Here is a 72,089-nt window from a genome sequence, read left to right as displayed (position 1 = left end):
GGCTGTTTCTGGGAGACCGTCGGCTCATAGCAAGACGAGTTAACAAGTCCTTAAATAAGTTAACAAGTCCTATTAGTGTATGATGTGAAGTTGCATAACTTGTAATTGTATGGATCATCCTTGATGCGTAGTTCTTTTATTTCAAAATAATTTCAACCAAAAAGGGTATTCAAAAGTGTTCGTTATTTGATGTAACACATTTTCAATGCCATTATTCATCACTATAGATTACTATATGACTGTACTTTTGAGCTGTATGAGTAACATTAGTAGGTCTCTTTCGATGTCGAATGATTCATTGCTGCAACCCCTTTTTTGCACTCTTCAGACACTTGTTCTGAGATTTTTGCTAGTGCAAGTTAACAAACGTCCTGACATTGTGATAGATCAGTGAAATGGTCAGTATTTCCAGCTGGCGTTCCGATCTAGTTACAGGTTCGATTCTCCATCACACATGTAGTTTGGCTCTTTGTGGCTTGAGGCTTCAATCAATCTAACTGAAGTCAATTCACTTTAGGTGTCTTATGCCCCAAAATTGATGGAGTCTATCCAAGATTACCATCCCGTACTGTGAGTTACCGGAGGAGCACACTCAAAAGTCATGATTGCGTTCACCCCATGTTTAGAAAGGTTTATTTAGTTCTCTTTTGATAGGTTGAAGGGTTTATTTAATTTTTCTTCTATTGTAGTAATAAATACATCATTAACTTGGATTTTTGGTATCTGCAGGTGCCTGGTAGAAGCATTACACATTTATCTCTAGCTGGTGATGCTGTCAAATGTGCATCATTTGTAGAAAGAAACTATCAATCTAGTGTCAATGACGACGAGGAACCATTTTTGATAAATTCTATGAAGCAAGCTATCTGGTACGTCAATTACAGATGTGTGTGTGTAAAAACTAGAGCATCGGCATAACACATTTTGTGCAAGTGAAACTGTATAGGTAGGCGAGAGAGAAAATTTCAACTTACCTGATGTTAGATCTTTTCATTTGCCTAGTATTTACTTTCTGGAGCTACAAGCTCCTCAAATCCCTTTATCAAATTAATTATTTCTTCAATTTCCATCAGAGAAATAGATATTGAGATCTTCTTTATATGAGATTTTGTTTTCAAGAAGGTCTGTATTGGTTTTGATGACTTCATCGTATTGGTTGATTCGTGAATCAACATCGTGCATCTTGATCTGATTACTTGAGGTTTTAGTAGTTTCTCCAATATTTTCTCCTTGGTTTGGATATCCATTTCCAATAAATAATTTGCATGGATATTATAAGATCCTCTAATAATATGAATTTTAAAAGTTTAACTAGATAAATTGTTTTTGATGATATATTGATACTGTTGTGAAATTTCATTTGTTAACGGCTCAGGACTGCAAAATCTATACTACTATTCTTGGCTGAGCAGCCAAGTCAGCTGAAGTACATAAAATGGCCTGGATTTCAAAGCACGGTTAGTCTGTAAAAGATTTTCTTTCTATTTGCTAATTATAATTTCCCTTCTGTTGTTGTACGTGGCCAATGCAATGTGCTGATAATGTGTGTTACACCAAGTTGTTTTCATTCTGTGTACTTGTTGCATTGGATTAACCAACTGTACATTACATTTGGCTCGTTACTTCAGCATTCTCAACTCTTAGTCATCAAGATGAAATCACAAGTGCTAAAAATAGTTAAATGGCCTTTATAGGGCTAGCTGTCGAACTTGACATGTGGAGGCAATGTAACCTTTATTTTAGATGCAATACAATAATAGGAAATGCTCCTGTACATTTCGTGGTACATTTTCACAACCACTACAAACACCACAATTAAGGGCCATGAGATGGCTAAGGGTGGGACCAAGGGGACAAGGCAACCATGGAGTGCAATGGCGTGCGAGCATGCACGGGGACATGCCTGAGGTAATACATCCATGGGAGCGAGGGGCATGCTTGAATGTTTTGAATTTTGCACCCCTAATGTATGTCATGTTTCTTGGATTTGTATATATTTTTTATTTCTTTTTACGACTTGTCCTTAGCATAAGCGACTTTCTGTTTTGTACCTATCCTAATTCCTTTTAGGTTTGCCACCTAATGTATGCACCATTTTTCAGCTTGTGCCCTATCTATGGCATTTCTTTCACATTCATAAAGGAATTTACGGTTCTCCCAAGTTTTCAACCGTTTTTTATCTTCACCTCACTAACTTCGTCAATTCTCTTAATCCAGATTATATCCACATTTACTTACGATTATTTGATTTTCGAAATCCTTTGGAACACCTTAGCAGAAATGCGTCATCTTTTTATTCAGAGGTCTTTCTATCTTCAGAAGTATTTAATCGACCTGAAAAACAAAATACTTAGCACAAGTTTAATTGGGAAGTCCTTGAAGGACATGTCTTTATGAAAAGAGTTGGAGATGCTAAAAAGGGAATAGGATATGAACCTATATATTTGTATAGTTCTCAGTAGTTGCTACAATGACATTGTCATGCATTATTCCTGTGTTGTCCTTGAGATATGAAATGTTTTGTGATTTTGCAAAGGATACGGTGCAAATAAAAAAATGATGCATAAATTAGGTGACATATTAAAACAAGTACTAACTATATCCTGCATAAAAAAATGATGTATGTACTAGGGGAAAAATCACAAAATGAGATGGAATAAAAATTGATGCATACCTTAAGGATGGAAAAAATGCTAAGAACTTCAATTTTTCTACTCCCAATGAAGTCCATGAGGTGGCCAAGGATGTGTGATGCTAGAACGTCGGGGGTGCGCCAATATTGGTGAGGTTAGGAACCCCACTATGACACGATAGCCAAAAGAGATTTTCACCTTGGTTGGCTTTTTCCAAGGACAACTCACTTACTTTTTAAGAGGAAACACTCTCCTAGAAGAAGCAAACTAAAGCTCAAAACTTTATATCAAAAATTTACTCAAATTCAAGATGATCTAAATTAAGGCTTAAGGGCCTTTATATAGGCTTATAAAAGCTAAATCAAGATGTTCACCAACCAATGTGAGACTAAAAGCCTACTAAAAGAGAAGGATACAACTAAGAGTTAAGGATGGCAACTTAAAAAATATGAATAACAACTAAGAGATAAAGATGACAACAAAAAGAGAAGGTGATAAGCTACTGCATCATCGTATGGTAAGTGGCTGCATCAGCAAGTGATAAGTTGCTGCATCAACATGTGACAAGCTTTTGTGTTAATGTGCCAAGTAAAATGAGCTAGCCATGGAGTGCAAGGGTGGCGTTGGCCCTAGAATATGTTTTTTTTTTTGTTTTTTTGTTTTTTTGAGAAGGTAACATGTTGTATGTATTAAACACAAAACAGTACATGGGTTGTACTGAAACCATATTTACAAGTGAGCAGAAGAGAGTAAAACCAGTCTACAGTTCTAACAGGAACCTAATGAGTCTAGGATAGATATAGTATCCTCTGGGTAGATCTGGTTACACCAAAAAGAAAAAAAAGCTTAAGACAGTTAAGTTTGATCTCCTGCATTGTGTTGCTGCTGTTCTCAAAGCATCTAGAGTTCCTTTCTTTCCAAATTGCCCACCAAATGCAAGCAGGGACCATCTTCCATCTGTTTATGTCATCTGCTCCAGCTCCAGCTGCCTCCCAACTAAAGAGAGCTTCAGTAATCTTTCTAGGCATTGTCCAGGCTATGCCTCTGAGATTAATGAAGATCTTCCATAGCTGATCAGTTATCCTGCAGTGCAAAAATAAGTGACTAACTGTATCTACTTCTTTTTCACAAAGAAAACATCTTGAGCACATAGTCCAGTTCCTCTTCTTTAAATTTTCATGTGTGAGCACAGCTTCCTTTGCCAGTAACCATGAGAAGCATGCAACCTTGCATGGTATCTTGGTCTTCCAAATATGCTTCCAGGGCCAGTTGGTGACTTGAGGTGTTGGTTGGTTTATCATTTTATAGGCTGCATTAACACTGAATTTTCCACTACTATGTCCCTGCCATCTCAATGTGTCATCCCCGTTTTGAGTTCCTGTGAAGTCATCCAGTTGTTTGTAGAACTCAACCATTCTACTTATCTCCCAATCATTCAGGTCTCTTCTGAGTATCAATTCCCAACCTTGAGGTGACCACATTTCAGCTATAGATCTCTGTTGGTGATGAGCTAAAGCATATATGTCAGAGAATAGATCCTTCAAAGCTCCATTCCCCAGCCAATTATCATTCCAGAAGGATGTCCTGTTACCATTTAGCACTCTGATTGAAACTTGACTCTTTAGAGCTGGCTATAGTACCCTTATAGACCTCCAAAGACTAACTCCATAAGTTGAGTTCACTGGTTTAGTCATCCAGTTGTCTTCTACTTCATATTTGGCTTTGATTACCTTGCTCCATAAGCTTTGAGGGTCTTGAGAGTACCTCCATAACCACTTCAACTTGAGGGCTTTGCTGTGATTCTTCAAATTTCTAATTCCCAATCCACCTTGAGCCTTGCTGAGAATTACCTCTTCCCACTTGACCAGGTGATAGGCTTTTTTTTCTTTTTTACCTTGCCACAGGAATTTCCTTCTTATGCTGTCCAATCTTTCAATGACCCCCACAGGAATGGGAAAAAGGGACAAAATATAGGTTGGTAGAGAGTCTAATACAGAGTTAATCAGAGTGAGCCTTCCTCCCATTGACAAATATTGACACTTCCATCTTGAGAGCTTCTTTTCACATTTCTCCAGGACATTGTTCCATATACCAGTAGATTTTGACTTGGCCCCCAGTGGCATGCCAAGATAAGAAGTAGGAAGAGTCCCCACTTCTCCCCCAAGATCAGTGCTAAATCCTCCATGTTTGTTACTTCATTAATTGGGAAGAGATGACTCTTTCTCCAATTAATATGCAGCCCAGAAATGCCTTCAAAAAGGACCAGTATAGTTCTCAAAATTCTCAGTTGTTCCACTTCTGCATCACAAAAAATTAAGGTGTCATCAGCATATTGAAGATGCGTAATCTCCTGAATGTTGTGTCCATTCATGGCTACCTCAAAGCCTTTAATCCACCCATTAAGTTTGGATGTTTTGACCATGTTGTTCAAACCTTCCATGGCTATTATGAAAAGAAAAGGTGACAAGGGATCACCCTGCCTGAGACCTCTCAGCAGAGAAGAATCCTTCTGGAGAACCATTGATGATGACTGAGAATCTGACAGTCGATATGCAAAATTTCATCCATTTAACCCATTGTACTCCAAATCCCATTTGTTGGCCCTAGAATATGTTGCCAAGGAGGAACACATATGAGGTAAGGCAGTTTTGGAGGACAAAGCACATGCACGAGGTACTTTGCTCAAGCGCCCCCAGGGATTAGCTCAATTGGCAAAGGCTGAGGGACTTGTGTGTTTGATCACACGTTCGAGCCCTGCGCCAATTGAACTAACTCTATTATTTAATTGGAGAAGGGTAAAGGGACGGGCCTATCATCCCCGAGTTTTCTAAAGAAACGAGGCACTTTGCTCAACCAATACAGTTATTCTTGGCAAGCATAGTGCCATAGCAAGGTGAGAAAGGCACAAGAAGTTTGGTGCAACAACAATGGGGTATTTGGCATTTGGAAGGGTTTAGAGTTATTTATGGGTTGCATGTGGGTATATAAAGAAGATGAGCTAGAGGAGTACTCACAAGGTGGTAAGTGCACAAGGAGAGGTGTTAGAAAGTTTTGGAGGGCTCAAAAGAGCACGAAGATGTCTAGTAGGAGTAGCATGGGGCAAAGGAGGTGGGCTTGAGTTAAAGTTGGACATTAATCAAGCTGAGGAGTAGGAAGGAAATGCTGTCTACTCCCTTACTGAGAGGGTCAACTTGTTTGAGGTGGGCCTCTTTCACCTGACTTATTGACGCAGAAGCTTATATCACTTGCTGATGCAGTAGCTTATCATTTGCTGATGCAGTCACTTATCATATCTTTGATGTAATCGCTTATCATATAATGATGCAACAACTTATCACCTTTTTTAGTTGTCATCCTAATCTCTTAGTTGTTATTCTTATCTTCTAAGTTGTCATCCTGATCTCTTAGTTGTATCCTTATCTTTTAGTAGGCTTTTAGTCCTTCCCTTAATTTTTGTAAGCCTGTATAAAAGCCTTTAAGCTTTAATTTAAATCATTTTGAATTTGGGTAAATCTTTTACATAAAGCATTGAGCTTTAGTTTGCTTCTTTTAAGAGAGTATGTTTCCTCTTAGGAAGTAAGTGAGTTATCCGTGGAGATAGCCAATTAAGTTGGCCTCTTTTTTGGCTATCGTGTCATAGTGGGGTTCTTAACCTCACCATATTGGCACAACCCCGACGCTACTCATAGGATAGAAGCCATTAACCATAACTATTCAACATTTGCATCTTTGGAGATTGATGATTTCAAGGGTGAGATAACATGGACGTTTAACACGGATAAGGGTCTCAATAAGCACAAGTACACACCTTGGAGGCCTATGTGACGGAGGTACTTGTTGCCATGCATGGGAGGCATAGTAAGGGAGGAACTTGTGCCAAGAGTGTCACTACATTAGGTTGAAGAGTGTCATGAGATGAAACAAACATGCAATTTTTCGCATGCCACAATTTTCACGAGGTGCCAATGATGGAGCCGAGAAGAATAAGGAAGCCATTGAATGCAACGACATGGAGGCGTGGTTGGGACGCATTGTGATGTTGGTCCAAGAAGAGGTTTCCATTTGGGAACATTCATCATGTAAGGTTTCTATAGGAAGTGCAAGGCCCATGCTTTAGGCAAGCACTCAAGCAGGGCATGGCACCGAGGAGAGGAGGTTATAGCACCCCAGTAAGATGAGGCTCGTGGCAATGCCTAGAAGCATCTAAAGTGCATAAGTACGACGGGCCAAGTGCCAGAGTTTGAGGCGTTGGATGCTCAAGGTGAGGCCCTAGAAGATTCTAGATTGCGTGAGAGGGCACCATGATGTGCAATAGAAGGCTGGTGCTCTATGAAAGTGTCCAAAAGCACCAGAGGCGCCTAGATAGGGCCATGTTGATCAAGGGTAAGGCTAATTGACCTTAGGGCCTTTTGCATTTGACCTTGAGGGTTATAGAGTCTCTGGAGACTCATAAATAAGTCTTGCACTAGCCATAACCAATAAGTTAGTGCATTAGAGCCATATAAGTGAGTCGTGGCAAACATGTAGTGAATTGACTCACTAAGCCTTGTACTAAAGGTTTGTGTCACTACATAGTATTTTTTTTTTTTTTTTTTTGAGGTAAAGGTAACTTACTACACAGTATATTTTCTAACATTCTAAAATCGATCTTTTAGATTTATAGCCTTCTTCGCCTTGCATTAGAGTACTCAAGTTTATCCAACATCTACAAAAGCTTCCTAACATCGTGGGGCTGTGCATAGTTTAAGGTTTAAGTTGCTGACTGAGTCTACTTATCAAAAAGAAGTGCCTGATTGTGTCAAAGTCACACTCTGGTGAAGCTGGGTCTGTTACGAGACAGTATCTACCGGAGGGGGTGAGGGGGTAATTAGGTTAGGTGCCTCATGTAAGCTTAGATTGTATCGAGGTCTGTGATAACATGCTCTCTTTTGTCTTCTTCGAGCTGGGCTCCCGCTGGAGTGGCGTAACTTCCACTCAATGTAAGGGGACTAACTTAGAGTTTGTCTTGCTAGTGATTCCGCGGTAATTCAAATAAAAAGGTAAGTATTGTCCTATGAAGTAAAGTTCGCATTTCTTCAGTTCTACGTTGGTTGCTGTTAAAGTTATATATGGTGTCATAAAAGAGCATCCAAAAGGATCTACAATATCTCTGGTCGTCAAGGTTTTAGAGCCAACCTCTGGCTGTCTTAGTTTCACTCTTGTAAGTGGCCGTTGAAGTCCACGTGTAAATCACATAATTGGGTTTCAAGTGAGGAAATATGATGAGTTAAATATAGGTCTAATAGCAGGTATATTAGGATATCTAAAAGAGTGTAAATATCTCAGGCCGCTCAACAGTCAACTCTTTTATATATGATGCATGATTCTGCTGTGTTTTTTGCTTTTGACTGGGTGGATAGATGACCGGAAGATAACTTCGATTCGTCTGGCCAGCAGGCGGGCAGCGTGCTTATTTTGTGTGACAACACTGCATAGCGAGCTGCTCATTCCAAGGACACCCAAAGAGACACACAAGAAGGAAAGGAAGATCACGTATTCATCTTTTTCTCTTTTGCTACACCCGAGATATCGCATTGGTGAATCCATAGTACGAGGACATTTATATTTAATAGCAGCAGCTCTTAATAAATTTCATATAGTTGTGATCTAAAATATTTTCTTCTAATGAATTAATGCAAGTGATGAGGAAACTGACAAGTTGAAGAAGGGGACCAGAATGGAGTATACCTTGGGATACTTTTAAGTCATCAATTTCCATTCAGTATTTCGCCCTTTCCTCTTTCTTAGTCCTTTAGATCTCTCTGCTACTTGCTGCTAGAACCTATTTTGGCTCCTGGACTGTCTTAATTTCCGGATCATGCCTGCATTCCATCTTCACCTAGTTGGTTCAGCTTGATGTATGTTGTTCTGCATTTAGTCCCATTGGATTTAGAAGGAAAAATTCTGGATTAGACCCATACCATAGTTATTTTTCATCCTTCTTATTTTCGTAAAAGGCAATTATCGACATCTTCGTTGTTAACAGAGTGGAAAAGATGATTTGGAAAGAAGACTTAGAGATATATGATATAGTAAGGTGGTGGATCTAATCAATGACGTGTGATATGAGAGGATTTGTGGGGAGAAAATTTATAGTCCTTTGCCTCCTGTAATTTACTTACTGTTGCCCTTCATCTTGTCAGATATATCAGGTCTGCTAGGATCATTTTGATGTTGTCAAAGATTTGCATCTGTTGAAATTTAGAGAATTTCTAGTATTAAAGCAGATAAGTAATTGAGTATTAAAATGACATGGGTCCAGAGGGAGTGAAATAGACAGTGAAGATCATATGGCGGACCCCAACTAGCTTCGGATTGAGGCATAATTGTTGTTGTACAGCATTTATCCCATATAGAATAGCATTTTCGGAACTCACTTTCCTTATTTGTTGCTGTCATGCAACTAATCCTGTGCTGAATTCATCTATTGTTTCATAAGTATTACACTGTTGAAATTCAAAGGCGGATCCAGGATTTAAGTTTCATGGGTTCAACCTCTAGAGTACTTAGGATTGAACCTATTATATTTTTAAGGTTATGGGTTCATATCCATTATTTGTTGTAATTTAAGTGGATTTTACACACAAATTTATGCTCCGCCCCTGTGTTGAATTACCCAGTATTTTCGGCGCGGAGCATAAATTTATGGTAACAGTGGTCGCTTCTCGAAACAGTCTGTTTGCTGGCTTGCATTTTGCTATTGATTTTTCATTCTTCATTTAACCTCTGCTGTATGAGGATTGGTACTTTACTGTTCTTCTGAAGGGAGATAATGTCATATGCTGGTGCATTTAACCCCGCGTTGAATCATTATGCTGGTAGTTTTTGTTAATTTTCCTTTATCTCAAGTTTAAGTTTCTCATTTCATTTGTTGCACTACGCATATGAATTATTACAGTAAAGTGTGTTGATATCCAAGTTTACCTTAAAATAGCTGGAGCCATGGCTTTTCAAATAGAAGGATTTTTGGATAAGTGTGGCGCCTTTTGAAGTTTCTGCGCTGCTTTATTTTTGACTTTCAGAAGCTAATTGTTAGAAATCATCCATTTTGTCTGACGAAGGGACAAATTATTTTGGCCAAACTTTTTAGTTCTTGAGATTCTATTATGTGGAATAAGCTAATTTTTAGTTTCAAAGAATGCTCCCTTTTTTTTTTTTTTGGGTTTTGAACAAAACACTAATCCTTTCTCTACTTGCTGCAGCTGAAGACTGCAACGCTGGCGCTTATTCTAGTTGGGTTGTTTATCATTGCTTTATCGTCGGTTGATTCTGCCTTGTCTTATATGTTGGCTATATTTTTGCGGAGAACAGCATGATTCAAGAAATAAGACTGATTTTCTGGCTTCAGGCGAAGTCAACTCAGTGCTCCATGTATTTTTTGCTTCTGGCATAAGGCTATGCCCGTCAATACAAGATTGGCGAAACTCGACCAGCATGAGACCTGCAGCTTTTGAGTAGCTGCTGAGTGCTGAATGTCACCACAGAGATGCCCTCTGGAACTACTGCTGTGTGGTGTGACGAGTGTGTAAAATTATGTTTATTTGCGTTGATACAGTGGATGTTGATTACTCATTGATACACTTTCTTAATTTGATGATAGACATGTTGAACAGATTAATGGTTCTCTTGACTAGACTAGAATTGGCTTCTCTTCTTGAAGTGAGAATATAGCAAGTAGTTGTCTCATATTACCTTATTCCACATAAAATTAGGATAATTTTTTTTTTATTAAGTAAATATATTTTCATTCATAAACATGGCCAAACTAGCCGTATACAAGGGATGTATAAAAAATTAAAGAATCCAGAATCGGGATAATAATTCCATCTTGGATTGTATGTGCAGCCTTATGAATCATCAGACGTATTGCATAAGTAGTACGGGGTGAGTCATCTAAACCCGGTAAGCTTCCTCGACATGTCTATAAAGTCCAAGATACTTCTTTGAAGAAAACATATGCATGCAATTGCGTATGAATGTTAAAGTGAACCGAAATCCTATTGTGTTCAGTTTGGACAGTCTCAGATGTATACGTCATTTTCTTTTTCAATGAGAGAGGACATAAAGGTGGGGTGAATCAACCTTCACCAACAAAATAAAAGTTGGTGAAATTAACCATCGAGCCTACAAGATCCCACGTCATTGAAGTATTATGGTGATCAATGTAGCACTATCTGTGCGTGTTATTGAAAAACTTCAATAACAGTAATCAAGAAAACATGCAGAGAATGGTATAATGATGATTAGTACTAACAAAATTAAAAGCAAACTCATATGGCTCTGTCCTATGTGGGTGAAAATGCCTAAACATTTTCAGTTTACTTTTATGTAATCATTTACAAATATTTTGTTTCTTCCAAGAAGTAGAAGCAGAAGCAGTAGGAGAAAATTTATTTTTCAAGATAAATTATTTTCACCATAACTTCATATTTGCCAAACTATTTCTCATAAATTAGCCCATACACCTCTCAAATATAAATACTACCCTCCATCCTTCTTCCAACTTTTACTTTAACTATATTTAAATTGATTAAAAAACCTAATGTATATTTTTATTTATGTTTTTAAAATTTTATGTTATGAATGGGCCGAGACAAGTAGTAGCAAAGCAGCCCAATACCACATTAAGTGGTTATGTGTGGGATTCAGGTTGATAAATAGGGCATTTTAGGTTCTTTTTGCGCGGATTGCCCTTCTTTTGGGGTGGTCTTTAATTTTTGCCCCTTAAATTGGTGATCTTTAATTTTTGCCCTTCGCCTAATACCCCGAGGTTCTGGGCTTGAACCCCAGCTCAGTTAAAAAAAAAAAAAAAAAAAAAAAAAAAGAAGGAATTTCGCATGGCAGAAGTTTGGATTTGGAAGGCAGAATTTTGCCTTCAAAACTCTTCCTTAAGACAAAATTTTAAGGCAGAAATTTTTTCCTGAAGGCAAAATTCTGCCTTAGTTACTTCATTTTAGTATTTTCCATTGTTATTCGGTAGTTTGAGTATTATAGTTGTAATTTGGCTATCAGATTATATATATTTTTGTTGAGAATTCTGGTTCGTTACATTGGTGCTTTCATTGATGTGCTCTAATGGCAGTAATGGTATTAGATCGATTCAGCGGTGCCCGTAATCCAAAGGACTAGATTTATCGGGAGAAGCGATACTTCACTTTCCTTGGCTTCCATGAGGAATACTGGCTACCTCTTCCTTCATTATATATCGATGGTAAGGCACTCGACTGGTTCTGTTGGATGTATCGCAACAAACAATTTTGGGATTGGAAGCATTTCACAGAGAAGTTAGCCCTACGTTTTCAAGCACGAATCCCCGCCGAGTCCCCTATGGTGCACTCTCAAATTACCGATATTCTTGCTTTGTTGCAGAAGTTTCAAGACAATTATTTAGTTATGTCTAAGCAATTTGACAAAATTCATCTCTCAACTTCCAATATATCAAATCTCACGGGATTGCCACCAACAATAATGCAAGAGGTTTCTGTAAAAGATGCAACTGACAGTGCTACTAAGGCGGTTAGCGGAGAGATCACTTCTACTTTGGCCGATGGAAACTCAACCATTGCATATAATTTGGGGTTACATATTGAGAGGTTTGACATGACTTCAATCGATACAAAAATAGTGGAGGAAAAATCCCCAGAGCCAATTGAAGACATAGTGTTTGTCGAAATTTCCCAGAGTCATGAAACTGCTCTACTTTGCCAAATTACAAGCAATGACACACTGCTCGTTCCAGATGTTGCCATAGATGTTTTGATCTCTAGTGAGAATGAACAATTTTCTTTCACTGAGGATTCATATGAAGAATCAAAAGAGGGTTCAAATTCAACAGTCATTTCCTATGCGGTGAACTCTGCATTGGACGACGGACAAATGGAAGAGGCTCTGCTGTTCGCTCAAAGTTCTCAACAAGGTACAATTGACAACCTAAGTCATATTGCAACTAAGTTTATTGTCCCTTTTGTTAATCTAGTTGCCAATTGATAGAAGTTGTGCGTCCACCAAACAATATACGGTTTGGTTAGTCCCCGATGGAAATAATAAGTAAATAACACAGGATATTATCGTGGAAAACTCCTTGCTCAAGGGATTAAAAGCCCTTACCTACCATGTAGGATTTCAACTTCACTACACCGAGCAACTTCAGATTACAACTCTTGCAATCTAGGAATTAACTCACATAATCCCTCCACCCTTACAGTACCCCTGCTGCAAAAAACTCTTGACTACCTCTAGCCAAGCCAACTAATACACCTAGACTAACTCTAGCCTAGTGTACCACTAAAACGCTTGTGAAGATCCACTTCGTACAAGTAGCCTTTGAGAGTTCAACGCTGTTTGACTACCTCCAGCCAAACACGCTAATACACCTTGACTAAATCTAGCCACGGGTACTACTCAATAGAATGAAGGTAAACTACCTATGCATAACTACTGAGAATTCAGAGTACCTATAACAACCTCCTTTTGAGAAAAGTAGGTTTACAAGTTTAAGAACAAAAGACAAAAGCTTAACACTTCTAGGACTTAACACAACTTCAGTTGTAGAAGATCATGTCCTTGGATTTGTTGAAGCTTTGTTCTTGAACACTCTTTCATGGGTGGAGACTTGCACTTTTAGATCTGAACGATTTTTGGATTTTGCAAGAATCAAATCTTCACTTTAGCATGATGTTTGAATATGTAGAGGGAGAGTGAAGGTGACAGCCCATAAAGCAACTCTGCTGCTGTATGCTGCTCTGTTGTACTGCTACAGTGGCAGCAGCTTTACAGCTGTAGAGTTGACTGTACGATACTTCAGGAGACCTTGTCTTTCTATCATCGTACCTGGTTCCTCGAGTAGGTTTGTCAAATCTTCAAAACACCAAAACACAAAGTGGTATGGTTTATCAATTTTCCCCTTTTTGATGATGGCAAACACATAAGTTTGTATTCCCCCTGAGGAGCAGATTCCCACCTGTCCCCCCGGAGAACCAGGTCATAAGCAACCAAAGAAGCAACAACTAATGATTAAACTATCAGTTCCCATCAATTGGACACATATTACAGAGCAATGACTGATGATTAGTCCTATTATTCCCCTTTTTGGCATCATAAAAAAGTAAGTAACACTAAGTTCCACAAGGTCAACACAACATGATAGAAGTTAGACAAGCAATTTATCGAAACAGAATGAATGCCCAAATCAGTCAATGTATTATCAAAACATAGTAGTCAGATCAGAAAGTGCATAACAGAAGTCCTAGGTGCTAAATATCAATCAAACATGTGAGATCAGAACAGGAGAGCATAGAAGAAGGGATTTTAAATATAGGAAGATTAAGGATTTTGAGAGGTCAGAGCATTCAGAAGTTTGTCCATGCGTTCACTGTTGATACGTTGGTCCTGAAGCATCTGATCCTTGAGCTCATCCACTTTCAGAATTAATTTCTCATTTTTTGTTTTGAGCCTCTCGATCTTAGTTCTTGCAGCCTTCAAGACATCTTGGGACCCAACTTCTTTCTCTCTTTTGGTTAGTCGATCCTGAAGAAGCACATTCTCAGCTTTGACCCATTGCAGTTCAGCAGTCATCCTTTCCTGTGCCTCAAGCAAAGTCGAGATTGTGGAGGTGCTTCCAACACCGCCTTTTCTGGGTATACAGTCATACTCTTCTAGAGTTTCCGTGGAGAACATGTGTCTCTTGGATCCCTTGGTAGCTTTGTCAGTTATAAACTTGAAATGCTCAAATACTTTGGTTAGAAAGAAATCGTAGGGAAGTCCATGTTTTCCTTCTGGTGCACTTACCACCTTGAGTATGTGCTCAATCATGATAGCAGGAAGGTTGATGGGTTAAAAGTTGGCTAATGCTTCTATAAGCACCAAATCTGTGATGGAGGCAATGGTGCGACCCTCAGCCCTAGGAAGCAGCGCTTTGTTGACTAGCTCAAACATGAGTTGATACTGTTATACCCCATACTTTATACGTTGAGTTTCACCGTAAGTTAGCGACGTGGATTTAGAAAGTGAAGTTTTCGTCAAGGTCATTAGAGATTCTACATGTTCATTCTAGTTGTATGAGAGTTTATGTTATGCCTAACAAGTATCAGAAAGATTAGAGGTTGAACAAATTAAAAGAAATTGAGTGTGACAGCAGGGCAGTTCGACATTTTGACGGACCGTAGATGGTCGACGGCCTGTCAATCCCCACCGTGGAACCACCATCAAAGAGTTAGCTCTGATGGGTGCAGTTTGACGCCACCACTCAGCGGTCGTCGAGCAGCTCGACGGTCCGTCGAGTTGACCATCGAAGTTGAGGTGGTGGAAAAATTTCCCTCTTTTATAAATTAAAGGCCACGACTTGGAGTTTATATTTTTCACCAAAACAGATTTCTCTAGACCCTCTAAGCTCTTCTAAACACCCATAAACATCCCATACTATTTCAAGAGGAGATCAAGCATTAAAACCCTAAACTAATTCATAGAAAGTTGTTATTCTTGCTTCTGCTTGGAGTTGTGGTGGATTTGATCTTAAGAAAGGTTGTTTGTGGCTTAATTTCTTCAAGTATAAGGTATGTTCTTCATCTTATTGCTTATGTTAAGATGATTTCTTCATCTTATTTCTTATGTTAAGATGATTTGGAGGTTTAATAAATCTTAAAGTCAAGAGAATCATGGTAGAGAAGTCATGAGGTATTAAGTTGAAGTTAATGACTATGGGTTGATTTTGAAAGGGAGTTTTGGATTGATTTAAGTTTAATTTGAATATAATATTTTGACTATGGTGTTGTTGATGTTGTTATTGTTGTTGTTGTTGTTTGGGAGTTGTTTTGAGGTTTGGAGCAAGTAAGTGACATAAGGGAAATGCTGCCTGAATTTTGTTAGCTCATTTATTAGTCTAGTTTGACCTTATAAGTGTTTCAATGGCTTAAACTTAGTATTAATCATTTTGAATGTAGAATTGTGAGCTTGGGAGAATAGGCGTTAAGTAGTTAAGGAGACCATAAGGTATGTTAAGGCTGTCCTTTTCTTTCTTATGGCATGATCTTATTGATACAAACCCATACAAATGATATCCACAATGTCCCTATTCCTAGAAATACTAGAAGCTTATGGTTCTTGATGTTCTTACGATATTGTTGACATTTGTCTCATGATTATTGACCTTTATCATATGGTTATTGATCTTATTCATAGATGTTGATCTCATCTAATGGTTGTTGTTTCTTTAAGGTGAGATATGTTCATGATGATAGATCCATAACAGTAATCGGAGGTTTACTGACCTTACGTCACTCCGATAGAGTCATGACGTTTCTTTGAGCTCTCATGCATGCTTTATATATATGCATGCATTTTCTCACACCGAGCCGCGCTATAGTCGACCGGGTATGGAACCTATTGTGCACACCACTGCAGTTGGGTACGGACAACACCGAGCCTATATGGCCGGGTACGGTATTATGATATATGTATATGTATCAAAATGTTTTTTTTAGAAAGGAAAGCATGCATGACATCCGCTTTAAGAGGCATTCAGATGTATAGGTTATTTCTCTTACCTTATATTTCTTTCATATCTTTATTATATTGTTATTCATGCCTTACATATTCAGTAAATTATTCGAACTGACATCCTTTTGTTTGTGGACGCTGCGTTCATCCTCGCAGGTAGACAGGGAGATGGTTCAGATCCCTAGGCTTTTTTCACAGCGCTTGTATAGGAGCATTCCACTTGTTCCAGAGCTGCGGTTCAGTTGGTATGATTCTTTTGTGTATATACGGGCATGGGGGGGTTCTGTCCCGTCCTTAGTTTGTTATGCACTCTATGTAGAGGCTCGTAGACAGAGATGTACAGTCAGATGATCTATGACCGTCTCGGTCCATATTTTGTTGTATCACTATCTTGATAGCATTGTCGGCTTGTATAGTTTGAGTTTAACTTGATGACGTATGTAAGTATATATCTTTGGGCTTGTGTCCCTTCCAGCTTATGATATCTATTAGTTAGTATTATGGCCTAGTCAAGTATGATTATGTGATGTATGTATGTCATAAGGTGCTTGGTAGGTTAGCTTCGGGTGCCCGTCATGGCCCTCCGATTGGGTCGTGACAAATGCTCTACTTTCATTTCCTTTTCAGTCCTTGCATGTTTTGGGCAATCATGACCTTGAAGTTGCTTGAAGCAGTCCCAATGATGGTCCTTATTCCTTCAGTGGGAACCTTCAGAATTATTCCTAGTACTTCTTCGGTTAACTCAAAATCTGTTCCACTGACAGATGCAATAAGGGTGCCATGGTCGTTGGAGTAGTAGAGATTTGCAAAGAACTCAACTACATGTGCCTCATAAGTATTTGGAATTGGTGGAGCAAACAGATGACTCTATTTAAGAAAATCAATAATTTCAAGCAATTCCCTCCTTTCAAATTTTTCAGCAATTTTTGGTTCGACCACCCTACCAAGCAATACTTTTTGCTTCTTTAGATTCTCCCTTCTTTCATTTTCACTTTGAGCAACATATTTCCCCACTCTGTGTTTCTTTGAGGAACCAGATTCCTCATTGCTTAAACTTTTCGTTTTCTTTGAGGAGTTAGATTTGTCATCCCCCATTGGTGTGACTCTTTGTTTTCTGCTCCTTTTCTTTGCTCAGAAATTTCTTTATCATCATCATTTGCGGTTGCAGTTTCCACATCCACCACTTCAATTTCATCAGTTAATTGACTCTTAACCGGAGTGCTTCTGGTCCTCTTGGTACCTTTTGCTTTGTTTGCCTTAGGGTTGAGTGTGCTGTTCGAGTAGAGGTAGTTCTCACTCTGGATTCAGGTTTACTCCTAGATCTTTTTCTTAACTTGAAGGCAAGTGGTACGTCCTCGTCAACAGATTCATTTTGACCATGAACTTACTCAGCTGCAATCTCAGCCAAGGGTACAACATTATGGGATACGGGTTCAGGATTCAACATCAAGTCTCGGTTCATGTTGGGAGAACTTGGTGTCTCATCCTGCACAGGACTTGTCCTGTGTTCAGATTTAGACATTACCTGTATTGAAGGAACAGGTCTCTCCTTTTCTTCTTCTGAAGGTCTAATATTTCCCATTTCACTTAAGGATTTTGCAAAACCTGCCATAAGAACGGTATCACTATCCATCTTACTGGATCGATTTTGAACAATGCCAGAGATGGTCCCGTCCACCTTTATAGGCGATTCCTCTACTGACTCTTCTACTAAATCATCTCCTTCTCTATGACACACAGAAGTAAGAGGGTTACTCATTTTCACATTATTATCTTCCTCAATTCCTTTGTTGATTTCTCCTGTTTGCTCCTCCTTATTGCACACAATCCCTTCCTTATACATGTCTTGAGAGATTGGGTTTCTCTTGACTAGATTTCTTTGTTCTTTTCTTTTCCCTCCATCTCATCAGTATCTCGAAAATATTTTGAGACAGATGCGGTGTGTTTGCTACTCTCAACTTGGTCTAACGCTTTTAGAGGAAGTGCTGACTCTTTAGGGGAGTGACTATTGACGGGAGATTCTGGTTAAGTGACAAAGGGATTTTGATCTAAGCAAGTTTAGGGTTCTAGGGAAGACAAAGGCTGATTCAATTTGGGTGAATTTTTGGACTTAGGTAGAGAGGAGGTGAGGTTTGTTTCAGAAGGGGCTTGAGAGGTGAATTCTTTGTTAGACATGATGAGATTCTAACTTAGAGAGAGATGAAGAAGGTTCTGAGAGTGAGAGAGAAAGAGAGAGAGAGAGAGAGAGAGAGAAAGAGAGCAGGTTTGTGTAACGACAAGGGGAAGTGAGAGAGTGATTTGAATTTCTGATTTCAAATGAGGGAATAGCGAAGCTACTTAGGAAGCTTTGAAAAGGGTAAAGTAACGATTGGGTCAGGTTAGAAAAAGCTGTAACATTCGGAGGAAGTTTTTAAGCGTTCCAGCGAAGCAGTTTTTAATGACATGGCACTTAAAAGACAGTTTCAATTTTATGCAGCTATGAAGAGACTACTAACCTGAGTTGCAGAGACCAGGTTTCTTGTCCCCTCCCCCCCTCCTTTTTAAAAAAAAAAAAAAAAAAGAATGGGCAATCATTCTGGCTTATGCCATGTTTCTTTAAGCTTGCATTGATCTGAGACATCCATGCGTGTAGACCTGAAATCTATACATGTGCAAGTTAGATATTGCGAAGGAACACTTTTCAACCAGAATCAGAAACATCACACTCTCTTTGAGAAATAAGGGGGATCAGGTCTCTTTATGTTTGCTTTGACACGACATCTTTGATTTCGAGCCTTCTGCGCCTTTGCTGCATTTCCTTCAGAAGTAGCAATTTACAAAGTCGTGGGAAGGTGTCCTTCCACAAGTACACACTTTCCTTTTCTCCATTTAGGCAGATCGTCTCTTTTCTGGTGGTGATCAGGTTCCTCCCTTTTTCGTTTTTGCTTAGCAGTGTCTTCATTTCTCCTTGTTGCATTTGCGTTGACAGGGTGATTCTCTTCCAGAAAATGGACTTGTTTGCAATGAGAGTACTCTGATCCTTCTGCTTTAAGATTGCTTTTGCCAAGTGAATGATAGGAGGCAGTGGTCTTTTGAGATCCATATTCTTGTCTGTCCTTTATAATAGTTATATCTATAGAAGGAGTTAAGGACCAGGTCTTCTGCAGAGATTTTTCTAGCTTGATGTTCACTTCACACAGGTTCTCCAGAGGCTCCCTATGCTTATGCTTCTCAGCTTCAGGGCTTATTTTTATTTGCTCGAGTTTGCTCTCATAGTCATCCTGAGCTTTGTCTGATACCTCAGATAGCGTATTCATCAGTTCTTTGATGTTGTTGTTTAGACGAAGGTTTTCTCTAGTAACTTTCTCAACTTGCTCTTGTAGATCTACGATGCATATGATCATGCCATCTCTCTCTTGTTCTGTACTGCCAAGTTTCTCAACTGTCTCTTTCTTCTCTTTAATGAGTCCATGAAGCTCATTTATCAATTTTTTTTAGGGAAAAGGGTCAAAAATACCCCTCTACTTTGGAAAAAGGGCTAAAAATATCCTCCAAACTTATTTTAGGTCAAAAATATCCCTCCCATCCTTAAAGTTTTCAAATATACCCCTGCCTTGACGGAAATTATCCCCTAAAATAATCCGAAATTATTTTTTAAACCCGCTCCATCATTTAAACCCGACCCAACTAAATAATAACCCATAAGATCCCCTTATTCTCCCAATTCCCTCAAACTTCAAACCTACATATTGGGGGAATAAGGGGATCTTATGGGTTATTATTTAGTTGGGTCGGGTTTAAATGATGGAGCGGGTTTAAAAAATAATTTCGGATTATTTTGGGGGATAATTTCCGTCAAGGCAGGGGTATATTTGAAAACTTTAAGGATGGGAGGGGTATTTTTGACCCAAAATAAGTTCGGAGGATATTTTTAGCCCTTTTTTCAAAGTAGAGGGGTATTTTTGACCCTTTTCCCTTTTTTTTACCAGGGAGACTAATCTTTTGTGAGAGTGACCTTCGAGTCTTGCTTGATTGTCAAGAGGATCTACCTTCTTTTCTTTGGCTTCATCATTTGTGCCAGGATTTCTTGCAACGCTTAGATCCGAGACACTCGTTGAGAGGTCATTGTTAACTCCATACTTGAATGTATCATTTGAGTCGGTTTCCTCTTCAAGTTCCCTCATAGAGTCCTTCCAATCATTCAAGGCCTGCCTCATTGAGTCTTCAGCTGCCTCCTTTCTTTTGAGCCTTTTGTGAGCTCCATATTTCTTGTAGCTGTCCTATGGAGGTTGTCTTTGAGGTTTTCACTGTGACTCCTTTTCTTCAGGGATTCAACACCTTTGTGAATGATTTTCTGAAATCTATGAGTGAGATATGCGATTTCTAATTCGTCATCATCACTTGACTCACTTCTTCCTTCAGCATTCAGATTCATTCTCTTCTCTTCTTTGTTTGGTAGAGCAGCCATGTGAACGATCCTTTCTAGGTGTTAACCTTTTAGAAAGAATCCGCTTTAATACCAATTGTTATAATGCTATGCGTCCACCAAACAATATATGAGGGACCTGGTTATTTACCAGTTCCTTGATGCAGTGCAGTAAGTAGATAACACAAGAAATTACCGTGGAAAACTCCTTGCTCAAGGGATTAAAAACCACGACCTACCACGTAGGATCTTAACTCCACTACACCGAGCAACTTCATATTACAACTCTTGCAATCTAGGAATTAACTCACATAATCCCTCCACCCTTACAGTATCCCTACTGCAAGGAACTCTTGACTATCTCTAGCCAAGCCACTAATACACCTAGACTACCCCTAGCCTAGTGTACCACTCAAACGCTTGTGAAGATTCACTTCCTACAAGCAGCCTTTGAGAGTTCAACACTGTTTGACTACCTCCAGCCAAACACACTAATACACCTTGACTAACTCTAGCCAAGGGTACCACTCAATAGAATGAAGGTAAACTACCTACACAAAACTGAGAATTTAAAGTACCTACGAAAGCTTCCTTTTGAGAAGAGTAGGTTTACAAATTTAAGAACAAATAAACAGAGACTTTAACACTCCTACGACTTAATGCAGCTTCAGTTGTAGGAGAACAGGTCCTTGGATTTGTTGAAGCTTTGTTCTTGAGCACACCTTGATGTGTGGAGACTTGCACTTTTGGATCTAAACAATTTCTGGATTTTGCAAGAATCAAAACTTCACTTTAGCATGATGTTTGAATATGTAGAGGAAGAGTGAGGGTGACAGCCCATAAAGCAACTCTGCTGCTAGCATGGCTTACCAAACTGCTTGGCCTGTAATATGAGACATTTAATTACATTATCTTGATAATCCAAGCATGTTTTGTATATGAAAGCATTACTTTGTTTTTGAGTTTGCATGTCAGAATCTTATAAATGTGTATTTTGTATGTGCATGTCCTTCAGCTATCAAATGGAGCAAATGCCAAGTTGGAGTTGAATCTACTACCAACCCCAAAAAGAGACTGAATTTTATGGATGCATATGAAGCAACAAAAATTGTTTTCCAAAGGATTCAAAATTTAGATCCTGAAAATGCCTCAAAAATCATGGGGATTCTTCTGATACAAGACCATGGTAAGAAAGAAATGATCAGATTAGCTTTTGGTCCAGAAGCTTTAGTTCACTCTGTGATTCTTAAAGCAAGAAAAGAACTTAAAAATGCCTTTCTGTTGGTCATGCCAAACAATGCAAATACACAGCCTTTCTCTTTCAGTCTGTTTTCTGATGCATGGTGTTGTTTTGAAAAGTTGACTGTCTTCTAATTCCTTATCCCGTTTGCTTCTGTCTTCAGTTCTCGTTTCTCTTGCAATCTTTCCAATGAGACCATGCTAAAAAATGTTTGCAAGAATACATGGCCGGTGTGATTAATGTGATTCTCCTTGTCATCCAGGTTTCAGTATCAAAAGTTTGATTCAAACGTCTTAGGTCAGGCTATCCAAAGAGGTTGGTCTTATTGTTGTATATCTCTTGGAAGGTGTTTTTTGTTTTGTGTTCTTTTCTTGTTTTTTCATTTGAAAAAAAATTGGTTGCCTGTTTGTCTCAGGTTTTAATCGTAGCAAGTTCCGAACAAAGTTACCTGAACCAAAAACTGTAAATGAGCCAACATTGCAAAATTATTGCATTTTCTGCCTTCTATTTTGGTCATTTATTTAGCTCATAAGCAAGGCTGATGTTTGTTGTCTTATGGATGAAGGGCGCTAAGCTCCAATTTTCCAGCTGTTCCCATTAGTGGTTTGCCCGTATAACTGAAATTCCCTCTCTGCAATAATTTCTTTTAAGGATGCTGTGATGATACCTTGCTGCCAGCACAGTTTTGGTGAGAAAATGTGAGTAGTATCTGCATAATTGAGTATAGTCCTTTCATCTGTGTCTGCTTCCATAATGCATTTGTTTCTTTTGAAATTTGAGCATCATGTGTATTACCTTTACTCTTTGCATTTGTTATTACTTACAGAATCTCTTTTTTAGCATCTTGTGTTCTTGGATAATATTGATTTGAGCATTGAGAATATTCTTCTGCTTTTTCTGGGCGAATGTATCTTTAGGCATCCATCTAGCTCTTCTTAAAAAGGTGATGTGAAATGCCTTTCTATCAGATGTAGAGTGGAAGATCTGCTACCAAATTTATCTCCCAGGCAAGCAAATGGTTGTCGCTGAGTCAGAAAATGCTTTACGCAAATATGCTCCAGGTGAAAATGGTTGCTATATGAGAATGTGAATCTTGAATATAGACTGTTAGTGAATGAGGCGTGACTGACCTGTTTCTCAATGCAGATGGTGAATCTGAAATTCAGGTGAGGGATGTTTGTTGTGCGACGGGAAGCGGAGATGCATCATTCACCCTCAGCTACTGGAAAAGGATCCAATCAAGCTATGGAAGAATCTTTTCATGACTCACTTATTAGGAAAAAATCATTGGCAAAGACAATGTCAAAGTATTATTTCTGGATAGGCTTCATTGACAAGCTTAAACCGAATAGCTTATGTACTGACATTTTAGCTGTGTCGCTAGCTAATTGATGCAAGAATGCAGCTGGTGTGTCGATGAAGAATGGAGCTAGTGTGTCACTGACATGGCTCAAGCTTAGTTAGTTAGCTTTTCCAAAAAGTAGTTAGTCAGTTCCAAAAGTTAGTTACAAGTTCCACTAGTTAGTTACAGTTGCCACATCCAGTTCATTCATTGTAATTAGATTAGTTGGAGATTAGCTCATGTAAGAGATTCATATATTCCATGTAAAGTGTACAATTGATTCATTCATGGTCATAAAAAATATCTTCTCTCTCTCTACACATTTGTCTCAATAGCTTTCTTCTCAGATTAATTTCCCTGAGCTTGTAACTGCAGTTCTTCGAGTTAACCCTCCTAGATCCAGTAATTCCTTGTCATTCTTCGATTGCATTGCATTTGTGCATCAATTGGTATCAGAGAAAGTGATCCTCGACATTGAAATCATGACCAGAAGTAGGGAAATTGTAACCAGAAGCAAGAACCAAGAGCAACCATCGGAAGAAATGGGGGATAAACTGTCCCAAATTCAGCATCAATTGACTAGCATGAACGAGCGTAATCTGCTAGCTGATAAGGAGATGATGGAATTGAGAACTACCATCAATCATCTAATGGGAAAGGGAAGGAACAAGAGGTTAGAAGGGCTGAATCTTCATCAGTGGATAGAAATTGTTCTGTTGAAGTTATACCAGCCAAGGAGAATCATACTAACCACACACATACTGGTAATTTCTTTACTAGATATTCTAGGTGGAAGGAAGTATGAAATAAGCACACAACTTTCAAACTTAGATTCAACAAAATTACTAGTGTTATGAGTGCTTTGAATTCGCATGTTCTCTTCAGAAGAATCACCATGAGAAGTTCTAGCAATAGACAACATTTCAAATGCCTTTTAAAGATAGATTTTACTACTAGCTTCTGATTGGGGCTTACTTTTTGTTGTTATTGTTGATAGATTGTGCAATGTTCCATCAGCTTAGTAGATTAGCCACTTTATTTACTTTAATATTTCTCTTACTTCTATGCAGTATTATGTCTCCTCATCCTTTCTTTCTTTCTTTTTTTTTTTTTTTTAAAAAAATAAAAAATAAAAAAAATCTGTTGATATCTCCTACAAGCATCTCATCAAGGATTGCCGTCAGTTGTGAGTGCCTTGAACTTTTGTATCAGTAGAACTGTAAATTTCATTATGGAGTTCCAGTTCGGATTCAACTTTACATTTATTCGTTCGGTTTATATTCACCCCAGAGTTGGCTTAATTCCCCGTCATTAACCATCCAGTTGTACGTCCCAGTGTAATAGTACCAACCCAAATGGAACAGTTTCCCAGAAGTATATCCTGTCCTCAACACAATGCTGGAGTAAGTTGAATACTCAAGTAATCATTTTTCTCCTAGTGATTGTACCATGCTGTTTAGTTGGTGGAGCGATTTGTTTGGTTAATTCCGTTAAATGAACGAGACCTCCTGCTAACTGGCTATGCGGAGGTATCCCTTTGCGGCCAGCTTCTTATTTTGGATGTGAAATAGACCATGAGATTTTCTTATCTTTGAAATCTCATTTGTGAAATTTTGTACATCAAGTCATGAGTAGTCAAAATAAGAACTGTAACTTAAAACTCAAATATAAGGAGGAGCCTATGTTGCAGAATGCTTCAAAGTGTTTGCATAGTCCAGCAATCAACTGATTGAGGGACAAAATGAAGACAATCTTACCACATTGATATGATCAAAAAAAAAATTTCCTGCCTTATTATTTCTCCTATTTCTCTTCTTCTGGTATGCTTGGTGATACAAAAAAAAAAGAACCCTAGAAAATTTAACAGTTGATCAGCAAATGAAATCTGGAAAACGAGCTGCAGTGAAGGAGCAAATGAACCAGCTGTGAGACTGCATTCTTCATAAAAGGTTGCTCCTAAATCTTGAAGGCAGTAGCAAGTAACTTCTTTTATTTGAACATCTTCAAACATCAGCAATATTTTGGTAGTACAAGAATTGATGGAGACATGTGCATTTTCCCCTGTTTGCCTACTAGGACTGAATGGAGACAGCACAAGTGGGCCAGATGGTTTTTCTGGATATCTGCTGGAGCATTATAGGGGAGGATGTAACAAGGATTTCTTTGAGATGTGTTTTGAATCAGAGTGGCCAAAAGAGGAAAATTTCATCGAGTTTTCTGGCAGCTGTAAGACCAAATTTCTGCACCTACTTCTTCATTTGCTGGTGCTTAATTTGATTTAATACAGTCGCTCACGTCTCATATATTTTTGTGATTGGACTGTCCTTTTCGTAGGTTTTCTTGTGTCTCTCACCTTGAGTGAATAAGTATGAAATGTCTATGTAGTCTTCATCAACTTTATTCTTGCTCATGTATTTTTGGGCTGAAGGTTGGGAAAGCGCATGGCTTCTCGAGAATGGAAAGTATCAATATAAGCTTTTGAGTATCAGATATAATGATGTTGAAGCTAGTGATATTGAATTTCTCGAGAATTTAGATGGACAAATGAGTGTTTAGCATCGAGGGAATCATACCATTCTAAAAGTTGGAAGACCCTAAGTTGAAAAGGTGAATTATCAAAATGGCCAATTTAAGTCGAAGGACGTTTTTATCCTTTAGTCATGAACTATGAACTATTCCTTCAGCATTCATGTACAAAATTGTAAAAACGCCTAATGAAAAATCACCATTAAATTTTAATAATTTTTTTTATTAATTATTGTAGAAATTGCTGATTATGTATTCCTACATGAACTCTGTGTATACATGTGCATTTATTCAAGTAGAAAGTAATTCAAAACAGTGGGGGACTCAGGATTCAAGAGTCGTGGGTGCCTCATTTTAATGTTATCATTAACCAAAATGGTAAAATTCTGAGGAAGGGTTCGAACACAAGTCCCAGCCGCACAAACCTTTATGGTTCCGGCCTGGAAACTAAAGCACCCAACTATGTTATTGGTTTCCAGGGTGCTTTTTTAATATTTACACCCAAATTTCATATATTTCTTATATAACTATATCTAATCTACGTCGGATTTAATGGGTGCTGGAGCACCACCAAAATGCACATAGGTCCGCTCCTGATTCAAAACACTAAAATGACTTCCTTGAATTATATACAAGAAAGTAGAGATACATTGTATTAAGACTAACTCAAAATTTAGTGATGCTTAGAATTCTCGAAGAAATTAACGTAAGAAAGCTTGTGGAAGTCGAAAAAACTAACGCTGGCAAAAACAATTGTTTACCATACTGTCGATGCTTTCATCTATAAATTACATTATTATAGACGAAAGAGTAATATTACCTCCTATTAAATGATTTTTCAGAACTATTTAATTACAGAGTCGTTCACCGTACTAAATGGAGACCAATTGCTTTGGACTTCTGTGCAACCAGACGTTACAGCAGACTTACCATGTCATTTTGTTTGCTTTCAGTTTTTGCTGCTTGTTCGAAGTGCAATTTATCACAACCTTTGGATGCCCTTCCTTTCAGATTCTGACAGTTACTGTACATTCATATATGTTTTGTTTCATCCTTATTTATTTGGTAAAGCACATTAGCTATTTCCTCATCGCCCATGCCGAACAAGCTATCTACAAAGGTACTTCAATTTGCTTCTCTTTTCTTTTTATTTTTCATCATTATTTTTCACCTTATTTTTCTGCGTTGCTAGAGGAATTATTCTATAGATCAATTGATACTCTTTCATAGTTAGCCAAAACTTTTTTCAGCCCGTAGCTGCATTGTTAGACCAATATTATGAGTTGGTTTATCTTTTTTTTTGTTTGTTGTTGTTAACTGCTTGAGTTGATTTATTCATTTATCACCCAATTCTCATTAATAGTCTCTAGGGCACTCCTACTATGTATCTTGAGCCTATGCTTGTTCCTAAATCCTAACCTGCAGACATCGTCCTTTTACTTAACATGGGTAGGTAGTCTATGGTGTTTTTCCTTTGTCTTTTTCTTTTTCTTGTGTGTGTATGTGTAAAATATTCCCTCTGTTTCAATTTATGTGAACCTATTTGACTTGGCACGGAGTTTAAGAAAAAAGAGAATACTTTTGAACTTGCGGTGTAAAATGAGGCACATATATTTTGTGTGGTTATGAATCATATGGAAAGGAGTCATTTGTTTGGCATGGACTAAAAAGGAAATAGGTTCACATAAATTGAAACGGAGGGAGTTTGTTTTCTCTTATAGGTTTTTCCTACTGTACGAACTCTTCTTGTATTTTATAAAATAATTTTCCTTCTCCTAATTAATTATTAACAAATTTCTAGTGATTTTTTAATCGGAAAAGGCTCAAATATGTCATCGAACTATCTGAAATAGCTCATTTATGCCACTCGTCAATAGTTTGGCTCATTTATGCCATCGAACTATAGGAAATAGCTCATTTATGCCATCAAACTATAGGAAATGACTCATTTATGCCACTCATCAATAGTTTGACTCATTTATGCCATCGTCTGTTACCAAAATGACTCATCTATGCCATATTTCATTAAAGATAGTTTTACAATACCATATATGACACGTGGCCTCCAATTATATTATGGTTGTGGGTGGGGCAGGGTGTATGGGTCAGATTTTTTCTTAATTTGATATTTAATATTGGGCTGGTTTAATTAAACGACGTAGACCTCTAATTGGAGGTCACGTGTCATATCTTGTATTATAAAACTAGCGTTAATGAAAAATGGCATGGATGAGTCATTTTGGTAATGGGTAATGGTATAAATGAGTCAAACTATTGATAAGTGGCATAAATGAACCATTTCCTATAGTTCGATGGCATAAATGAGTCATTTCCTATAGTTCAATGGCATAAATAAGCCAAACTATTGACGAGTGGCATAAATGGACCATTTTCAATAGTTCGATGGCATATTTGAGCCTTTTCCGTTTTTTAATTTCATGTGATTCAATAGGGTGCTAAGTTTTTCATGAAATATTAAAATATCAAATGACTAATGTCTGAGACGTGATTATTGTATTATATTTCGTAAATATTCTTTTGTCGAATTCATAAATGAAAAGGATTCATAATTTTAAGTACATACATGTACTAAGTTTTCTGATGTTAGTAATATTAAGTATTTTTATCATAATTAACTACTTTTTGCAAATATACTCTATGAAACAGAAAATGATCTACTACCGTCGTATGGAAGATATGTTGATCCAATTTTGGTACATCTTCTACAACTTATTACATTCATTTGACAACAAACTTATAAAAGAGGAGACTATAATGTCTTAGAAATAAGGCAAAAACTTTATGACAATGCATTTGATGCCCATATTTATATTTAAACTGTGGGTTGTTAAACTATTAAAAAATAAAATAAAAAAAAATAATGAAAATTGTTAAGTTGAATTGTTAAGTTGAATGTTTGTTATATTAGTATAAATCGTGTAGGAAAAGGTTATACAAATTCACTTGAATGTGTACAGTTACACACTGTTATATAGTGCTCAAATTAGAAAACAATTGCAGTAAAGAAACATTTATTTCTCCTCTGAAAATGAAAGACATCCTTTCAACTTCATTCGACAGCAATTCAATAAAATTGAGCTTTCCAATGACATTAACTATCGATATCACCACTCATCAGCTTGAATTGCATTTTCTCCTTAATTTTTCGTGTAATTCCTCAAATACTTATTCTAATTTATTTATATTGTTTTAAAATGGTTGTATCAATTAGAAAAGGCACGTGTCCAAAACTAGTAAATCAGAAAACGATGCACTACTACTGGTCATTTTGCTTCTCCTCCAAACGTTCTTGATGTCTTTGAAGTCCCTCGATCCAGTAAAGACAGATTTTGTCCCAAAGGAGGCCGATAAAAAAACTTGTTAAAGATGAAACTGATTGGCCTGAGAAATATTTAGTACCTATGCAGCATTTGGAAATTTGTCCAAGAACTAGTGCTGCAGAAACAGCAGAGATTCGTCGTGTCAATAGGACGTTTGATATATCGGAAGTTGAGAGACAAGGTACGAGGCAATAACCCGACACACATGAAGAGCTAACGTTGTTACATGACATTAAGGAGCAAGTAAATTTGATGCAATCTGACATTTAAAGTTGGAAAAATAACAAGTCCCCCTGCAAGAGATGAGCCATCTGTAGTTTCTCTAACAGAGGTACTCTCTTTAACTGGTCTCTGTGTGTGTCATGTGTGTGTGCGTGTTTTTTTGTTTTTTTTTTTGTTTTTGTTTTGTTTTTTTTTTTTTTGAGAAAAATATTGAGCCTGCAATTAGCTATGTTCTTTCGGACTCTTTAAAATGTTGTCGCACCCCTGATCAGTATCCTCCAAAAATGCATTACTTTTGGAGGATCTGACGCGCACCCAATTTTCAAGAGTCCGAACAACATAGGCAATAAGTCTATATACAATTGAAAATCTTGACAATGCATTGAATGGTGGACAAGTAATGATTTGCTTTTGAAATTTGCATATAGTGCAAACTGAAGATGTTGAAATTTTTGTATATAGTGCCTTTGAGTGGAGAAAGTTAGTGGCGGAGCCAAGATTTTTCACTAAGGGGATTCAAAATAATAAAGAAGTAAACACACGAAGAAGCTAAGGGGATTCAACATATACTGTGTATACAAATAAAGATAATTTCGCTCTTGTATATACCGTGTAACATTCCGACCCCCTAGCTCTGCCCCTGAAATGAGTATAGTACTTTTGGCCTTCTTACAAGAATGGTTACGAAGTATGATTCAATTATAAAATTCATCATTACTGGCTTGTAAATGGTATATGCCATGAATCTGCAACAATTTACCAAGAAGATAGATTTTATCTTGTTATCAGGTTTCAAGTTTTGTACAATTGAAATTTTTAATTGACAATGGCTATATAGAAGTATGTTTGGTATTAATGGAAAAATTATCTGCTATTTTTATGTCATTCGGGACGGCTCAACAAAATTGATGGAAAGAATTTAGCAGAATAGAATTAATCATCAACAAAAAAACAGTTCTTGTTGGAGCGTTGACTCACTCATGAGTCAACGTAGGGATACTTTTTCCCTTTCTCCTCATCGTTCTTGTTCCTTCCTTATAGGGGTTCTTTTTTATGTTTATTCTTTAAATTCCTCTATTGTTTGATCCAACAAGTTGATTTTTCTTTTTTAATTTTTTTAATTTTTGGGTTCGGGTTTTGGAATACACTAAAAGATGCATAATGGTAAAAAAATACACCTAAACTATCACCTTTTCGCGAGTTTCATATCTCAACTATCGATTGTTCCATTTACCTACCTAAACTATCACTCCATTTATATCAAAACACACCTCGATGCTGAGTTGACCTCCACGCGCCAGTTGTCGATTAATTTTAAATATTTGGCGAACTCAGATGTGTTTTGATATAAAGAGGGTGATAGTTTAGGTAGGTAAAGGGAATACATGATAATTAAGGTATGAAACTAGCGAAAAAGTGATAATTTAGGTGTTTTTTTACCATTAACTCCATTTTTTATGCTGGGTGTGTCTTGCTGTTATATTGGGCTTGACTTTTTCGTCAAGTGACTTTTCCTTGACACTCCATGTCATACTTCTTAGCAGGTACGTTTCAGCGTTTGTTATTGGATGTTATTTGACTGGTATTGGTGTATAGTTATTTTTCCCTGGATGTATTCGTACTTGAAAATTGTTAAGTAAGATTGTATAATTGGATTAGCGGATCTTGATAAAATAAGTGAATAATCCTTACTTATGCCAGGTGATTTGAATAGAATCCCACTTTAAATCTTGATTTTGTAGTATCTGGAGTAAGCAATAAAATGTATCATGTAACTAGTTGACAGCATTTGTTTAATCATTTCTTTGTAAAGAAAAGTTGATATCTAGGTGCAGGAGGGTTTTCGTAGACTCATTAGGACTAATGGCCGAATGACCTGCCTTAAAAGTGTTCCATTCCCTCCGCGCATCTTCTTCTCCACTAGCTGCAGGGACACACGTCTTCGATTTTCCTGGAGATATAAACTGGTTAAGTCAAGGCGTATTATGGACAAACTAAACATTGTTTGTCCCCTGACACGGTCTTGTTCGTAGTTTATTAGATTGTTTGTGTGTCTGCCCGTCTTGTTCCATAGTATCAGTAGTAAAAAGAGTTTCACTACTACTAGGAGTCTTCTGATGAATCCTTTTGGTTAATGGTGAGGAGGGGGGATAATTTGCCTTGTTGACATATTGGACATTAATTTGATATCTTGATTGAAGAATGAGGTGAAATGCATTCTAGTCGCTGTAAATTTAAGTCAAGGACAAGCCGCTAAGCTGTAGACTGAGTAGATTGGACAAAAGAAGAGTTAGAAACCTAGTATGAGGTAAGCAAACAGAGGAATCAATGATTTTCTAGTGCTGCAGTGGAAAAAGCAAGAAGTTAAATATGTGAGAGAGCGATCTTGGAGTGTAGGGATGCTTTGCTTTGAACAATACTTTTTTTTTTTTTTTGGTTTCTTATAGTCAACGATTCTGCAATCGAATCAGACAGTGGAGGAATACTCCTTAGTGTATTATGCTAAGAGTGAGAACTATTTGTAGGTGTACAAGTCAATCTATCTAAGAAAATAAAATCAGAAAATCCCTAAATATCTCTACCAAAGTGTTTGCTATGTATTCTGTAACAATTCCCCTCAAGTTGAAGCATAGATATTAATCATGCCTAACTTTTTACAAAGATATTCCACCCAAGTTTCATCAAAAGTCTTCGTGAATGTATCACCTAATTGCTCTCCTTTCTTCATATAGCCAGTACAAATCATGTTTTCTTGAAGAAATGACCGTCAACCCCAATATGTTTTGTCAGTTCACTGTACACTGGATTTGAGTCAATGTGTGAAGCAACGTGATTATCACACTAAAGTTTTGTGGGAGACAAAGTCTTCAAAATAACCTCAGCTAAAAGGTGATGTATCCACAATATTTCACATGCGGATTGAGAACTCTATACTCGAATTTTGTACTAGATCAAGATACAACATTTTGTTTCTTACTCCAATATACCAGATTTCTACCAATAAAGACATAGTGGCTAGTAGTAGATCGTCTATCAATTATGATCCATCCCAATCAACATCTGCAAAACAATGAATATGAGTGTCTGTGATTGCTATGAAATATGCCAAGACCATGAGCTCTTACTAAGCTGCCCAATGTTTGACTGTCGGTGCAAACATGAATTGACAAACAATACTGACTGCATAGGACGGGTCACTGTGAGGTAGTTCAATTTCCCAGCTAACCTTCTCTATCTTTCCAGATCATGAAAAGGGTCACCATCATCCTTAGTAAGATGTACATTCGGAACCACTGGTGTGCCACACGGCTTGGCTTCCAACTTTTCAGTTTCTGCAAATAGGTCAAGTACATCTCTTTTGGACAAGGAAATCCTCTTTCTTGCTTTCTTCTTGCTACTTCTATGCCCAAGAAGTATTTCGGTTGCCCCAAATTTGTAGTCTGAAACTTGGCAAGTAAAAACTTCTTGAGAGAAGAAATCCCCGCACAATCATCTCCTTCTAGAAGAGCAATAGGAAGGTCAAAATTTTCTGGAGGTTCAAGTGGAGGTGGGTCTGATGATGAAGAAATTTATGCAGGACATCTATCATTAGTTTGTAGCCTGCTTGAGTAAACTTGAACAATTGCGGTCTTGTTGGCGCAGATGAAGCAGATGCTAAAAGCATAATAATTGATTAGTGCTCAATAGAAGAACTAGGAAATGGTGGAACATCATTTGATAGTTGTTCGAGAAAGAGTAATCTCACAGACTAACCACTCATCTTTTTAACACAGACTTGTAGAAATGGGAGGTGCATAGAAGTATGGTGTAGTCTCTAAATATATTTGCAAAGTTCAGTAAAATGAAACTAATACCCCTTTTGAAGGTGAGAATAGCCCAAGAAAACACACTTCTAGCTTCTTGGGGTCCAACTTGGTAAGAAATGGTTGAACATCTCGACATAACATGTGCTTCCAAACACCTTAGGTTCCACCAGAAATAGTGACTTGTTTGAAAATAGAACAATGTAAGGAACATTACCAGCAAGCACAATCCATGTCATGTGATTAATCAAAAAACATGCCATCGAGTCCGCATCTGCCCAAATAATCATTGTTTAACCTTCCGATGGAGGAATCTGTGAAGTGAAGCAATTTAGATAAAGTGGGTCACACAATTCAACACCCACCAGTATTTTTAAAAGCAAAAAGAGACAAAAGCGACAAAACTGACAAGGTCCATGGGGCTTGAATCGAAAAGCGAGAAATGAAACACCCGCTTTTTAGAAACGAAGCATACTATTCACGACACTAAAAAAAATATCAAATACATATGAATTTGGTATTGTAATGATAAAATTACAATTAAAATAGCTACTTTCAGTATTCAACACACAATAATGCCGATACTAATCCAACTCCTCAAAGTTGAGATTCAAAGAGCCGACCGTTTGTTATTGGGACAGCTTTACATATCATTGTTTGAAGCGCACACTTCTATGAAGACCATGGTTTCCCCTGTGAAGCAATAATCCATTGCTTTGCAAAGTTTCTCCGCTTAAAGCTGTCACGACCCAACCCGCCATGACTGGCACCCACACTAACTCCTAGTGGGCGAACCAACACACAAGTCATCTATTCATCCAAGTCCGTTTTTATATTAACCAAATTAGTCAGTTATTACTCATTTAAGCAGAAAATAACCAAAATAAGTCATGCCATAAAAGTACTGAAGTAAATGCGGAAGTTCTAACTATTACAAAATCCCCAAAATCCGAAAGTTATCGTACGAGGACTCTAAACTAGAACATGTCTAAGGAATGAAATTTGTCTAATAAATATCCATAATGTCCAGAATAGGAAATAGACATCATAAGAGGAAAATCTTCGGGCGGCCTGGCATGGATAGAAGCTCACCCTCAATCTGTTAGCAACGTCCTCAACGTTAGATGTGAGAGCGGGTAGCAGTCTCTGTATCACAATCTGCACTCAAAGAATGCAGCAATTTAGTATCGATTTACAAACACTATGTATTTGGGTAGATATCATAGGCCGACTAAGATTAGTATCATGCATATCTCATAAAATCAATAGAATAAACAAGCCAGCCCACAGACATGAAATAAATAAACCATGACAAGTCAACCAAGGATAATCACCAATCAAATCACCCAAATAGCAAGAATCAATCAACGGAAAACCACAACACGAAAATAAGTCTATCACAGTCTATATATAATATAAAGCCAGGCATAGACAAGGTGATGTGACACCTCTCTATGACCACCATTCCTATTTATCTTTTTTCTCATTTTTTTTGGCATTTTGTTTGTTAATTTCTTCATTGTAAATGCAATTATTCAGTAATTAAACGAGTAATGCTTTTGTTCACTGAGAGTTACAGCCAAATAATGGCATTTAAAGTTCCCATACTCACTATACACACATGCTAACTGATGTCATTGCTCAGTAGTCATGACCTGCAGGGGATCCATGGTGTCCATGTATCACTCGTTCCGATTACTCATCGGACCCGAGCATAAGCCTCCGCTCCGGAAAGAACTTCGAACGCGGGCCATATTAATATATTCCTCATTTCAGGAACGAACCTCAGACCACGAGCCCATAATCTAGGTCACATATGTGCCTTTCCATATATCTGTATGTAACGGTGTTTCCTGCCCTCTTATTATTGATACTCACCTCATCATTTCGTATCACAATATCGCCGAGAAGATTATATTAATTTCTCATCACAAATACATCCACTGTAGATTCAACACACATGAGTAGTGGCACGAAGCCTACACAATCACTCAATCACATTCACATAGGAGTTCAACCACACAATATCATGCATCAAAACTAGACATGCTTCTCCTAAAGAATTTACAAAACATACAATCAATTAACCAAAGTCTAACTCAAGTAGACCGTAACCTATCTCAAACGTAGAGCGAGAATAACGCAAGTCACTCCGCTACAGCTTTTCCCTTCCTTAAAGCCTCGGAACGCTCAAAGTCTAGAAATAGAAGGCTCAATGAGTCACAATTACTCAAATCACAAGTACCAATTCAAGAATACCCTTCCCTTTACCCCATTCCAATGGGTGAATGATTTTCTAGGTGTAAAGCAACCTAACAAAGGCCTTAGTCATCACTAATCATCCAATTATAACAATATTACATCAACATTCCAACTACAAGCAGTTTTCATGGTCAAGCTACCATTTTTATAGAACCCTAGGTCTCAATTCACTTAGTTTATGGCTCTACGGGTTCAATTCATGATTAAGAGGAGTTAACCCAAGCCATTAGATGATAAATAAGTGATAACCACCATAACCCATCAAGTATAGGAGGTTTATTAATTTCTAGGGTTTCTATTACAATTTCACCATTGAAGACCCATAAAAGTGATTATAATCATGAAGATGATACGGAATGATTGAAGGGAATGATTGAGACTTACCTCTCAAGAGTATTCTTGGCCTAGCTTGGAATTTCACCCTAGGTGTTTGTGGGGAACTGTATTGGAGTTTTATGAATAAAGAATATGGACTAAGTCTTTAAAAATCTTTGTTTTTCCGTCGACCGCATTGCAAGCCCCATTTTTACCGTAGCGGTCTCTTATAAGACCTAAGAACCCGCTATAGCGGACCAAGAATGGTCCGCCCACCGCCATAGCGAGCCATCCACCGCTATGGCGGTATCGCCGTAGCGGGCCATCGCCCGCCACAGCGGCCACATGGAAAGTGGTTGACTAGTGGCGGCGATGAACACACCGCTACAGCGGTACACCCACCGCAGCAGCGGTGCCACTTGGGCAGTGAGCTCGACTCTTTCCCAGTTTTTCCCTCTATCACTCAGCATTTCATCCGAGGCCTCACAAGCACAAACCAAACATGCACATATACATAAAACGTCATACGAATCCACCTGTGGCCTCGAAATTCCCAACGGAGTTCTAATTTTCTACGTCACCCCCCGACGGACTCAATACAATAAAAAAATAACCACAAACAAGTCAAGTTTTCAATTCTTAGACTTACTATTAGCTCGTACTACCCTTGGGAAGGTTCTATTTGGTGGGGTGATCCTACATTTCCCATAGCGGTTTGGTGGGGTGATCCTACATTTCCCATAGCGGCCGGATGGGTCGTTACAAAAGCGATGAAGTGATATCTTTTAATACACTTTTGAATGCCTCCTTAAACAGAAGTACTATATTAATCTTTGCACAATATATAGATGTTACTACTAACTTACCACATTTATTAGAGTTCATACATGCAATACAGGAGCTAAATGAAAACCTTCCTTCATTGTAATTTGCAGTCCAACAGAACATTCGAACAACTATTAAGCCATTTCATTATGATTGCAGTTAATAATCACTTGATACATTTTAATAGTCAATCGAATGCCTTCTTTTTTACTATAACAATCTGGTATCCGAAACCTATTGGCCCGTTTAATCTAGATTCATGCCGCATAAGGCTCCTTACCAAGGATTTCTCATTCCCGAAGCGTGAACCCGAGACCTCTAGTTAAGTATGGAAGGATTTCATCCATCCCACTGCACTAGTGGTGCAATCGAATAACTTAAGGAAAAATGGTATCTATTTAACAATAATTTAATTTGTTACCTAAGCTGTCGCATAATGTCAATGCCATGATATCTATTTATATATATTACTTGACTACCACTTTTTGAAATTAAATAGTTGACAAAATAGAAAAAGTGTTTGACATTCGAAAATCTTAAGTTAGGTAGTAACAATTAAATGAACCTTTTAATCTCTGGTATCAGTAGTCACATAATCTCAAGTATTCAAAATTATGCAATACCCTAATACTTCTCAAAATTGATGGATAACTCCCAATTTTTATCCTTTACACTGTGGTAAAAATAGCATTTTTACACTATCAGGGCACTTCGTAACACATAACAAATAGCCTACAATAAGCTTGATAGTGTAAGTGTAGCATAAAAAGATTGTAGATAATATGGTAAAATATGTTAAACTACACTGACTGTGCAGCACTTTTATACACTGGGGGGGGGGGGGGGGTTGTTTGTTGTTGTGATAGTTGTGAGTTTTAACCATCTTGCGTGGAATTCAGTGCAAAATTTGCTTAGAAACCAAAATTGTATTTGCACAAAAGTAATGAGTGTTTGTCCAACTGTGAAAAAGCTATTAGATTACCTCATATTTGAGAAGGTCCAGTAACTTTTGTCGTCACATCTTTTGGTCAAAGCTTAAGGGTTAAATATTGCAATGAAAATTGTTGTATGTTGTCACCTAAAAACTCATACTAGGACAAACAATTAATTCATCTTCTTCTTACTCAGCTTCCTTCTTAGAATTGACTTCTATTCTGACTTTGCTTGTGATCTGCATTAACGCCTCTTTATTTTCTCTTTGTTTTTTAATGGTAGTTTTCAATAAAAAATATTACTTTAAAAAAAGGTAAGATAATCAAATAATAAAGAATCCAGGGTTCTTTTTCTCACTCGGGACCATCATTCCTCTTCTTCTCCTCTCTATTTAAATCGAATGTTTTGGTCTTTTTTCCCTACACTTACTTTCCCGGTTGTTCTTGTTCAAACCTTCTTTCTCTTCTCTTTTTTTTTTTTTTTTTTTTTTTTTTTTTTTTTTTTGTGGTTACGGAACACTTAATTTTTTGTGATCATGGCCGGTTCCGAGGCTCGACACTCATAAGTTTTCACGTGTTCGCCAGTTATTTTATGGCAAAAACTACTACGCCTCAGTTATTTTATACTTATATTTGTAATGATTGATACTCTTGATAATTTGTCCTTGTCTGCATTTCTTTTGATTTTGGGCGTATATGCTTTTTCCCCTTTGTTTGACTGTCTTTTTCATGCTTTTCTTTTACTTGTTTGTGTTTTTCAGACTTGAACTTGTCATTCTTGATTACATGGCTAAGAGAGGTCTCAATCAGACGGGTGAGGTATTCACCAGAGAAATTATTACTAATCCAAATCCTGTTGGTAAGTATCTCCTTTTCGTTAAGAGTCCCACATCTGTGGGTCCATTTCTTTACATGGTATCGGAACCAGACCCGCCCAATTAATTGTTTCTAATGTTGGGCCCCATAAAAAAAATTGTTGACACACCAGATGTCCAACCCTGGGCGTGCGGTGGGGTGTTAAGAGTCCCACATCGGTAGGTTAAAGGGGTACATGGTCTCCTTTTATAGACTTGGACAATCCTCCCTCATGAGCTAGCTTTTGGGGTTGAGTTAGACCAAGCTCCATTTCTTTACACTTCTAATGAATTCTATTCTTTAATCGGCTACTAAAAACTGATATTCTAATGAATTATTTTATGTGCTTTAGTAATGGTTCTTGATATGTGCGTTAGTAATGATTCTTCTTTATCTTGAAAGAGTCGAAAAAATATTATGTTTAGTTTGGAATTCTTACGTATGACGATATGATAGATTGTTGATCATGTTGTTCTTGAAATTTTCTCTAATAAGTGGAGGTCATTCTCTTTGAATCATGTGGTGCATTTTATTTATCTGATGTTGGATGTTCTTAAAATGCAACTTCACATATATGAAAGTATTGTAGTAACTGCCCTTCAGTATCTTGTATAATGTTTTTATTTTTCATAGTATTGGCCTGAGATCAATTTACATTGAGTAACATGGTCAGTGAAGATTCATATAGCATGACCCCACTTGTTTGGGACTGAGGCGTACTAGTTGTTATTATATGTATAATGGAGTTGTAAAGTGTTAGTGTGCTGCTAAGGTTTGGAGTAATGATTTTTTATTTTGTGATTTGTTCAGCTATTAATGCTCCGGAAGGATTTCTCTTAGAGTGGTGGAATATATTTTATGAAATACTCAGCTCTAGCTTCCCTGAGGTTGTTCTACTCGCTGCCGAATCCTTCGATAAGGTGTTATCAATAGAACTTTTCTATGTCATGTCATGTTTAACTAATATGAAATAATTGCGAACTAAATGCTTGATTTCTAAATTCTCTGGTCTCGCAGACAGAGGAAAACATTGTGCCTAATATCAATCCTGAAAATTCAACTTATGCTCCTAGTCATAAGGGAGCAAACATCTCTAATGTGATGCCTATTCCCAGTAGTGGTTTGCCTGTAGAACTGAAACACCCTCTCTGCAATAATTTCTCTAGGGATGCTGTGATGATACCTTGCTGGCAGCAGTGTTTGTGAGAAATGTGAGTAGTATCTGCATAATTGGGTGTCGTCCTTTCATCTGTGTCTGCTTCCATTATGCATTTTTTTTTCATTTGAAATTGGAGCATCATGTGCATTACCTTCACTCTTTGCATGTGTTATCACTTACAGAATCTCTTTTTGAGCATTGAGAATATACTTACTGCTTTTTTTGGGTGAATGTTGTTAAAGCTAGTTAATGATTGAAGCTAGCTAAGTTAGTGTGAATGAGAAATAGAGGGAAAAAGACAATGGAAGGAAAATGAAATTTAAAGCAAAGTTCTTTTGAAAAAGGAGCTTTGTACCACATTGGTGGTAGAAAGGGAAAGTTATGTGCTTATATTAGAAAGCACTTCTTCTAGCTCTTAAAGGGTTAAGAAGAGGGACTCCCCTCGTGCCGTCGTCACTCGGTTCGGCTTTGGATTTGGATTTGGTCAAATGATTTGATTGATAATCTTTTTTGACCAAATTTATTTAACTTCAATCTTCATTTTCTGAAATTATTTTTATTTCTGCGGGAAAATATTAATTGGTAATTAATTAAATTTAAATCCCAACGTTCTTATTTTTTCGAAAAAGGCAAGGCCTTTCCGAACAGCCACCAAACCTGTTCTGAACAGGTATGTTTCGCGGCTATATAAACTGAGGCAAAGCCTCATTTTTCGACCACTGAAAATTTTTCTGCATAGCAAATTCTGCATTCTTTTTCTTGAAATAAAACTATCGAGTCTTGTGTGTGGTTCGTTACCTAATTTGAGTTCGTTGAAGTCATAGGCGTTTGAGGTACCGCCACTCCTGCGACAGGTATATCCGTTTTATCCTGGGAGGAAATAATCCATAACCTCGGGTACAGTGAGGGGATTAAATTCCTTGAGGACTCACAGTGAATTCTGTGGTCTCGGATATTTCTTAGTTTCTGAAATTTTTTTCAACTTTACACAGTTTCTGTTTTTTTTCTACTTTCTGGTTTTTGCAATTTCTGGTTGTTGTTTCCTACAGTTCTGAACACAGTTTTACCAACAAGCTTAAGGAATTTAATAATTATTTCTGTGTTCAGTTGTTGTTGTTAACGATTACAGAACGTTAAAAAAAAGTGTTTTTCTTTAACATAAAACAGTGTTGTCCAGAAAATAAAAGAAACTTGTATGTTTGTTGTTTGGATATAACGAACTTGTATGTTGTTTGGAGACTAAAATCTTTGGATTTTCTACTCCGGTTGAGATTAAAGTTTTCATGACTTTCTACCCATTTGGATACTTGATTTGAAGATATAAAAACTTCATCAAGTATACAACATACAGTTTTCTAAATTTTGTTTGAAGTTTTTTTTAATTCTGTTTGTGTAAACTTGATTCGGTTTGAAGAACTAAAATCTTCACCGTTGTGCATTATATTTGTTGCTGTCAAAACTGATTCAGTTCGAAAATTTAAAAACTTCACCGTTTATTAAAGTTCTGTTGTTTCGTTTGCGACAGAAATGGGAGACATGACTCCAAATTTGAATGCTACTCAGTACTGCCACACCAACCCCCGTGGTTGGTTCTACGAGCAATGTTGCGTCCTCCAGTCGTGCTGCACCAGCACCGGCTCCGGCAGAGAAGCCCGGAAAATTCATCGGGATTGATTTCAAACGATGGCAACAAAAGATGTACTTCTATTTAACTACTTTAAGCCTCCAAAAGTTTATTAAGGAGGTCGTTCCAGTTCTGCCAGAATCAACACCTGAGAATGAACGTTTTGTTGTAACTGAGGCATGGAAGCACTCAGATTTTTTGTGCAAGAATTATATTCTTAGCGGATCGGAGGATGATCTTTACAACGTCTATAGTAATGTGGGAACATCAAAAGAACTATGGGATGCGTTGGAAAAGAAATATAAAATAGAAGATCTTTGGATTAAAAAGTTTATCGCTGCCAAGTTTCTGGACTACAAAATGGTAGATGGCAAGTCTGTTGTTACTCAAGTTCAAGAGTTGCAGGTTATCATCCACGATCTCCTCGCTGAAGGTATAAATCTAATTAATACTTTTGTCGAAAGTATTCAGTGCGCTATTACTTACATATTGTTTGTTGTAGGTTTGGTGATTAGTGGGGCGTTTCAAGTTGCGGCAGTGATAGAGAAGTTGCCTCCTTCATGGAAGGACTTCAAAAATTACTTGAAACACAAGTGAAAAGAGATGACCTTTGGAAGATCTCATCGTCGGTTGAGAATCGAGGAAGATAACAAGGCAGTGGAGAAGAAGGCAAATGGGAGATCAATCATAGGGGGAGCACATATTGTTGAAACTGCCCCAACTAATCTAAAAAAGAGGAAAAAGGCATCCGGACCAAGGAATTATCCCAACAAGAAGAAATTCAAGGGAAACTGCCACAATTGTGGAAAAATCTGACACAAAGTGTGAGATCGTCGTGCTCTGAAAAAGGAAAAGAAAAAGGGTCAGGCTAATATGGTTGAAACAAACGAGGAAGTTGATGACTTGTGCGCTATGTTGTACGAGTGCAACCTAGTGGGAAATCTAAAGAGAGAGTGGTGGATTGACTCTGGCGCCACTCGCTACATTTGTGCTGTTAGAGAAGCCTTTGCTTCATATGCTCCCACCGGGCCCGACGAGACCATATATATGGGAAATTCTGCAACGGCCAAGATTGAAGGTTATGGAAGGATACTGCTGAAGATGACCTTTAGCAAGGTGGTAACTTTGACCTCTAGCAAGGTGGTGACTCTCAACAACGTATGTCATGTTCCTGAAATTAGGAAAAATTTAGTATCTACCGGACTTCTAGTGAAGAATGATTTTAAGTGTGTTTATGTTTCTAATAAGGTTGTAATAAGTAAGAACAAGATGTACATAGGAAAAGGTTACCTCACAGAGGGCCTTTTCAAACTGAATGTAAATAGGAAAAGGTTACCTCACAGAGGGCCTTTTCAAACTGAATGTAATGGTCATTGATAATAACAATAAAGTTTCTGCTTCGTCTTACTTGCTTGAGTCAAATGATTTATGGCATTCACGTTTAGGACATGTCAATTATAGGACCTTATGAAAAATGATTAGTTTGGAAGTATTGCCTAAGTTTGAATGCAATCAATCAAAATGTCAAATTTGTGTTGAATCTAAGTATGCTAAACATCCTTATAAGTCAGTTGAAAGGAATTCAAGTCCTTTAGACTTAATCCATACAAATATTTGTGACATGAAGTCAATCCCATCTCGCGGTGGAAAGAAGTATTTCATAACTTTTATTGATGATAGTACGCGGTATTGCTACGTTTATTTACTTAATAGTAAAGATGAAGCAATTGAAGCATTCGAAGATAAAAACTGAAGTTGAGACTCAACTTAATAAAAAGATTAAAATGATAAGGAGTGATAGGGGCGGTGAATATGAATCTCCTTTTGAACAAATATGTTTGGAATATAGCATTATTCATCAAACAACTGCCCCTTACTCGCCACAATCGAACGGAATTGCGGAAAGGAAAAATAGAACACTGAAAGAAATGATGAATGCCCTGTTAATAAGTTCTGGTTTACCCCAGAACTTGTGGGGGGAAGCTATCCTAACAGCTAGCCGAATACTCAATCGAGTGCCCCATAGCAAAACACAATCTATTCCATACGAAAAGTGGAAAGGAAGGAAGCCCAATTTGGAATACTTCAAAGTGTGGGGGTGTTTGGCCAAGGTGCAAGTTCCTAAATCCAAAAAGGTAAAAATAGGACCTAAAACCGTTGATTGTGTTTTCATAGGATATGCCAAAAATAGTAAGGCATATCGATTTCTGGTTCACAAATCAGAAAATCCCGACATTCAGGTGAATACGGTAATTGAATCAAATAATGCTGACTTCTTTGAAACCATATATCCATATAAAAAGGAATGTGAGTCTTCTAGCAAAGAATCTAAACGACCTCGGGAAGAAACAAAGGAAAATGTTCCTGATGAGGAAAATCCAAGACGCAGCAAACGTCAAAGGACGTCTACTTCCTTTGGACCAGAATTTCTAACATTTTTGTTGGAAAATGAGCCTCGAACTTTGAACAAAGCTATGTCTTCATTGGAAGCTCAATTTTGGAAAGAGGTAATCAATAGTGAGATAGAATCCATATTGAATAACCATACCTGGGAATTGGTTGATCTTCCTCCAGGGAATAAACCTTTAGGTTCCAAATGGATTTTCAAGCGGAAAATGAGAGCTGATGGTACTATTGATAAATATAAGGCAAGACTAGTTGTTAAAGGATTTAGACAGCGAGAAGGTCTTGATTACTTTGATACATACTCGCCGGTAACGAAGATTACATCTATTCGAGTGTTAGTAGCGTTAGCCGCCGTGTACGGTCTTGAAATCCATCAAATGGATGTGAAAACAACCTTCTTAAATGGAGAGTTGGAGGAAGAAATTTACATGGAACAACCCGAAGGGTTTGTAGTTCCAGGGAAAGAGAAGAAGGTGTGTCGACTTGTTAAGTCTCTTTACGGACTAAAACAAGTACCCAAACAGTGGCATGCAAAATTTGACCATACGATGCTGTCAAATGGATTCAAGATAAATGAGTGTGATAAATGTGTCTACATTAAGAACACTCCAAACCACGTCAAATGTGTCTACATTAAGAACACTCCAAACCACGTTGTCATTGTTTGTTTGTACGTGGATGATATGTTGATAATGAGTAACGACACTGCTAACATAAATGCTACTAAGCGCATGCTTGCTAGTAAGTTCGATATGAAAGACTTAGGAGTTGCCGATTTAATTCTGGGAATTAAAATCCATAAGACTCCTCAAGGTCTAGCATTGTCTCAATCTCATTATATTGAAAAGGTACTTGAAAAGTTCAAGTATTTGGACTTTAAAGTTGCAAAGACGCCAATTGATATGAACCTTGCTCTTGCAAAGAATAAAGGTGAAAGTCATTCTCAATTAGATTATGCCAGAGTGTTGGGAAGTTTGATATATCTCATGAACTATACGCGACCTGATATTGCGTGTGCTATAAGTAAACTAAGTCACTACACTAGTAATCCCGACCAAAATCATTGGCTGGCAATGAAACGAGTTTTGGGGTATTTAAAACATACTCAAAACTTTGCTTTGCATTATAACAGGTATCCTGCAGTTATTGAAGGATACAATGATGCAAATTGGATCACCGGTTCAACTGAAACTAAATCCACAAGTGGATACGTTTTTACCATAAGTGGAGGAGCAGTGTCTTGGAAGTCATCCAAACAAATATGTATCGCCCGCTCTACAATGGAATCTGGGTTCATAGCTTTAGACAAAGCAGGTGAAGAAGCTGAATGGCTCCGGAATTTCTTAGAAGATATTCTATTTTGGCCCAAACCTTTGGCTCCTATATGCATACATTGCGATAGCCAAGCGGCTATAGGAAGAGCCGAAAGTGTCATGTACAACGGAAAGTCTCGTCACATATGACGAAGACATAATACCGTTAGACAACTACTCTCTAGTGGAATTATCACAATTGACTATGTTAAGTCCAGAGATAATGTGTCGAATCCACTAACTAAAGGCCTAACTAGAGAGGTGGTTGAAAGATCATCGAGGGGAATGGGACTATGGTCGAGGACAAGTCATCGTGGTGGTAACTCTACCTAGAAGACTGGAGATCCCAAGATCTAGGTTAAAGAGATCAAACAAACTCATTGATGACGGTTCAACATTGTCACAATAATTTTTTTGTCCGTTCTCGTGATGAGACAATGTTCAGTACCAGGATAAAGCATTAAGGCTTTTTAATGGTTTATAAGTTTGATACGGGGTGTATCAAATAGTGTATCTACGAGATGACACATTTAGGAATCACCTATGTAAGTGTGAAGTGTAAGCCGCTTCAAGGAGAATTCTGGAAGGCCAATTCTCTACGCACTTATGAACAAGTGTTGTTCATGGGCCGAAACGAACAAAACAATGAGAATCAAAGACGGTTAAAGGGTTAATTGTGTGACATGTGGTTGTCTAGGTATACACCAAAGCTCGACGGTTCAAAGATATCAAATCTACCGATTGACCGAGTATATTCGACATATGTTCACTACGGAAAGTTCAAAGAGAAATCTACTTATCCAGATGCGATTAATCCTTGCTTTCGAATCACACAGTTTTTTTTCATGCATGTTTTTCATCATATAGCCATTCCCCATTCATGTGGGGGATTGTTAAAGCTAGTTAATGATTGAAGCTAGCTAAGTTGGTGTGAATGAGAAATGGAGGGAAAAAGACAATGGAAGGAAAATGAAGTTTAAAGCAAAGTTCTTTTGAAAAAGGAGCTTTGTACCACATTGGTGGTAGAAAGGGAAAGTTATGTGCTTATATTAGAAAACACTTCTTCTAGCTCTTAAAGGGTTAAGAAGAGGGACTCTCCTCGCACCGTCGTCGTCGCTCGGCTCGGCTTCGGATTTGGATTTGGTCAAATGATCTGATTGATTGATGAAGTTTAAAGCAAAGTTCTTTTGAAAAAGGAGCTTTGTACCACATTGGTGGTAGAAAGGAAAAGTTATGTGCTTATATTAGAAAGCACTTCTTCTAGCTCTTAAAGGGTTAAGAAGAGAGACTCTCCTCGCGCCGTCGTCGTCGCTCAGCTCGGATTCGGATTCGGATTCGGATTTGGTCTGATTGATTGATAATCTTTTTTGACCAAATTTATTTAACTTCAATCTTCATTTTCTGAAGGCAATGCCTCATTTTTCAACCACTGAAAATTTTTCTGCATAGCAAATTCTGCATTCTTTTTCTTGAAATAAAACTATCGAGTCTGTGTGTGGTTCGTTACCTAATTTGAGTTCGTCGAAGTCGTAGGCGTTTGAGGTACCGCCACTCCTGCGACAGGTATATCCGTTTTATCCTGGGAGGAAATAATCCATAACCTCGGGTACAGTGAGGGGATTAAATTCCTTGAGGACACACAGTGAATTTTGTGGTCTCGGATATTTCTTAGTTTCTGAAAAAAATTTCGACTTTACACAGTTTCTGTTTTTTTTTTTCTACTTTCTGGTTTTTCCAGTTTCTGGTTGTTGTTTCCTACAGTTCTGAACACAGTTTTACCAACAAATGTATCTGTAGGCATTCGTCTAGCTCTTCCTGAAAAGGTGAAGTGCCCAAAATGTCTTTCTATCAGATGTACAGTGGAAGATCTGCTACTGAATTTATCTCTTAGGCAAGCAATTCAGCATTTTCTTGAATCCCAGATGGTTGTCGTTGAGTCAGAAAATGCTGTACGCAAATATGCTCCAGGTGAAAATGTTTGCTATATGAGAATTGTGAAACTTGAATAGAGACTGTTAATAACAGAGGCGTGACTGACCTGTTTCTCAATGCAGATAGTGAATCTGGAATTACGGTGAGGGATGTTTGTTGTGTAGTAACTGTTGTGCAACGGGAACCGGAGATGCCTCATTCACCCTCAGCTAGGGGTAGCAAATGGGTGGGTTTTGTTGGATTTGGATAGGTTGAAAATGGTTTGAACATAAACGGATTAAGTTTCAACCCGCCCCATAGTGGGTAAAATGAGGGCCTCAGCTACTGGAAAAGGATCCAATCAAGGTATGGCAGAACCTGTTTACGACTCACTTATTACGAAAAAATCATTGGCAAGGACAATGTCAAAGCACTATTTCTGGATAGGCTTCATTGACAAGCTTAAACGAATAACTTATATACTCACATTTTAGATGTGTTGTAGCTAATTGATGCAAGAATGCAGCTGGTGTGTCGATGAAGAATGCAGCTAGTGTGTCAATAATATGGCTCAAGCAGTCAGTTAGCTTCTCGGGAAAGTAGTTGTTCAGTTCCAAAAGTTAGTTATAAGTTCCACCTCACCACAAAAATGCCAATAAAACACACTATAAATAAGTACGGGGTGTAATAGGTCATCCGTAAAGGTTGAGTGTGTTATAAATAATCCGGCCAAACGTTAGGGTGCACAGTAGCTATTTTCTCTAATTAAATGAAATATTTTCCCTCCAAAACTTTTTAATGAGTAATTATTGTGGGGCTAGAGAAATGCTTTAGATATGTAAATCTCAGTTTCTTTAAATATTTGTCCACAAAAAAATCAAGATTGTCACTCTTTTTTCACTTCAAAGACTCACTAAATTCAAAATAATGTAAATTCTTCTATCTTTTCTTCATTGAGAATTGACTTTGATCATCGCTTCTTTATTTTATCTCTTGTTTCATTTTTCACTCATTCATGGATTCTCAAATTGTTGGTAGCTTTATGTCTAATTCTGCTCAAGAGAATGAAAAAGAATCAATTTATCCACATATTTTAACATGTAACTTCTCAGACCCCACTTGTAGGATCACACTGTGTGTGTTGTTGAATGAACAATTATGTGTCCTTTTTATCCTTTTAATTTTCTATGCTTTTATGCATTCATGATGCTCTTTATGCCGTCTACCATAGCTTTTTGTGCACCTCACTACTAAAAAAGGGGAATTTTCGATGAAATCCGTAAAAAATTGATTTGTCAGTAATGTTTTTGATGAATTTTTCATCAGAATAATCCATCCACTCCATAGCTGGAGCAGATCCGCAGCAACCACAACTCATGTCACCAGTCATCAGTAATCCTCACGAAGCGGATAGATTTTCTTTATCCACAGCCTTGATATCCTTTGATGAATGTAGAGAATAAATCCTAACCCTAGTCGTTTCCAAGTTTTTAGTACACGTCTTCCAATAGCCATAGTGGTATATTTATAGACAGCACTAGGGTTAAGAATTGGACTATCTAATGGGTTGTCTAATAACTAGCACCCTTTATGAGTATACTATACCCAAATTTCTGATATTTTCCAACACACGTGCATTTTCTTCCTCATTCCTCTCTTACTAAAACCTACCCAAAGAAGAAGCTAGAATAAATAAATTTCACAAACAATGATGTCCATTCAATCCGACACATATGGATGTTTTAAGACAACACAAAAAAGGTTGACATTGGTGGAATTTCAAATTTAATTTATTAATATGTGGCATACAATCATGTTTTAATTCCTCATATTTTGTTCTGGATTCAACCTACTTGCACATGTCTTGCACATAATTGTTCGTTAAATTAAAAGAAGTTTTTTTGTCTTCACGCATATTTTCTTCCTCGTTCTTCGAATGCCGAAACTTTTCAACAAAAAATAAAAGAAGTCTTTTTACAAACAATTATTTGCCTCGCCCCCTTCTTGAGGTTTCAAGTTGAACTCCCCTTTTTAGCTCTAATTTCTTACCAGTGGCTTCTGCGAAAAATGATTATTGGTACAAATAAGGACTTGAAAAGTGATTTTTCATTTCCTTTTCATTATAGTTAGTTCGAGAAGAAATAAACTCGACCCTAAGTTGCAATGGCACATCTAACATGGAGATACTTCCTTCTTTCCTCATTATGTTATCTGATCAAAATTATTACTCGCTTTTTTGCAATCCCAGCTTGTATCGACATATTGCTGGGGCGCTATAGTACTTGACATTGACTCGGCTGTATATCTCCTTTGTGGTTAATAAAGTCAGCCAATACTTGCATTCGTTCCTTTTTGGACCATTGGGCTAGGTGAAGCTTTCTCCGCTATCTTCAGCACTCCAAGTCATTTGCGTTCTTCATCTCGGGAGGTCTTTGTGTGACTTTACAAGTCTTGCCCGATTCTAATTGGCTGGCAGCATTAATGATCATAAGTCGACCGATGGTTTTGTTATATATGTTGTCTTGTCTCTGATCTCTTGATCCTCCCAAAAGCAGCTAACGGTAGCTCGGTCATCTACTAGATCTGAATGTGCAACCTTAGATGATGCCGCTGCCGAGCTAACATAGATACAATTGCTTCTTTTTGAGCTTGGCGTCTTAGTCCCTCAGGCTCCCATCTTATGGTGTGATAATATTAGTGCTGCTTATATCTCCATTTATCTCGTGTTTCACTCTCGCACTAACCATGTTGAAATTGACTTTCATTTTGTTCGAGATAAGATTGTGCATCACAATCCTCGCGGACTCGGGATTCATCTTCTTGTCCAATTAGAATTTTATTTGTTATACTGTTCGTCTATTAGTCTAGGACTCCGATGTATGTTGCTGCGTAAAGTAAAACAAGAAAGTAGCTGCATATTTTTATTTCTTCTTCTGCTTGTGCCTCTGCAAGATTTAATAGGTTGATCACTTGTAAATGTAGGTGTTCAATAGGGCTAAATCTCAATATTCTTCATGATGAGTTTGATGATAACTCATTGTATTAGAGCTCTTGTGTGGCCCGAGGCGGAAGCAAGAATTGAAGCTTTTGTTTGGACACCTCAACTTACAAAATGATCATCTAGACACCTCCAAAATTTATGTCACATCAGCGCGAGGTGTCCAAGAGACACAGTGCAGACAAGTTGAGGTGTCTAGATATGTATTCTTAAAGTTGGGTGTTTAGTTGCCAGTTGAGGCCAAGTTAAGGTGTCTATCTATGTATTATGTCTTTTTAATAATAGTTCTACCTGGTGCCCTACTTCTTCTTTTTATACTATTATATAATATCGTAGGTTTATCCTTCAAATAGTTAATGTGTGACATTAAATAACGATGAAAAATGATACAATATATCTAGATGTGGTATTCATCAAAATAATACAATATAAAACGATACGTTATGAAATCATATTAAGCTATCATCCATACAAGTTGTTAATCTTCAAAACCTACATAAAATACTCAAAAGTATCTTATAATTCAAGGGTCATTTGCACGATTGTCCTTCAACGGCACTAGTCTTTAATTTTTTCCCCTGAAATTGTTGGTCTTTAATTTTTGCCTTCGCCTAATACCTCGAGGTTCTGGGTTCGAATCCCGCCCAGTAAAAAAACAAAAAAATTCGCAAGTCAGAGGTTTGTATCAAAATTATGCCTATTCGGGCAAAAGTTAGGCCTTCAGGCAAACTTTTACCCAAAATTCGGCCTTAAGGCAAGCCTCTGCCTTAAGGCCTAACTTTTGCCCAAAATTAGGCCTATCGAGTAAAAGTTAGGCCTTAAGGCAAAATTTGCCTTAAGACAGACTTTTACCCAAACTCTGCCTTTTAAGGTTCAAACTCTACCTTAAGGTAGAGTTTGAATCCAAAACTCTGCCTTGTAAATTTTTTAAATTTTTGACTGAGCAGGGTTCGAACCCGGAACTCATGGATTTTTAGGCGAAGGGCAAAAAGTAAAGACCAACAATTTGAGGTGCAAAAATTAAAGACCAATGCATTTGAAGGGAATTCCGCGCAAAAAAAAATTGATAATTCAACACCCCTTGTATCTACAAGTTTTAGGGCTCGTTTGTCCATGAGTAGTGTTCACTTTTTTTTTGGAATAATTTTTCACGTTTTCCCAAAAGCAATGTTTGGTTATGAAATTGTCCATTTTTTCAAATTTAACTTGGAGTCGGATTCCAGAATTTGTAAAAGAGCTCTAATCCAGTTTTTCAACTCACTTTTTTACTTTTGAAATTTTTTCGATTTTCAAAATTTGCACCAAACTTTTTGGTTTTTATAAAAATAACCCTATTTTTATATCTTAAAGAATAGCTAGTTACTAGTACAATTGATACATCTTTGTAATAGTATTTAAAAATTGGCGAAATGTAATAGCATGTAGTAGCTTGTATATGGGATCCAAATGTAGCTACTATTTTAATATTATCAATGACATTATGTGACTATCCATTATATGATATTATTCTTTCAGAGAAGAGTTGGTTGTTTATTTCAGGTAAATTGACCAAGTTGGGTGATTTTATTAGTTTTAGAAATTACTACTATATAGAAGCATGGGTTTTCCCATGCTTCGTCGATCACATTAAAAAAAAAAAAAAAAAAAATATATATATATATATATATATATATATATATATATATATATATATATATATATATATATATATATATATACGAAAAACACCAAGCAATATTAAAAAAAAAAAAAAGTAGATCCCACCATCTCCAAACACCAAGCAATATTAAAAAAAAAAAAAAAGGACCCCATATTAAAAAATCAAGCAATATTAAAAAAAAAAAAAAATGGACCCCATATTAAAAAAACAAACAATGTAAAAAAAAAAAAACCCCATATTAAAAAATCAAATAATATTCATGTAATTCCCAAAGTATCCCCATTAAATCAATAATGGTGGATTCATTGCCACATGCGTATCAATCCATTAGTGGGAGCAAATGAAATTATTGTACAACAAAAAACATGGACTCCATATTATTGATTTTCTTCAAAAGGTTAAGTAGTCAAACCATACAATTTCCTTTCTTTTCTTATATTAGCCTGAGATCTAATCTAGATATTTAACTGTTGTATTTGCTATTCCACCATGTCATTTATTTGTTATGTTTACTAAATAAATATACTTAAAATATTTATAGTTTAAAATAAGATAGAATTTAATTACTTTTTCATTTTTATTCTTACTCTAATAAATGTGAAAAGAGATTAATGTCATAAAAGAAAAAAAAATATTAAATGAAGATCAAATAATTAATAAGGTAAATTAGTCAAATTATAATTCTAATTGACGTTTCCTTAAAAAACTGTGCAAAAGACAACATGACAAGTAAAATGAGCTAAACCAAGAATATTTACCAAAAATTAAAAAATAGTAGTCCTTTGTTTAAATAGAAAATCAAATGTAAAATGAGCTAAACCAAGAATATTTACCAAAAATTAAAAAATAGTAGTTCTTCGTTTAAATAGAAAATCAAATTTCTACTTTGTTTCGTTTTAAACATGTAAAATTAATTTAATAATTTGAATTAGAATTATCCAAATCAAAATTTGATAAAAAATAATAAGTATCGTTTAGGTCCAATCTACATACATTAACAATAGAATATTTTACACCTTTAAATTAATCGAATTAAAATTCAAAGTATCAATTGATGCTTAAATATTATTATTGTTTTATCTCAAAGAGAGGAAAATAGTTTCCTTTTAAACAAATCTTCTCTTTTAAAAAGTATTAATAAATTTTTGCCAACTTTGTATTCGTAGCAAACACTAATATAATAAAGTTTTGGATACGAAGCACAAATTACAATGTTATATTAATTGTGTTTTGAACATAGTATATATATATATATATAAACATACATAAGTTTGCACTTTTTTATGCACATATATATATATATATATATATATTATCACTATCCAAACACAACTACATACACATAGATACACTATAATCCAAAGTGATACGCCGTCTAGTTAATCAAGAATTGCGTGATTTTGCTAATTTGTGATTACGTGGATGCAATCAATTTCCGTTATGACACAACTACGTACTAAAATATCTTAGAAGTCAAAATATTGAAGAAGATTATAGAAAACCAAATATATCTTAAAATGCCAACATGATATTCCTTCTAGTTCATTTTACTTGTCATCCTTATTAGAAATAGATGATCCAAAATAGTTGTCATTTTAGAAAATCAAAATATAATTTTCTTTCATCTTTAATCTTTCTAGTAAATATGAAAAGATATTACTATAAACGTGGTGAAAAAAGAGAGTAGAATTAAATAGAGATTAAAGACTAAATAGGAATAATATAGTCAAATTACCTTTAAATATTTTTACATGGCTTCTTTACTACTGTTATTTCTATTTCTGGACTGCTTTGCTTTGCTTTTCTTTAAACTGAGGGTCTGTTGGAATAACTTTTCTACCTCCCAAGATAAGGGTAACGTCTGTGTACACTTTACCTCTTCAGACCCCACCTTGTGAGATTACACTGAATATGTTATTATTGTTAAGTTTTAGTTAATGTTTTCTAAGGACGTGCAAAAGGAAAAAATAAGTAAAATGGAGTAGAGGGAGTAATTCATTTTTATTTTTTGTCTTAAAGAAATTACCATATTTAAAAAGTGCAAATTCCAAAGGCTTTCTCAGTCTAGGACTAGGAAATGGTAAGCACCGTCGTGACAGGAGGTGTTCGAATTAGCAGTTATCTTCAGCATCTGTACATGGTGGAGACACTTCTCCTTCTTCCAAATGTGGATTACTTACGCCGCTGCCGCCGTTTCACCTCATGCTCCACCAAAGATAAAGTTATTGTAATTTATGTCCCCACCGGTGCCAGCAAAAGTAAGCTAGCTAAGCGACTCAATGGTCAAATCACTAGTGCTAACTCCGCTCAGGTTCTGCTTTTTATAATATTTTTCTGTTCACAGGGAAATTCTATCAGGTTTGCTGGGAGATAATTGCTGAGGATGTGAAAAAGATGGTTCAATCTTTTTCCTGTGGTCGTAAGCTACCTAGATACATTACTTGTACAAATTTGGTGTTGATCCTAAAGAAGAAAGAAATCAATACCTTTTCTGATATGAGGCTTATTAGCTTAAGCAACTTCACTAGTAAGGTGTTTTCCATAATTATTCAAGAAAGACTAATGAAGTTACTGCCAACTATTATTTCGCCTCAACAATCAGGCTTTGTAAAGGGTAGAAGCATAGTGGAGAACATCTAATTAGTTCAAGAAATAGTACATGATATCAGAATCAGGGACATCCTCCTAATGTTGTGTCACGACCCAACTCGTGAGTCGAGCGAGCACCCACGCTAACTCCCCTGGTAGGCGAACCCTTCCGTTATTTAACATTCATTTTAAGCATATCAATAAGAAATAGAATAGTGAAGCAGTCTCAATATATATAAATAACTACTAAGTGCGGAATAATACTACGAATGCCCCAAAATCTAGTCTAATATAAGTACAGTACAAGAGCCACTAATAATAGATAAGTCTGGAAATGTCAAATAACAAAGTCTGAAATACTGTTTAGGAATAATGGACAAATATCATAAAGAAGAGTTTTCCGGGCTGCTGATCAGGAAAATGGCTTACCCTGGAAATTCGTACTAAAAGCCTCGGGAAGATAACTCACGAGGTGCTGAAGTGGATCCTGTAGCAAACTCTGCACTCAGAAAAGAGTACAGCAAGGTAGTATCAGTACAAACACTATGTACTGGTCGTATCATAGGCCGACAACAATTAATTCACATATATGAAGAAAGAATCAACAAGTTTAGTTCACATGTATGAAGAAAGAATCAACAAGTAGACATGTAAGCAAACAAGTACGTTAATGAACTAATCAACAATGAAATCATCGCAATATCAACACCAAGTACAACTCATCAATGAATAACAGATGTAAGAGTGAATGCATATGCATATGAAATGCATTGACCAAATACCTCGAAACCTGTACACACATGCTACGGATGAAAACCTCCACGTCTCGATAGTCATGACCCATGGGGGATCCGCTAAGTCTATGTACTCCCTCATCCTAACAAGAAACCTCGGGCGGTGAGTAAATCACATTTCACTCCTGTAACAAACTCGGATCACAGTTTCTCATCTCTTTCATATACAATCTGGCAAAGACCTCGGATGTTCCTTTGTCTCACTTATCATCATCAGCACCAAGTCGCAGTTCATATCAATGCATCATATGGAATGAGAGTGTATGCCATGCAAGATATCATAATCAACAATAAATCGAAATCAAAGTCTCATTCGTGTCTTATCATAAGCACACCTCATAGTTCAAGCCTAATCTCATGATTCTTTTCCCACTCAATGATAAGTGACATAAGCAAATAGAGATGAATGCATACACAAGTCACAACATAACAAAAAGGGCGACAAGCTCAAATCGCATCAACAAGGCGACAAGCCCACAAACAACAACAACCAACCTAATAGAATTCCATCTCAACTTCACACCCAAAGGCCTATCATGATTTCCCTGTCAATATCTAACTTTTACATATGCTTCACTAATTAGAGTCTAACCAAAAGGTAAACCGTAACCTACCTTGATGTTGAGCTGGTGCCACGAACTATCTAACTTGAGCTTTGCCTTTTTGAAAAGCTTCCAAAAGATTGAAGTCTATTCAACAACGCATCCTATATAAGAAATAGAGACTAACGATATCCATAAATCTATAGTACTAATCGAATCGAAACAGCTCTTTAAAAGAGGAAAATCGGGCCCACAAGGGCAAAAGAGGAATTTTAGGTACAATCGGTTAATCCAAACATATGAAGACCAACACTATCCCTCAATTGTTAAATAGACTCAAGAAATCATCAATTTCAACTGTTAAACGAAACCCCAACTTTCCAAATTAGAACGAAACCCCAACTTTCCAAATTATCAACCATGGAATTTAGAATGATTCAACTTAGTATCTACTCAAACAAATAATACAAAACTAGGCTTAACAAGATGTATCGACAAAAACCCAATTCTATAGCATAAGATTTCAACATGACCAACCTAGAATCACAACTTACTTTCCATACTATCCCCTTTAATTTCATCATGAATTCTAACTTAGGAAGTAAATAAACATAAAAAAAGCTTAAAGGAACTTACTCAAAGATGATACAACTCCAAATTATCTTCAAATCACCTCTAGAATCTCTTTGGTTTTCAATTTGGTGAATGAAAGAGGAATAGTTCGAATTGGAAAATGTTACACCTTGAAATTTTCGCGTCGGTTGTGTCAAAAGTAAACTAACGTAAGCCGGAGAGGCTATGGAACCCTTATAAGGATAAGTAATACTTTTAACAAGTATTAAATAAGTATCTAAACGTTCCGAGATCAAGCGTATCGAAGAAATTGAGTTTATCGAAACTTTGGAAAAACTTGGCAGAATTCTGGACAGGATTTTTGGTCCAACTTGAGGGAGGTATATATCCTATCATATGAGGAGTTAAGGAATGCATAAACTATGTAAATTCAAGTTCAGCGAGTCTTCTTTCCAATGCAACTAACAGATCGCACATCTGAGAAGTATGGGATAATGTACGGGCCGTACAAAATTGTACGTCCCGTCCTCATTTTCTAGAAATTGGCAGAAAGTTGAAAAATTGACATCCCATGTATGGGATACATGTACGTGACGTACATGGAAGTGCGGCCCGTACATGTAGGGCATACTTTATATCGGTTAAATTTTAAGTGAAGCTTTATATTCGTTTTTCTCTCATTTGGATTCATTCTTCACTCATTTCAGACCCAAAAACTCTCCCAAACCCTCTCGACAAGTTCATATGTAAAATCAAGGCAAAACTCAAGGGAATCAAGTGATTCAAGTGCTAGGAAGATCACTAAGGTTAGTAGAGTTCAAATATCTCTTTGGTGTTGAAGTTGGAGGATTTATCCTAGTGAAGTAATTTGATCCAGAGATTGTTCTTGCATGATTAAAGTAAGGTTTCAGCTCTATTGCATGTTCTTGAGGTTGTTTGATTGTTATACAACTTGATTGAAGGAAGAAGGTGAAAAAGGAAAGAATGAGTTAGAAACCATGTTGAGATTATGGACTGTTTTGAGCATGTTGTGGGTGTGTTGTTAAGCTAATTTCCATGTATATGGATAATATTTGATGTTGTTGGTGTGTGGATGAGATTATGCTCCTTGATTGGGAAGAAAGGAAGTGTATATTATTCTTGTATATTGGTGTACTTTGGGCTGTTTGTGTACATCCGTTGTGAGGTTAGTGAAAGGAATATTTAAGGACTTTGTGAGCTTAATTATTGTTGTTGTGGGCTGTTGTATATGTTGATATGATTGGAGAGCAAGGGGAAATGCTGCCCGTTTCATTTTAGAATCAAGTTATCATTGATATACGTGATATACTAGCGCCATCTAAGTTTGTACATGTATTGCTTGTTATAGGATTGGCGTGCTAGTTGTAATTAGCTCGATTATTGGATTTCTTGGACAACTTGAGGTATGTTAAGGCTAACTCTTCTTTCATTTTGGCATGTTCTATAACGAAACAAAACGTAAACGAAAGTCATTCCATAACGACTCTACTGTTAGATATGCTAGAAGCTTTTTGTTCTTGACCTCTTTATGATGATATTGATCTTGTCTTATGATTATTGATCCTTCAAAGTAAGTTATGTTGATGATGATAGTTCCATAATGATAATCAGAGGTGCATCGATCTTACGTCACTCCAATAGAGTCGTAACACTTCTTTGTGCTCTCAGGCATGCATTATATATATATATATATATATATATATATATGTGTGTGTGTGTGTGTGTGTGATATATATATATGTGTGTGTGTGTGTGTCTGTCTATATATATATATATATATATATATATATATATATATATATATATATATATATATATATATATATATATATATATTTTATGACACCGAGCGCTCGAACTCGTGATGTGCACCTAACTCACACGTCGCATGTTGCGCTCTTACCACTAGAGCAAAGCCCCGAGGGGCCAAAATGAGCTCCAGAACTAAATGAAGCAAAATAAAATTTTATACATGCAGCTGGCATGCAGAAAGACTATAAGGCTAGCACAAGCCTCATAAATATTTTCGAGCATGAAATAATTTGGTTTCAGCAAACTACAAGATGGCAGAATGTAAACTTAGCTACTTGATCATCTACTGACCTAGAATTGTAAGAGCTGAAAGTCAAACGTGTATGCAATCTATAACTTAAAGGTTTATCCTTTACTTTCATTCACAGCAATGAGAATGCCTTTTTACGTCATACTTAACTGTATATTAAATTCATGTCCAATATCTAACAAGGTAAATCATTTCCCCTTCTAACCATTAACCAAGGGATTGATCAGAAGACTTAGATTTCAAAATTGATAATTATATTACAGAATATTAAAGTTTCTGCAAAAAAACATCAAGTTTCTAGTTTAACTTTTTTATTATCGTACTGGGCAACAAGAAGGTCAGACATGCATTAATGAACAATCTAATAAACTGCCAAGTGCCAACAAAACCAATGTTTAGTTTGTCTACGGTACTTTTGAGTTCCCAGTTTCTCTCTCCAGGAAAATGGAATATTTGTATCTTTGCATCTACTAGAAGAAGATGATACACCCTAAGGCAGATCATTCACTAGTCATATGATCCTGGAATCCTACAGTTTATCACTTACTCAGGGTACTACAAAATCAAAAACTTATTTGAAGCCAAATTACCTCAAAATGTAAGGATTCTTCACTTATTTATCCAAATCCAGTAATCCAACTATACAATCTTACTTGACAGTTTTCAAGTACATTCATATGTAGGCCAAAATAACTACATACCAATACAAGTCAAATCTTCAGCAATCGAATAACAAAAGTTGAAACATACTCCCTCCGTCTTAAATTATATGTTGTGTTTCGCTTTAACACGTCCCTTAAGAAAACATTACTTAGGAGGGGTTTTTGATTATTTTACCTTTATTTATATCTTGAGATATAATCTCTCTTTATTGAATATGTACTCTCTATTTATGTGTCATCACCCCATAATTAAAGTGTTTGTAGTCTTCAAGGATAATTACTATCAAGGGTAAAACAAAAAAATACTCCCTCCGTTTCAATTTATTTGTCTGATTTTGATTTGGCACGAAGTTTAAGAAAGTAAAGAAGACTTTCAACCCTTGTAGTCTTAAACTAAAGATATGTATAATATACGAAAATGTGTGATCTTAAATATGTCATGTGGAAAGGTGAAATCAAAAGTTATCAAAAAGGGAAAGAGTCATTCTTTTTTAAATGGATCAAAAAAGAAAAAAAAAGTAAAATAAATAAATTGAAACGGGGGAATAATTAATTTCATATTAAACTTCTAAAATAATAAATAATATGAGACAACAATTTTTAAAAATGACGACAGATAATTTGAGACGGAAGGAGAATCTGCTAAGAAGTAGGAAGAGGGTTCCCACAGTTATTAAAAAGAGGAATGCAACATGGAGAGTCAAAGAGCCAAGCCCAACATAACATCAAGACACACAACCAGTATTAAAAAAGCGTGTATTCCAAATAGGAGCCTGAATCCAAAAAAAAATAAAGAAATATCAACTATTTGAATCATTAAAGTTGAAACATGAATTTTAAAGGGGGGAAATTCTACAGACGTTTGACTCTGGGAGCCAAAGAGTTGGTTTGTTGATTCTTTCGACTTCATATTTGTGATTTGCGAGTGATGGCATCTGATTGTGAGTTTGAGCATGTCTGAGGAACTTAAATTGAATTTAGGTGTAAATTACTCCCTCTGTCCAAAAAGTTGTCCTCCTTTCCTTTTTAGTCTGTTCTAAAAAGATTATTCCTTTTTTATTTTTAAAAACAATTTAACTTTATGAGATAGATTTACAGTCACACAAATATCTAAAGCTTATTTTGGATCACATATTTTAAAAATCTTCTTTTATTTTTCAAATTTTGTGCTAAGTCAAAAAAGGACAATCTTTTTAAAATGGAGAGAGTAGTATTGTTTTGGTATTTTTATTTGGTTAAGTAACCTATATATAATATAAAGTTAGGCAATAAAAAGATAATGTGGCACCTCTCTTTGACCAAGAATCCATTTACCTTTTTTCTCTTGTTTTTGCCCCTTCTTCATTTTTCTTAATTATTTTATTTTTAAAAATTCTCTCCATAACTCACACCTCTTCATCCTCATAATTTCTCCTCTTAATTACTTCATAACTCACATTAAATCACCTTAATTATAAAAAAGCTTACTTCCTTTCCTCATTTTTTAGACCATTTAATTTGTATGGAATGAGCATTAGAAATAAAAAAAATAAAAAAAAAATAAAAAAAAAAGAGACAGGCTATGACAACAATACGGAAGAGAGGAAATTTGCTTTTTCCTGAATAATTAGTCTTATTAATTTCAATTCTTAATTTAGTCTTTCCACAACCATAATCATTTTTATTCTCTAATTAAACTAAGCAATTAATACATATTAATACTTATGCCTTTTCACCTTCTTATTGATTTTTGCTCATTTGCCGTTCAAGGGTCAACAACCACTTTAATCTCCAATTTAATTGAATAATTAATACATACTAAAGTCTATTCATGTGTTATTGTCATTCCTCAATTCTGTAGTTTTTATTTTGTGCCTGAAAACCTGAAATATTACAATTTTTGGTTTGAATAGACAAAAGAGTTGTTTTGGCTTCCTAATTAAACGTGAGAATTAATGCATGTAAATGCATATCACCATAATTATATGATATATAACATAGGTTGCTCCTAATTTTTCCCATAATTGCAGCTTTACATGTTTCATGTTTCATTTTTCCCTCTTTTTCATGTTTTCTTTGTTTAATAATTTTTTTTCCAATTTTTCAGGCCTTATGCAGGGGAGTTTCTTTGCTTGCAGTTGTGCTTTCAGTTGAACACTTTTTTCCTCCACAATTTTCTCATTCGTAAGGTATACAATTCATATCATTATTCCTTTCTGATTTTTAAGTTGTATATGTGCATGCTTTATTTGAATTTTTCCCTCGATCATATGAGTTGAATAACTGTTAAGTTCTTCATTTTCTTATCTTTTCACGCTTTTAAGTCCTGGCACTCTCTATGACTACAATATATATATATGTCTCTCTTTTGTTTTTTTTCAATTCTTGATGTTCTTTCCTCGATCTCTTCCCTAACTATTACGATAGTTACCAAAGTCTTAAATTTTTATTGACATCAGTGTTTCTCTCATTTTAACTTCTAAGAAGATGACAACATTGATAAACGGAAGAATGAAGGCTGCTTCTATGTTTACTAAAGGGAAATAAGATCGAGAAGAGATTGGAAAAACTAAGCCATAGTTGTGGTAATGATTCCTATTAATATTTTCTTGGGGACTTGAAAAAGTTAAAATTCAGAGCAATAAAATCATATAATAAGAAATCTCAAGTCCCCAAGGAAAAATGATCAACAAGTCTTACTTTTTTGATGGCTTCTAAATGTGAGATGAAGAGATTAATATATAGAAAGAAGTGTTGTTTGGTTTGATAATATTCATGGTAACTCCTTCAAATTCTCCCAATATGTGCACTAATTTTGATCATTGTAATAGTTTAATTAGGTTTTAAGTTTGACGTTTAGCACCAATACACATATATCTTTCTTTCTAAGACTTGATGTTTAAACTAAACAGAGATTAGTTTGCACTTAGCATTTTAGAGTTACATTATTCTCTTTGTTTCTCCTTTTATTTTCTTCTATTTACAGTATTGCACCAATAATTTTGGGGTAAAACAGTTTGTCTTATTTTTCACTTGATATGCAATAATCATCATTATTTAAACTTTTCTATTTGTATGAATATTTAAATTTTCATGTTAACTTAATGCTAGGAGCAAAATTAAGATTTTAGTTAAGTTTAGACTTTGGTGTAATTAATTTGTACATTCCTTTTTTACCGGACAAATCTCATACAAAAAGACAATTTTTTTTAAAACAAATTATACTCTAATAGGCATATTGATGCCTATCATTAGGGTCTTTTTTTTTTTATATATATTATAATTGCAGAAAAAACAGATTATTTTATTTGGTATTTCAACTTATTGTGATGATTCATTTTAGTTTTTTGGTATCGTTTGTTAATAGGGAAAAGTGGTTTCGGGTCTAAACAAAATCAATTCTCTCATTTGTTTCAACTGAACTTACAAATGATCATTTTCAAATTCGTTTCGCGCGGTCAAATTCACTATTACTTGATCAGCTTGATCAGCACGTAATTAACTGTAATTAAGGAAGGAATTAACCTCTTCAATTTTGAAAATGATAATTATACCATATTATTAATTTTTTTTTTCTTTTTACTTTTAAAATTATATTTTTCTTTTTACATTATTTATCATTCATTTTTCAAATTTTACCTCCAGTAATCTGATGTAATTGCTCGTTTTCAATTTATTTTTTCTTTAATTTTTTCATTTAGCGTAACATATTATTCTTTGTAAACTTGCATCGATTACGTTTCTTTTGAACCTAGGGTCTATCGTAAACAACCTTCCCCATAAAGGCGAGGATTATAAGATCTACGTACATCTTACACTCCTCAAACTCCACTTGTGGGATTACATTGGGTATGTTGTTGTTGTTGTATTTAGCTTACTTGCGTTGTTATTCTAGTCTTTGAAACTACACCTCCTAATATTAGAAAGACTTAGTCATTAACAAGCTGGGCATATGACGAGGCATATTAAAGTAGAACTCCATTGTTGAATGAGCTTGATGACTTATGTTTTTCTTTTCTTTTGAATTATATTTACTAAAGTTATGTTGGAACTTATTTCATGTTATGTTGGAATTTGACATAAGAGTATTTGCTGACTTTTTTTGGATTTTTGAAATTATGTTATGTTATTTGTACTATTTTATTTGCTCTAGTAGTACTGATTTGTCATTTGACATTGCATACCGTTCACTTTTTAGTTAGAATTGATAGATTATTTATTTGTCAAACATTTGAATAATGTTATGACATTATATTTATTAATATTAATCTTTTTATTAAACATATGCTCCATGATTTTCTTACAGAATGTGTGCTTTTAATTTTATAATGATGATTAAAATATTATTAATCTAAAAAATATATATCAATTATCTTTACAATATTATTTACAGATATATGATTATCAATTAATAAATTCTCAAGAAACAATATGTATCTTAAATATCAAATTTAACATCATCTATGAAGGCACATATTTGTCAAATATTAACTTCTTTTTTTTATAATTAACTTTATTTTTAAAAGTCAATCTAGTTGTGTAATTACACTTGTGCAACAAACAATACTCTTGTAATTACAACATAATTGCATTATGACAAACAGAAAGATCGTCGTAATTACTATATTGTGTAATTACAAGGCTCTGTAATTACTTAGTAATTACACCAATTTCAATTACATGTGACTCTCTAAACCACTCATCAAGTTTTTAACCTCAAAAAACAGGAAGAAAATTATGAGACCCGATCAAATAGGCGGTCATGATAGATTGTCACTAGCATCAAAATTGTCACTGTCATTAATATCGTCACTATCATCAATATCGATCTCATCAGCCCCAAAAGAAGGTGCACTTCCATTTAAATCATTGGTAGATTGGATACTCAATTTTGATTTGGATTTTATATTTTTTGAATTTAAGAACTTAACCCAAATTTATAGGGCCTTGATCCCAAGAAAAACTTGTACTCCTATTAAAATAACATCTGTCTTTTGAACATGAATATTTCATACAAGAAAATAATGGACAGATGGCCGTACATTGTTGCACAAACATGTGGTTCTGGTCCATATCTAGTTGCTGGGATATTTTACGCTCCTTATTCTTATGCTTCATCTGCTTCCTATGGTCAATTTCACGATGTTCTCTAAACTTTTATTTTATCGCATCAAAGTAATTAAATTATTTATCTCTCTATCCCCACAAGATAGGGTAAAGTTGCGTAAACACCATCCTTCCAGGCTCTACCTGTGAGATTTCACTGAATAAAATTACTAAATTTTACCTAAGCATCATATAAATAATATTATGTCCACTATTATCGTATCTCTTTTTTTTTCCTTCTAGTAACTTTCTTTAACAATTAGGTAGAGTCAATGTACTTTTAGCTTACAAAATATAGTTTAGTGACTTTTTGTAATCTATATATATTATAAAGCTAGGCATAGATAAGGTGATGTGGCACCTCTCTATGGCTATCATTCATATTTATCTTTTTTCTCATTTTTTTTTTTTACTTTTTATCTTAATTTTGAAAAGCTGAAAATCTCTAAATACATTACCCAATTAGTGAGGAAACAAAACTGAAAATGTCTAAATGCGTTACCCATTTAGCAAGGAAACAGAGTCCGGAGCCTAAAGGGTATAAAAATATACGATATAAACCAAAAAGGGGTAGCCTTTTAGAAATATACCAAAACGGATATAACGTGGACTCCTCCACGTTATACCCCAAAATTTTTCTTTCATTGTCAGACATCACAACCACAAAAAAAAAAAAAAAAAAATTATGAAAGGTATAACGTGGACTGATCCACGTTTAAATCATATTCGGCTGTGTTTTTAATTAAAAAAATTTATTGATTTTTTTTAATTTTTAAAGCATATAGTTAATTTCAGTGATTAACTCAAATAAATATTTTAACACAAGCAATAATTAAATATGTGTTATTTATGCGAACAGAAATAAAAAATAAAATATAAGTTAAATAGACGTCACACATTAACTGAGTAGTAAATGTTAAATTACATACTAACTATTAAACGGCACAAGACATGTTATATATTCTTGGAAGATTACATAAGAAAACAACAATCATACAACTTAAGAAAAAACATAAAAACCAACAAGCAACAACAACTACTGATTTCTGTCGGGGCAGCGATTCTTGTTATGACCTGTTTGCTTGCACATACTACCCTTTCTAGCCATGCGAGCAGGAGCTATATCCATTTCATTCCTCCTTCTAGTTGTAGTCCGCGCTCCTGAAGTTCGCTCGTATTCAGTGTTTGCAATTAAACTGAAGGGAGAAGGTGGCCAATATGCCTCATCACCCAACGGTGAAAAAATTTTACTGTACGTTTGCTTGTAAAACCTGCAACTGTAGTACTTGCTAACATAGGTCTTTGGTTGAATTCCGCAGATATCACAAAATTTAATTGCATGTGAACATGGCATATGGTAGTTTCTCCACTTCCCACACGAACACTTTTTCCTTCTACAGAGACTTTATGGATATTTCTCGCCCTTGCCTTCGTGTGCAAATGTCGAATCTCAAAGACCCCTTCACCGCATTGTATTGCTGCATGTCAGTATGCTTTAGGGACCTCTCCCAGTATTCATCAAACTTCTTTTCAACAGCACGCGGCCAAAACTTTTTATCCGCAATCAACAAATCAGCAAGAGTGCTTCTCTCAACAAATCGATCAACAAGATTTTTAAACGTAGAACGGACCATGGCAGTAACGGGCAATCCACGAGCTTTCTTCAATAAACCGTTGTAAGACTTAGATACATTCATTGTCATAGCCCCCCACCTATGACCGTTGTCCTTATGCAATGTCCATTTCTTCTCCGGAAGAGCTTTTAACCACAGATGCGCTGGAGGTGACATTGTTTTTATTTGTTCCATCCTCATTTTATACTTCTTCTTCTGGTGCTCTGTAGCCGCCAACCACATTAGCTTCTCAAGGTCACCTTTGTTGAGGAACTTTTTATTGAAGTTGCTTTTCAAATGCCGAACGCAAAACCTATGGTGTGTGGATGGTGGTTGTAACCAATCATGTGTTTGGACACATTGCAAGATGCCCTGATGACAGTCAGAAATAAGTCCAATTCCTTGTCTCTCACAAAAAATATGTCTCCACAACAACACAAGGAACCACGTCCAAGACTCAAAGCTCGCACGTGCAACAATAGCATATGCAAGTGGAAAAATGTTATTGTTCGCATCAATTCCAACAGCAATTAGCAGTTTCATCTCATACTTACCGTACAGATGAGTACCGTCTATTGAGATGACAGGCCTGCAACTTTTGAATCCATCGATACTTAGTTTATAAGCCCAGAAAAGAAACTTGAAGATGTGTTCACCTTGTATTGTAGTTGATTGGTGCTCCCACTCAACAACGGTTCCCGGATTGAAATATTTTAAGGCAGCCATGTATCGAGGCAATGTCTTGAAAGAGGTTTCAAAATCACCAAATACCATTTCAATAGCTTTCTTACGCCCCTTTTGTGCTTTTCTATAACTAGGAGTAAACGTATGCAATCCTTTTATTTTTTGCTGAACTGACTTAATACAGATGTATGGATCGACCATAATATATGGTATCAACGTAGTAGCAATTAGGTGACTGTTCAAATTGGAATGATCGTTTCTGTAATCATCCGTGAGACAACTGTGGTGGAGAACCGCTTTGCCTGCCTTCCACATACCACTTGAAATTTCTCTAAAACGGATCATCCACTCACATCCCAACATATGACGCTTGCAAATAACCCTCCAAAATTTACCTTTGGACTGATCACAAATGAACTCTTTCTTTTCTTTGAGACAATATTGTCTCACTGCACCTTTCATTTCCTGCCTGTTCTGAAATAACATACCTAATTGTATAATACAAGAAAAATTATCAACCCCCTAAAAATGGGCCAACAAATAAAAAGAATATTCATTGCCACCATACTAACCTGATCTGATAAATTCAGGTTTTTTACAATCCCAAAGTGCAGATCGAACTGGACCGTCATCTCTCATGAAGGCAAAATCATCCGGGCCTTCTTCAATGTTATCCAAATATGGAATCGCATTAGAATGATAGCTAACGTTACCATCACTTTGAGCAGTAATGTCTTCATAAGAATGACCATCATCATTAGATGAGTGATCATCGTCTGTTTCTGTATGATCTAATGGGATATCACTATCTGACTCATCGGAGTGATCATTAGCTACATCATTATTGCTCACAATTTGTGTGAGCTGAGTTAATACGGGGTTTTCTTCAAAATCGTTACACCTACAAACATAGGAAAATTCAAGGCGTTCAAATCTCAAAAACAATTAGTTAGAAGTCTCCTAGTTTAAGCGAAAAAAATATCGTTATATTTACCTTTCTGTAAATGACTCCACTTGAGTAGGGCGATATCGAACTATACTCCCGCCACCTAATTCACTTGTATCTGGAGCACTACTCGGTCCAGGAATATCACAAATTTCCGCATAGTCCAACAAAAGTTATGTGACTGGCTACCACCTCCTACCATTGTTTCTTGTTGAAGTGTACCTCTTTGAAGTCCAATATTCATAGCGGGAAGATACGTAGTACCCCGAATATCAAACTCATCATCAGTGGGTGCTTCAACATTAGTAGAGCGTTCAACAGTTGCATACATGTCAAGTGTCGCTATACTGATATGATTGCTAAATATATCAGGACTTCGAAGAAATAACGATAAGGAGTCATCGTCCGAAATAAGAGTTTCCTCGTAAATGGGAAATCCCCTAGCCGTAATTGATGTTGGATATCGTCCAGTGATAACCACTGAAAGGTTAGGATCGGTTATGACCATTTTGCTTATGAAAACACGTTGTAGACGATCGTATTTGAGGGAAATTGAAAACCTTTGTACGGCTCCCGGACGACGGTTATATCTCACTGAACCTTCTTCGTACACAACTTCACCACCCCAATATAATTAACTCTTACATAATTTTCCGCCATATTATTTTCAACAGAATACAAATGTAAAAATTAATGGAGAATGCAAGAGAGAGTGGAGAATTCTTGAAAAATGAAGTCTACAAGAGAGAAGTGGAGAATTCAGAGAGATATGCAGAATACAAATCTTAACTGGTATATAAAACAAATGATTCACAGACCTTTGAATGTCATAATGCTGATGTTGAAAAAATATATTTACGTTTGATTTTACGAATGCATGCTTGATTTGACGATTGCATGACAGATTTGACGACTGCATGCATTCTGCGCTTTAACAACAAAAATTTTACAAATTATTTTACTATTTTGCTTTTATAGCTGCATGCGTGATTTGACGACTGCAAGGATTCTCTGGCGTAAAAAAATTTCAAGAATCAATTATTGCTACGTTGGCCGGCCAACGTTTACCAATCAACAAAATGAATTGTTGCAAAAACGTTGGCAGTTTTGCAGTAATTGATGCATGAAACTTTTTTTATGCACGTTTTAGCTGAGAATCCATGCAGTCATTAAATCTGCCATGTAGTCGTAACATCAAGAATGCAATTGTTTTTGTTGTAAAACATTGTCAAACATTCAAATCTAACCTTTATTTATTATAAAACGTTGGCAAGCATTCAAATCTAACCTTTATTCAAAACACAATATGTATTCTTGAAAGATTACATAACTATTGAGATTTGAGATAAATTCAATAATTAATAAAAATTCAATTTTTACAGTGTCCCTTTGTCCCCCCCGTGCCACTCCGAGTTTGCCGGCGCTCTCGTTTTGATCTACATTGGTGAACCTCCTCTTGTATCACACCCGCATCCTGTAAATGCCATAAAAAATAGAAGTTATTTTTGTATGATTGGATTCGTTAGATAAATTTTCTTAGCAATTTGATTGTCTACGTAAAATCGGACAGCATCTCCCCTGTAACAAGGACTTCCTCCAATACCATATACCAACACAAACAACCAAAGCAACCAAGACAAAACACCACATAACAACCACAAGTCACCAAATACTTTGAATTAAAAGCTAACCTGTGGCTCTAAAGTCTGTACATCCGACACAGGAATGTGCGAGGATCCAACATCAAATGTCATGGGAGACTATGCAAAATAAATAATATAGACACATAAGGTAGCCATTACATTAATGAAATTAAACAAGATACAAGCTATTTGAGTGGTTAGAATACTCACGTCAGTAAAACTCAGTCTCCTCCCAATTGAAGAGCTCTGTCCAGTGAATGCAGGTAAAGGCCCCTCAGTCATCCCATAAGAGCTACCTATCTGAACACCAAACTATTGGGTCATAACTGCGAGGCTAATAGGCTCAGACGATGCGAATGCCTGAAAAGGCCCCTCACTTCTGATTACCGCTGGTGATTGGACCTCGAGAACCGAGGTCAATGAGTTGGACATACCAAAATCTATTATTGGGTAATATGCATCATCAGCTGCAAGCATCGTTGAGCTGGGTATATCTTGATCAAAACGAACCTCTTCCTCATCAACCAACTGGTGATCCACGGGACCTCGACCCCGTCTGTTACCTGATTGGCGTCCTTTACCACGCGCCACAGGTCTTGGTACATTAGGACGTTGATGACGAGGCACTTACACAGTAGACGGCTCAACATACTCTGCCGGTGGTGTATAATTGGGAGCGAAACTCAACATCGTCCCCAGAGAGGCAGCAACCATGGACTCTGTATTAATGTGGCTAAACATCTCTGCTATTTCCTTCACTTCATTAGACTTGGTTGGATCTTGGATAGTCTCCTGAGCCAACCTGTACGATTCTTGATGCCCTAAAGCCTAAAAAAAAAAAAAAATTAAATTACAAGATTTGATAGTGGTCTAAGACACATATAAAGACATCAAACATCTAATGGAATGGAATGTACGTACCAGTGCCTCATGCCTGCCTGCCATGTGTTGGTATCCTCTACGCATATTATGTGCAGGATTTCCTATGAAAGTGCGCGAGTGACGTCGATACCAACAAAAATACTCTGATAATGACTCTGGGTCTTGAGTTTCATACTCGGCCAGAATTACCCTTTGTAGACGATTTTCCCATAAAAAGTCCGTTTGTGTAAAAATTTTTTGATCCTCCACTGTTATAGCATACCGCTTGTCACGTTTATAATGAGAAGGATCAATCTCAGCACATAGTCCCGGAATATGTTGCTTCCTACCGAACTGTCTGAGAACGCGGTCTACCATGTGCCACTCTCGATAGATCCCACAAATAAGGGGAACTTGCGCCATCCAAATAACTCGGCCTCACCGACATCACTCAGGGAGTCCATTAATGATGGCCTTTGAATAAGGCTGCCACACAAACTACGATAGAAAGAACATAAAATTACATGATAATAAAATAAATAAATTACACATAAGCGTATTACACATAAGCGTAACTATTATGTCAAAACGCCATTAACAACCATAATTATGATAAAATACCTAACCTTCTGTTAGGTTGTCCAATACATCCCTACATATGGGTAGAACAACACGTGCCTCATTTTCGCGAGCTTTACGATGAGTCCACTTTCGTACAAGAGCCGTGTGTGGCTGAAGCGCCCTGGGTGGTGGCTGCATCGGTATAATTCACTCCCAAGCCCAAACCTATATTAAAAATTTAAAATAAATACATAAAAACCTTATAAATATCAAATAGGACAACCAAATAAAATTATATAATTTTAAAGGTCACGTACCTGCAATAAGGAAATGAATCCACACACTTCCTTGGCTTTCTTCAATGAAGCACGGCATAAACAAGTATACAAATATGACAATGCATCCGCTCTCCAAGCTTGTCTACTCATTGCTCTAAGGTCACGCATGTCAAGCAAATAGTCTAAATTAAGTAAGTCACCGGACTTATCCGGAAATATCGTGCCGCCACAAAGCCATATCAAGTACAACCTAACCCGCTATTGCACAACAATTTTTGGGGTCTGATCTGTAATGTCATCTAAGCCTCTAATATATTCAATTAATTTATTTAGTTCTAACCTACTAACACTATTAAAACAATTCAGACCGGGTGCCCAACCAATAAGCTCATGGATTAATTGTTGCCACCCAACAATACTTATATTTCTAGCATTAACATCATTCAAGGGATTACCATCAATAACCATGCCAAACATGAGCTCAATATCTTGTAATGTGATGGTCGCCTCACCCGTACGCAGATGAAAGGTGTGCGTCTCAAGACGCCATCTCTCTATAAGTGCAGTGATGACTGCCCAATCATATGATACACATCCTACCTCTACTACTCCCTTAAATCCACATAGGCCAAAGTAGTCAAGGATGCGAGGATGAAAAGGATGATGCTTCACGTGCTTTCAAAATTCGGTATTTGCGCGGCGTGGAAATAGGCATCCGGTCGGTCCTCTCAAGGCACCATCCCACACAGCCTGTGATCGATGCTTCTCCTGGAGTGTTAACACATCGTACACTTCTGCCCCGGATGTACGCATACCCGTGGAAGCTCCATACCTTAGATAAAAAAAAAATTGAAGTCCAGATCAAGCTATTTGGAGTAACTTACTATTAAAAAAAAATATTATTCCAATTTTAGCAGAACAAATATGCACTGGCTAGATAAAGCCAACTTCCATTCGCCTTATTTAGAAACCACTGATAGTGGACCACATTAATACCTATAAGGTATAGACAAAATAATTGTCCACCCACTTAGACTTAGGTCCCATATAATAAAGCATTATCATGACATTTTAAGTATCTTTTTTTGGGCTACTGAGGCATCAATTAAGTTTCACTTTTCTGGCTATATAAATATCACATTAAAAGTACAATGAAAAACAATTAGTTATTCAGATCTTTTATATAAAAATCCACAAAAATAACAGTAACATGACAACAAATTTCTTTAAAAGTGCTACTAAACAAATCAGACCTTTTATATAATAATGCTTCTAACAATCATATCTTAAGTTCAAATTAAAATAACACAAATAAGACAAACATATATCTTATACGTATTAAAATAACACAAATAAAAAATAACAATTAAGATATATAAGACAAACAGATATCCTACATCTACTATAAATATACAATATTATATGAGTTAGAAAAAATACCTTAATTTAGATAGCAACAAAAGATAAAGATGAAGAAGTTGCTCCAAAAATTAGACTGTAACGCAAGGTTTAAAAAGAAAATAAATGGAGGAGAAGGAGACGGAGGCAAATATGAAATTCTGTAACTTCAAAAGGATGGAGGAAGAGGCGGAGGAGAATGGAGAAAAATTAGGGCAACAATGCACAATGAGTCGTGGACAGTACCACGTTTTACAAATATATGTTGTAAAACGTGGACTGATCCACGTTATACAAAATTATTTGTATAACGTGGATCAGTCCACGTTATACCTTTCATAAGTTTTTTTTTTTTTTTGGTTGTGATGTCTGACAATGAAAGAAAAATTTTGGGGTATAACGTGGAGGAGTCCACGTTATACCCGTTTTGGTATATTTCTGAAAGGCTACCCCCTTTTGGTTTATACCGTGT

General features: G+C 36.3%; 4 protein-coding genes and 1 long non-coding RNA gene across 20 annotated transcripts in view; 2 read left to right on the top strand and 3 right to left on the bottom strand.

Moving 5' to 3' along the window:
- The window catches only part of LOC132031291 (uncharacterized), an 11,169-nt gene extending 879 nt beyond the window's left edge, over window positions 1-10,290 (top strand). Inside the window, exons 2-7 of one of the 4 annotated variants that reach the window (XM_059421198.1) lie at window positions 329-435; window positions 518-630; window positions 730-869; window positions 1,376-1,457; window positions 1,744-1,908; window positions 10,021-10,290. In XM_059421198.1, coding sequence (XP_059277181.1) covers window positions 396-435; window positions 518-630; window positions 730-869; window positions 1,376-1,457; window positions 1,744-1,908; window positions 10,021-10,065 — 585 coding nt within the window. In that variant the 5' untranslated portion in view covers window positions 329-395 and the 3' untranslated portion in view covers window positions 10,066-10,290. Of the gene's footprint in view, window positions 1-328; window positions 436-517; window positions 631-729; window positions 870-1,375; window positions 1,458-1,743; window positions 1,909-9,874 lie in introns of all 4 variants that reach the window. The other 3 variants (XM_059421196.1, XM_059421197.1, XM_059421199.1) reach the window with 3 other exon arrangements.
- A 9,830-nt stretch (window positions 10,291-20,120) lies between these two features.
- On the top strand, window positions 20,121-46,938 carry LOC132031289 (uncharacterized). Of its 13 annotated transcripts, none has more exons than XR_009408230.1 (4): window positions 20,121-21,757; window positions 22,074-22,126; window positions 22,729-22,872; window positions 22,958-23,471. XR_009408230.1 is itself a non-coding variant. In XM_059421194.1 (3 exons), the coding sequence occupies exons 1-3, from the start codon at window positions 21,655-21,657 to the stop codon at window positions 46,916-46,918; spliced, it is 324 nt and encodes a 107-aa protein (XP_059277177.1). In that variant the 5' UTR covers window positions 20,121-21,654; the 3' UTR covers window positions 46,919-46,938. The 13 variants fall into 13 exon arrangements, 2 of the variants coding, with proteins under 2 accessions (XP_059277177.1, XP_059277178.1); XR_009408226.1 differs by having other exon boundaries at window positions 22,377-22,872; XR_009408222.1 differs by having other exon boundaries at window positions 22,227-22,872.
- A 17,584-nt stretch (window positions 46,939-64,522) lies between these two features.
- LOC132029375 (uncharacterized) lies at window positions 64,523-65,493 on the bottom strand. The gene is made up of 2 exons (XM_059418657.1): window positions 65,092-65,493; window positions 64,523-65,024 (listed from the first exon to the last, which is right to left on the bottom strand). The coding sequence occupies exons 1-2, from the start codon at window positions 65,487-65,489 to the stop codon at window positions 64,670-64,672; spliced, it is 753 nt and encodes a 250-aa protein (XP_059274640.1). The 5' UTR covers window positions 65,490-65,493; the 3' UTR covers window positions 64,523-64,669.
- A 9-nt stretch (window positions 65,494-65,502) lies between these two features.
- On the bottom strand, window positions 65,503-67,384 carry LOC132032059 (uncharacterized). The gene is made up of 5 exons (XM_059421874.1): window positions 67,099-67,384; window positions 66,925-66,994; window positions 66,503-66,864; window positions 65,560-66,418; window positions 65,503-65,506 (listed from the first exon to the last, which is right to left on the bottom strand). Exons 1-5 carry the CDS (start codon window positions 67,382-67,384, stop codon window positions 65,503-65,505), a joined length of 1,581 nt encoding a protein of 526 aa, XP_059277857.1.
- Window positions 67,385-68,228: 844 nt separating this feature from the next.
- LOC132029374 (uncharacterized) lies at window positions 68,229-69,765 on the bottom strand. Its single transcript, XR_009407790.1, has 4 exons — window positions 69,441-69,765; window positions 68,730-69,347; window positions 68,568-68,636; window positions 68,229-68,350 (listed from the first exon to the last, which is right to left on the bottom strand). It is a non-coding gene; the product is annotated as an uncharacterized LOC132029374 (long non-coding RNA).
- Between the last annotated feature and the right edge of the window lie 2,324 nt (window positions 69,766-72,089).

This window comes from Lycium ferocissimum, chromosome 9 (genome assembly GCF_029784015.1).
Source record: "Lycium ferocissimum isolate CSIRO_LF1 chromosome 9, AGI_CSIRO_Lferr_CH_V1, whole genome shotgun sequence".
NCBI classification, from domain to species: domain Eukaryota; kingdom Viridiplantae; phylum Streptophyta; class Magnoliopsida; order Solanales; family Solanaceae; genus Lycium; species Lycium ferocissimum.
The sequence above is the reverse complement of the archived record's forward strand: the minus strand, read 5'-3'. Positions and strand labels throughout refer to the sequence as shown.

Bases quoted from the DNA above. Each gene is read 5' to 3' on its own strand.
- LOC132032059 (XM_059421874.1), bottom strand. From the start codon at position 67,384: ATGGTCATAACCGATCCTAACCTTTCAGTGGTTATCACTGGACGATAT. The intron at 66,865-66,924 runs GTAAATATAACG...ATTGTTTTTGAG, and splicing joins GTGGAGTCATTTACAGAAAG to ATTTGAACGCCTTGAATTTT. The intron at 66,419-66,502 runs GTTAGTATGGTG...TTATACAATTAG, and splicing joins ACCTGAATTTATCAGATCAG to GTATGTTATTTCAGAACAGG.
- LOC132029375 (XM_059418657.1), bottom strand. From the start codon at position 65,489: ATGTGGTTGGCGGCTACAGAGCACCAGAAGAAGAAGTATAAAATGAGG. The intron at 65,025-65,091 runs GTCTTTGAGATT...TCTCTGTAGAAG, and splicing joins CAATACAATGCGGTGAAGGG to GAAAAAGTGTTCGTGTGGGA.
- LOC132031289 (XM_059421194.1), top strand. From the start codon at position 21,655: ATGGATGCATATGAAGCAACAAAAATTGTTTTCCAAAGGATTCAAAAT. The intron at 21,758-22,779 runs GTAAGAAAGAAA...CCTTTCTATCAG, and splicing joins TCTTCTGATACAAGACCATG to ATGTAGAGTGGAAGATCTGC. The intron at 22,873-46,790 runs GTGAAAATGGTT...TTCTCAATGCAG, and splicing joins TTTACGCAAATATGCTCCAG to ATAGTGAATCTGGAATTACG.